The following is a 72,089-nucleotide window of genomic DNA, read 5'->3' as shown; positions in this document are numbered from 1 at the left end:
AGACAAACATCAGACAATGGTTAGTTAAACAAGATTCTAATCACAAAAGGACAATGGATGACTCACACAATAGCAGAAAGACACATAACAGCTGGAGGTCTCAGCATTCGATTATCTAACCACAAAAGGACAATGGATGAGTCATACAGTAACAGAAATGCACATAACAGCAGGTGGTCTCAGCATTCGATTGTCTTTGCTGTGTGTAATCTCCTGCTCTGTGTCTCACACCTAGGCTGAATGTACAGACACATAACAGCAGGAGGTTGCAATAATCTCGAACATTCTGAGTCGGGGGGGGGGGGGGGGGTTGGGACAGGCAATACTGAATTGGGCTGTCACCTTATACTCCAACCAAAAAAGGGGGTGGGAGTTTATCTCTTGCAGCCCGGTATCCGTGACAGTCGGCATGAACCGACCCTCTTGGACCAAAGGAAGAATTGAACGAAGTTTCCATTTTGAAGGATGGTACCCTGAGAAATTTGTTGAGAAAATTTAGGTCTAAAATGGGTCGAAAGGTTCCATCTTTTTTGGGAACCACAAACAGATTTTAATAGAATCCTAGACCCTGTTCACTTACTGGAACTATCACTCCCAGGGAGGAAAGGTCCTGAACGCAGTTCAAGAATGCCTCTCTTTTCACCTGGTCTGCAGATAATCTTGAGAGGAGGAAGCTGCCCCTGGGAAGGAAAGTTTTGAATTCTATTTTGTAACTATAAAATACTATGTCCACAGCCTACACTGTCAGAACAAAAAATGTGCAAAAATTGTACCTTTAGGGGTACAACAGCTTGTCACTGAGGCAGTACCCTCAAAAGTACGCTTGCTGTACCCTTTAAAATGGGTACAAATTGGTACCCAGATTAGACCTCAGTCCTATGGTATCATATTGTACCCTTAAAAAATGGTGCAAATTTGGCCTTTTAAGTGTACTGCCCCAGTGACAAGCCCTCCTCATAATGACAAATTTGTACTCAACACAGCATATTACAAATATTGTTCCATACATTTTTATATAACATTCAAATATGCATTCAATTAATGTGTACTTTTTCAGGCAGTATTACAATAGTCACACTGCAGCTTTAAAAAAAAGTTTGTATACTTAACTGTAGCCATGTAGCAATTCCAAAGACTGCTACAGAACCAGTTCCAAAAAGAGCTACTCAATGTGTTTTATATCACTCTGTACTAGACTCTAAAAATACCCCATTTAATTAAGAGTGACATGCCACATAAAACATAAATATATAGAAAACAAAATAATAATAAAATATAACTAACGAAAAGAAGGGAGATTCGGGGAAGGGATAAACGATAAAACTCACAACCATACATTGAATTGTCACTCTATGCAAAATATATGCAAATTAGTCTATTTCCCCAGTACACATTTTGGTGATGAACCTGCTACCAATAGATGGAGCTGTGTTACACATGTCAAGGAACTTTCAACCAACAGATGGCGCTATGGCGTATTACACAATGTCCATGTATGTGACTGGGGAACGGTTACAATTTTATTTATTTTTTAAACTGGTTCTTAAACAGCTCTTGTTTATTTTATAGAGTTTAAAAAAAAAATTCTTTGTAATTTTAGTTAATACATTTGCTTTATGTTTAAGAGTTAACATCTTGATGCTCTAAATATAAACATTAAAATGGTAAGTGCTTGTTTGCTATTTAGAACCAGCAATACAGTATCATTGAATATATGGGTTATTAAAGGGACAGTCTAGTTAAACTTTCATGATTCAGATAGGGCATGAAAATTTAAACAACTTTCCAATTGACTTATCACTAAATTTGCTTTGTTCCCTTGGTGGTATTTTTCAAAAGCTAAACCTAGGTAGGCTCAAACTGATTTCTAAACCGTTGAAAACCGCCTCTTAGCTCAGAGCATTTTTTAAGTTTTTACAGCTAGACAGTATTAGTTCATGTGTGTCATATAGATAACAATATGCTCACTCCCATGTAGTTATTTAGGAGTCTGCACTGATTGACTAAACTGCATGTCTGTCAAAAGCACTGAGATAAGAGGGCAGTCTGCAGAGGCTTAGATACAAGGTAATCACAGAGGTAAAACATATATTAATATAACTGTGTTGGTTATGCAAAACTGGTGAATGGGTAATAAAGGGATTATCCATCTTTTTAAACAATAACAATTCTGGTGTAGACTGTCCCTTTAAGTATTTTTTTTTTGCTTTGCCCACTTCTTGCATATTACCAACAACAATTGATCATAATTATTTTGCTGTACAACATGTATGTTGCATTTATTTTGGGTGACTGACAGATATGTGAATATGAATAATTGAGCTGTACAAATGATATGGACTTGCAGGGTTTGGCAGCCTTGAACCACCCACCCCCCTCAACCTTTTAGTCACAGAAGTGATTTTACATTTTTGGGGGGATTAAATGGTACAGACATGGACCCTTTGACAGTTGGAAACATATTTGTACCTTATTTACCGCTAAATGGTACATATTAGTTCCTTAAGCTGTAATTATGATCCATTGAGGGTACAACCACAGCAGTTGTACCCCAAGTGTTCACAAACGGACCCCAACCGTACCCTTTTTTCTGACAGTGTAAGGATCTGGGACATCTCGTATCCATGCTTGACAAAACAGGGAAAGGCTGCCCCCCACTTGAACCGATCCCGGATCAGGGGCCATCCCTTCATGCTGACTCTTTGATTGCTTCCCCTTATTCCAAGATTGATTGGGCTTCCAAGAAGACTTGGACTGTTCCTGCTTGGGAGAGGAAGATTTTTGACCTTTGAAGTTACGAAAGGAACGAAAATTACTTTGACGTCCTTTAGGTCTGTTCTTCTTGTCTTGTGGTAGAAAAACATAATTTATGTAAAAAAAACTTACCTGATAAATTAATTTCTTTCATATTGGCAAGAGTCCATGAGCTAGTGACATATGGGATATACAATCCTACCAGGAGGGGCAGTTTCCCAAACCTCAAAATGCCTATAAATACACCCCTCACCACATCCACAATTCAGTTTAACGAATAGCCAAGCAGTGGGGTGATAAAGAAAGGAGTAGAAAGCATCAACAAAGGAAATTTGGAAATAATTGTGCTTTATACAAAAAAATCATAACCACCATAAAAAGGGTGGGCCTCATGGACTCTTGCCAATATGAAAGAAATGAATTTATCAGGTAAGTTCTTACATAAATTATGTTTTCTTTCATGTAATTGGCAAGAGTCCATGAGCTAGTGACATATGGGATATCAATACCCAAGATGTGGAGTCTTCCACTCAAGAGTCACTAGAGAGGGAGGGAATAAAATAAAAACAGCCATATACCGCTGAAAAAATTAATCCACAACCCCAAAAAATAAGTTTATTTTCATTTTTGAAAGAAAAAAATAAATCAAAAGCAGAAGAATCAAACTGAAACAGCTGCCTGAAGAACTTTTCTACCAAAAACTGCTTCCGAAGAAGCAAATACATAAAAACGGTAGAATTTAGTAAATGTATGCAAAGAGGACCAAGTCGCTGCTTTGCAAATCCAATCAACTGAAGCTTCATTCTTAAAAGCCCACGAAGTGGAGACTGAACTAGTAGAATGAGCTATAATTCTCTGAGGCGGGGAATGACCCGACTCCAAATAAGCTTGAAAAATCAAAAGCTTTAACCAAGAGGCCAAGGAAATAGCAGAGGCCTTCTGACCTTTCCTAGGACCAGAAAATATAACAAATAGACTAGAAGTCTTCCTGAAATCTTAAGTAGTTTCAACATAATATTTCAAAGTTCTCACCACATCCAAAAAATGTAAGGATCCTTCCAAAGGATTCTTAGGATTAGGACACAAGGAAGGGACAACAATTTCTCTACTAATGTTGTTAGAATTCACAACCTTAAGGAAAAATTCAAATGAAGTCCGCAAAACCGCCTTATCCTGATGAAAAGTCAGAAAAGGAGATTCACAAGAAAGAGCAGATAGCTCAGAAACTCTTCTAGCAGAAGAGATAGCCAAAAGGAACAACACTTTCCAAGAAAGTAGTTTAATGTCCAAAGAATGCATAGGCTCAAATGGAGGAGCCTGTAAAGCCTTCAGAACCAAAATTAAGACTCCAAGGAGGAGAAATTGATTTAATGACAGGCTTAATACGAACTAAAGCCTGTACAAAACAGTGAATATCAGGAAGTATAGCAATCTTTCTGTGAAATAAAACAAAAAGAGCGGAGATTTGTCCTTTCAAGGAACTTGCAGACAAACCCTTATCCAAACCATCCTGAAAAAACTGTAAAAATTCTAGGAATTCTAAAAGAATGCCAGGAGAATTCATGAGAAGAACACCATGAAATGTAAGTCTTTCAAACTCTATAATAAATCTTCCTAGAGACTGATTTACAAGCTTGTAACATAGTATCAATCACCGAGTCAGAGAAACCTCTATGACTTAGTACTAAGCATTCAATTTCCATACCTTCAAATGTAATGATTTGAGATCCTGATGGAAAAATGGACATTGAGATAGTAGGTCTGGCCGTAACGGAAGTGGCCAAGGCGGGCAACTGGACATCCGAACCAGATCCGCATACCAATCCCTGTGTGGCCATGCTGGCACTACCAGCAACACAAATGATTGTTCCATGATAATTTTGGAAAACACTCATGGAAGGAGAACTAAAGGCGGGAAGATATAAGCAGGATGATAATACCAAGGAAGAGTCAGCGCATCCACTGCTTCCGCCTGAACATCCCTGGACCTGGACAGGTATCTGGGAAGTTTCTTGTTTAGATGAGAGGCCATGAGATCTACCTCTGGAGGACCCCACATCTGAACAATCTGAGAAAAAAACATCTGGATGGAGAAACCACTCCCCTGGATGTAAAGTCTAGCGGTTGAGATAATCCACTTCCCAATTGTCTACACCTGGGATATGCACCGCAGAGATTAGACAGGAGCTGGATTCCGCCCAAACAAGTATTCGAGATACTTTTTTTTTTCCATAGCTTGGGGACTGCGAGTCCCACCCTGATGATTGACATATGCCACTGTTGTGATAATGTCTGTCTGAAAACAAATGAACGGTTCTCTCTTTTACAGAGGCCAAAACAGAAGAGCTCTGAGAATTGCACAGAGTTCTAAAAAATGTATTGGAAATCTCACCTCTTGAGATTTCCAAACCCCTTGTGCTGTCAGAGATCCTCAAACAGCTCCCCAACCTGAAAAACTTGCATCTGTTGTGATCACAGTCCAGGTTGGCCAAACAAAAGAAGCCCCTTGAACTAAATGATGGTGATCTATCCACCATGTCAGAGAGTGTCGTACATTGGGATTTAAGGATATTAAATTGAGATATCTTTGTATAATCCCTGCACCATTGATTCAGCATACAAAAGCTGTAGAGGTCTCATGTGAAAATGAGCAAAGGGAATCGCGTCCGATGCTGCAGTCATGAGACCTAAAACTTCCATGCACATAGCCACTGAAGGGAATGACAGACTGAAGGTGCCGGCAGGCTGCAACCAATTTTAAACGTCTTTTGTCTGTTAGAGACAGAGTCATGGACACTGAATCTATCTGGAAGCCTAAAAAGGTGATTCGTGTGAGATTCTGCAGTACGTAAAAATTGAGCTAGTACCAATATATAAGATAAGGAAACACTGCAATACCCTGTTCTCTGATTACAGAGAGTAGGACACCCAGAACCTTTGAAAAGATTCTTGGAGCGGTTGCTAGGCCAAATGCAGAGCAACAAATTGGTAATGCTTGTCTAGAAAAGAGAATCTCAGAAACTGAATATGTTCTGGATGAATCGGAATATGAAGGTATGCATCCTGCAAGTCAATTGTAGACATATAATGTCCTCGCTGAACAAAAGGCAGAATAGTCCTTATAGTCACCATCTTGAAAATTGGTACTCTTACATAACGATTCAAAATTTTCAGATCCAGAACTAGTCTGAATACATTTTCCTTCTTTGGGACAATGAATAGATTTGAATAAAACCACAAACCTTGTTCCAGAAGAGGAACTGGCATGATTACCCCTGAAGACTCCAGGTCTGAAACACAGTTCAGGAAAACCTGAGCTTGTACTGGATTTTACTGGGATACACGAGAGAAAAAATCTTCTCACAGGAGGTCTTACTCTGAATCCTATTCGATACCCTTGAGAGACAATGCTCTGAATCCATTGATTTTGAACAGATTTTATCCAAATATCCTTGAAAAACCTTAATCTGCCCCCTACCAGCTGAGCTGGAATGAGGGCCGCACCTTAATGCGGACTTAGGGGCTGACTTTGGTTTCCTAAAAGGCTTGGATTTATTCCAATTTGAGGAAGGTTTCAAATTGGAGGCAGATTCCTTGGGGGGAGGATAGAGTTTTCATTCCCTATTCTGACAAAAGGAACGAAAACAGTTAGAAGCCTTAGATTTACCCTTAGGTTTTTTATTCTGAGGCAGAAAAACTCCTTTTCCCCCAGTAACAGTTTAAATAATAGAATCCAACTGAGAACGAAATAAATTACCTTGGAAAGAAAGAGATAGTAATCTAGATTTAGATGTCATATCAGCATTCCAAGATTTAAGCCACAAAGCTCTTTTAGCTAATATAGCTAAAGACATGGATCTAACATCACAAATAAAATGATTAGCATGTAGCAGTAAGCAAATAATGCTAGATACGTCAGAATCCAATTCTTGTTGCACTAAATTCTCCAACCAGAAAGTTGATGCAGCCGCAACATCAGCCAAAGAAATTGCAGGTCTGAGAAGATGACCTGAATATAAATAGGCCTTCCTTAGATAAGATTCAAGCTTCCTATCTAAAGGATCCTTAAAGGAAGTACCATCTACCATAGGAATAGTAGTACGTTTAGCAAGAGTAGAAATAGCCCCATCAATTTTGGGGATCTTTTCCCAAAACTCTATAAATTTTGCTGGCAAAGGACACAATATTTTAAACCTTAAAAAAGGAATAAAAGAAGTACCTGGCTTATTCCATTCCTTAGAATCATATCAGAAATAGGAAAAAACTCCTGGAGAAACCACCGGAGGTTTAAAAACAGCATTTAAACGTTTATTAGACTGAACGTCAAGAGGACTGGTTACCTCAATATCCAAAGTAATTAACACTTCTTAATAAAGAACGCATATACTCAATTTTAAATAAATAAGTAGATTTGTCAGTGTCAATGTCTGAGGAGGATCTTCTGAATCAGATAGATCCTCATCAGAAGAGGATAAATTATCATATTGCTGGTCATTTGAAATTTCATCAACTAAATGAGAAGTTTTAAAAGACCTATTACATTTATTTGAAGGTGGAAATGCAGACAAAGCCTTCAGAAAAGAATCGGAAACAAATTCTTTAAAAATTTACAGGTATATTATGCACATTAGAAGTTGAAGAAACTGCAACTGGCAATGTACTATTACTGATGGACACATTATCTGAATGTAAAATTTTATCAAAACAACTATTACAAATGACATTCGGCGACATAATTTCTACAACTTTACAAAAATGCACTTAGCTTTTGTAGAACCGAAGTCAAGCAGCAATGTTCTAGCAGAAGCTTCTGAGGCAGGGTCAAAGTGAGACATCTTGCAAAATGTAAGAGAAAAAACAACATATAAAGCAAAATTATCTATTTCCTTATATGACAGTTTCAGGAATGGAAAAAAATGCAAATAGCATAGCCCTCTGATAGAGAAAAAATCAAGAGGCAAACATCAATGGGGTATTGAAATAATGAAAAAGTTTGGCGCCAAAAAATGACGCACAACGTAACTAAACTTTTTTGGAGCCAAAAAATAACCGGAAATGACACACTTGCGTCACTAATGACGCAACTGTGTGAAAGGTCTCGGTGTCAAGTATGACGCCGGAAATGACGAACTTGTGTCATAGACGTACCTTTTCGCGCCCAAAAAATTACGCAATAAAGTTTAGCATTTTTTGCACCCGCGGGCCTAATACTGCCCGCAATTTGTAAGAAGTAGTTAATTGAAAAAAAGACTAACCCCAGGTAAGAAATAAATTTCATTTTTAAAAGATGTTTATATTCCCCAAATATGAAACTGACTGGCTGCAGAAGGAAATACATGAACCCGACTCATGGCAAATATAAGTACAATACATATATTTAGAACTTTATATAAATGCATAAAGTGCCAAACCATAGCTGGGGTGCCTTAAGTAATAAAAAACATACTAACCAAAAGACACCCATCCACATATAGCAGATAGCCAAACCAGTACAGAAACAGTTATCAGTAGAGGTAATGGTAATTTGAGAGTATATCGTCGATCTGAAAAGGGAGGTAGGAGATGAATCTCTACGACCGATAACAGAGAACTCATGAAAAAGACCCCCGTTAGGGAAATCATCATATTCAATAAGTGATACTCCCTTCACGTCCCTCTGACATTCGCTGTACTATGAGAGGAATCGGGCTTCAACAATGCTGAGAAGCGCATATCAACGTAGAAATCTTAGCACAAACTTACTTCACCACCTCCATAGGAGGCAAAGTTTGTAAAACTGAATTGTGGGTGTGGTGAGGGGTGTATTTATAGGCATTTTGAGGTTTGGGAAACTTTGCCCCTCCTGGTAGGATTGTATATCCCATATGTCACTAGCTCATGGACTCTTGCCAATTACATGAAAGAAAGACCCTTTTCCACCCGTAATATTAGAAAATATTTCTGCAACACCAGGTCTAAACAAGGCCTTGTAAGGAAGGGCCAGAAGCTTGGACTTGGAGGCAACATCAGCCGATCAAGATTTTAGCCACAAAGCCCTGCGGGTTAAGACAGTGAAGCCAGACATCTTGGCTCCCAGTCTAATAACTTGCATGTTAGCATCAGAAATAAAGGAATTGGCTAGTTTGAGAGCCTTAGCCCTATCTTGGATCTCCTCCAACTGAGTTTCTACTAAAATTGATTCAGACAAGGCGTCACACCAATAAGATGCAGCACTTGCTACTGTGGCAATACAAACTGCAGGTTGCCATTGAAGACCTTGATGAACACACATCTTTTTCAAATAAGCATCAGCTTTTTGTCCATGGGATCCATCAAGGAGCAGCTATGCTCCTACTTTAGGCACCGTGCGCCAATAATCTTTAATGGAGTCAGCAACAGGAAACATCTTTTTATAGACGGGGGAAAGGTATCCCTGGCTTCTCCCATTCCTGTGAAATAATCTTCGTCACACGGTCTGGAACAGGAAAAACTTCCACAGAGGAAGGAACATCATAGTATTTTTTAAGTTTACTAGACTTCTTAGGGTTGACAACGACAGAAGTATCGGAGTCGTCCAAAATAGCCAATACCTCCATTAACAGTACATGAAGGTGTTCAAGCTTAAATCTGAAGTTTACTTCTTCAGTTTCAGATTAAGGAATAATACTGTCCGAATCGGAGATTTCACCCTCAGAGGCTAACAACGTATCCTCCTCATCCGCAGATACCGCAGAAGATACCTATGCAGCAAAATCTGCAGGCAAATAAACTCCTCCAGGAGGCTGAAAGGAACTGCAGGGCACTGTATGTGACACCATAGAGGCTTGGGACATTTGAGAAGACTGTGGCATAGCCTGAACAGCATCATCCTGAGAGACATTAGGCTCAGAAATCTGTCTTTACTTTTCAAGGTTCTATCTAAACTTGAGGAACAAAATTGCATGGGTAGAACAATTTGGGACTCAAGACACAACAAACATTTGTCCATAGGAAGACTCCTGCTTCATGTTCCCAGCTTAAAAAAAAATCCTTAATTTTTTTTCTTCAATACTGTCACTTTAAATTTCAAACTGCAGGGCACTGTATGTGACGCCATAGAGGCTTGGGACGTTTGAGGAGAAAGCTGAGGCATTGCCTGAACAACATCATCCTGAGAGACATTGGGCTCAGAAGGAAACAATTTATCTTTAAATTTAAATGTTCTAGCTAAGCATGCAGCACAGAATTGCATAGGTAAAACAATTTGTGCCTCAAGGAATAACAAGCATTTGTCCATGTCCATAATACTAAATAAAAAGTTCCCCAAATTGTAAATTGTTTTAAATACACTGTCACTTTAAGAATTTTTAATACCACAGCCGCTTAACGTTATGCAAAAATTCTTTACACTAATAAACCAATCAGGCCCCTACACCTCAGACAGGCTGCTCTAGCTAAGCAAGCAAATAAAACCAACTGCCAAATTTTAATTTTATACATAAATCCCTGTATAAAACATAACCCACACACATACTAATAAAGTGTTACAACACAATTAGCCCAAAGAGGTAAACCATCCCAATAAAGGGAAGATTAACCCCTAGTCTCAACATACATAATGTGCCTTGCTACTGCCAAAGAAAATCCTGTATAAAGGACTTTAAAAAATGTCCCCATCTACAGCATATAACATATTCTTCTGAAGAGCAAGTCTCCAAGACCTAAAAGACAAAAGCACTTACCTGCAGTCTAGCTTTCCGGCAGGACGACAGCTCACAAGGCATGAAAGGACACATATTCCTTACAGAGACCTGTAGAAAAATAAAGAACAGTGTAACCAACTCTGGCTTTTTGTACCATGGGCAGCAATTTTAGGAAACAAAGCAAGGAATACCTCACAACTTCCTAACTGCTTAAAAGCCACCACTATTCTACTGAAGAGATTGACGTGGACTCAGCTAAACCCAAATCCTTACTTGCAGGGAAAATTTCCTTGAAAAAGGAATTTCTTTTGACACCAAACTTCACCTCCTCCATTGACAGAGACAAAGAGAATGACTGTGGATTATGGGTAGGGGAGTGACACTTAACAGCTTTGCTGTGCTGCTCTTTGCCTCCTCCAGCTGGCCAGGAGTGATATTCTCACTAGTAATTGAACGACGTTGTGGACTATCCATATTTTAGGAAAGAAATATGGTTTACATTAAATATAGGATATAAAATATATTCAATGCTACCAAAACACAAAGGTTTACATATAAAGAAACAATCACTGAACTTATGTACATACAGTAGACATACAACCTAATAAGAATTGTATATATGACCACGTTTTCCTGTACACACATTGTTTCTCTCTCTCTATATCTATATATATCTATATCTATAAATAAAAGACATGGAAAAATGTGATGTATTTGTAGTCTACAAAAAAAAAAAAAAAAAAAAAAGATTCTCATAAGTAAATACCAAAATTTTTTTGCAAATGCATAAAATGTACTGCAGAATATAAACCTATCTGCATAATTATACAGTAAGTGAAAGCAATATAATGCTATAACTATAGTAAATAAGCATTTCCTTAATCACTTAAACAGTACATTATATATGCTCATATATAATCTTCATGATTGCTTGCCTTATTTTAGTATATTTGTATTTAGTACATTTATTCTTCTATGCAAAGAACCTACACACAGTAAGCTTTGCAGCAACATAGAAAATTTGGGCAGATGAGACATTCTTCACAAATGAACTACAATAGAATAATGAAAAACCTCAGATTTGTGCTTATGCTACATTAAAGGGACAGCCACCAAACAATCTTGAGAAATATGACAATTCTATATGACATAACTCGGATTAACAGTCTAATAACTATGTCATGTGTGTGATTGATGAGCAGAGTTTCGGTGCTGGATTTGAACCTGTCTCCCCTGGTCCTTAGTTCAGTATGCTACCTATTGAGCTATTCAGAACCTTACACACACTGGATTTATATGCAAGGAAAAAAACATATGAAGCCCACAGAGTGTTATACATAGAACAAAATTCCTTATAGGAAGTAAAAGGTTAGGGCTGATTGAATGCAAAATTAGAGATATGCATCTTTGACAAAGTTGAAATGAAGTACAGGTAGCCCTCAGTTTACGCCAGGCTTAGGTTCCAGAAGGAATGGTTGTAAATCGAAACCGTTGTAAATTGAAACACAGTTTCTAATGTAAGTCAATGGGAAGTGAGGGAGTTAGGTTCCAGGCCCCTCTCAAAATTGACATAAGTAACACCTAATACATTATTTTTAAAGCTTTGAAATGAAGACATTAAATGGTAAACAGCCTTATAAACCTAAAAATATACTGTAGATTGTATCAAACTAAGTTTAATAAACAAAAACATTTGCTAAACCACACCTAATAAAATTATCACACAAACATAGACTGTATCATCAATCATCTAAGTGTAATGAACAATAACAAAATAATCACACAACAGACTGTATCATCAAACTAAGTTTAATGTAGAAAAACTTTTTTTACTTGCATTTTTCTGCAGCTAAGGGAAGTGGCTGCTAGATCTTGTTCCTTTCAAAATGGCTCCATTGCTCAGGTCTGGTTATACACTGATTAATTTCAGCCTGCCTGTGTTTAATCACACAGACTATCATCAACAAACTAAGTTTAATGTAGAAAAACATTTTTTTACTTGCATTTTTCTGCAGCTAAGGGAAGTGGCTACTAGATCTTGTTCCTTTAAAAACGCGTCCATTTCTCAGGTCTGGTTATACACGGATTAGCCTGCCTGTGTTTAATCACACAACAGACTGTATCATCATAAAACTAAGTTTAATGAACAAAAACGTTTTTTTACTTGCCTTTTTCTGCAAACAGTTCTCTGCATTGAGTCTGCAGCTAAGGGAAGTGGCTGCTAGATCTTGTTCCTCTGAAAGCTGATCCATTGATCATGTCTGTCTTGCTTTTCTTTGCATGTGTTTGCTGCAACACAAGCGGACAGCTCCACCTACTGGCTATTTTAATGTATGCATGTGCTAATGCTTTCAACAGCAAAAAAAAGGGTGTTATTCTGAAACGGCGCAAATTGAACCGTCGTAAACCGAGGGCCACCTGTACTGGAACAAATTTGTATAGTATAAACAACAGTGGAGACAGTTTTTGTTCCATAATATAGTGTTAAAAACAGATAATAAAAAGAAAAAAAAAAAAAACAAGTAGAGAGCTCTATAACTGCATATAATAGACACTACTATAAACAATAATATGCACAGATACTGATCTAAAAAGGTATAAAACCTTTTAAAAGTTTCCTTAGAAGCTCCCAGTTTACCACTATTGAAAAGCAAAAAGAGCAGAACCCCCCCCTTGCATATGAAAAGTCCCTTTACAATCAGAAGCAAGCTTGAGTAGATAGACAATAGTCTACTTCTAAAACTTTGGGACTTGGTTAGGAGTCTGAAAATCAGCACGTTATTTAAAAATAAAAAGAAAAAAAAACCTGTATAGGCTATATAAATGGATCACCTACAACAAAAAAAAAAAAATCTAGTGTACAATGTTGCTTTAAGCTTAGTGTTTATACACACACAAAAGCAAACTGCAGACTGAAAAGACTAAATAAACCCCCCTGGCAGCACCCTGCATGAGTACTCACCTCTTATTAGCAATTAAATCCATGACTAGATTAATCAAACTGGATGAATTACAGACCCAGTACACTGCACATCTACACTGAGGCGGCCTCAGGAAATACGAAAAATACTGGGAAGTTGGGGGGGTCTAATAGCTGGAGTGAGGGCAAAAAAAACCATAACGTGTACTGAGCAAAATAAGAACTAAAAACCCATTTTTTTTTAAAAAAAAACCACATCCCCCACAAAACTAGAGTGCACACCTAAACTGTTAACTGCACAAAAATGCCAGCAGATATTTTAAAAGGCAAAACACCTATTACAGAAATGTGCTAAAATAAAATGTCCCCACAGAGCTGCCAGGGTGTTAATAAAGCCATAGTCTGTAATGTTTAAAATAAAAAAATATAAAGAATGCAGGAACCTGCAAAATAAAATAGCCTCTAGGCAATGAGTGTGCTAAGGTAAAGCACTTGCCTGAAAAAATACCCCTCCACCAGCATACCAGTCATGCAGCAGTAACCAGCAGAGAGTTAATCAAGTGCAGATACAGGTATCGCAGAGGAAATCTCGTAGGAAATACCAAAATCCCGCAGTTGAAGGCTACAGTCCCTGTGATATCTAAGGGCAGCCATAGCAGAAATCCCATAGGAAATACCTTCTACTGCTTGTTTGATTTTGAAAGTGAAAGCACCCAAACGCTTCAAAAACTGCAGCCTTGAAAACAATTTAAATGGCAAGAAGCGCTATTCAATAGACACTTGTCCATTACCAAGGAAGCAGCAAACCAGTACTTTTCAGCAGAGGTTATGGAAATAGGAGTATAAGTAGATCCATAAAGGGAGGTAAAAGACAAGTCCCTGTGACTATGAGATTATAGAGGGTTTATGAAAAATTTCCTATGAGGTGAAAGAGGATTATAAAGCATATCCCAAATACATCCGTCTGACAAGCACTGTACTCAAGAGGGGAAACCAGGCCTCAATAGAGACTGAAAACCCCTTTCTCTTAAGAATCAAATACGCATCTTCATTCTTTGACCACCTCCAGCAGAGGCAAAGTAAAGACTGAGGTATGTGTGAGGGATTGTATAGCGCTATCTAAGTTACCAACCCCATATCAGATAATCCTCTATCCAACTTCCCATCTCTTGATTTTGCTGTCTGATGTAATGTACCCCCTCTAATTGTTCATAAAAGCTAAATCCTCAACTGTTAAGAGTTAGTTCCCTAGAAAAATGCAACTCATGATATTCTAGAACATTGTAATAGGTTGTTTCTTGAAATCAATTATTTTGATAATTATGTAATGTTTATAGTTATGTGATAGCAATTGTATTATGATGACCAATAAAGATTAAATAAACTTGTCAGAAGCATAAAATGATCTGGGACTGATTGCTTTCAGGGATAGAAAAAAAACCATCAAGGACCAATTATAATTATCTTGAGGCCAGTAAGTGCCTTTTCCTCCAGTAACCACGGGAAAAACAAGGATCTTCCCTCAAAGTAAAAAGACAGCAGTCTACTTGTAGAGACTATTTCCGCTGTTCAAGATTTAATTTTTTAATTATGATTTAAAAAAACAAAACAAATTTATGCTTACCAGAAATTCCTTTCCTTCATGGCAAGGAGAGTCCACGACTTCATTCCTTACTCTTGGGTAATACAATACCTGGCCACCAGAACGAGGCAAAGACACCCCAGCCAAAGGCTCAAATATCCCTCCCACTTCCCCTATCCCCCAGTCATTCGGCTGAGGGAAGAAGGAAAAGTAGGAGAAACATCAGGGCATAAAAAGGTGCCAGAAGAAATAAAAAGGGAGCCGCCCATCAAAAACAAATTACGGGCAGGGTCATGACTCTCCCTGCCAGGAAGGAAAGTAATTTATCCAGCAAGAATAAATGTTTTCCTTCCAGGCAAGGAGAATCCACGACTTCATTCCTTACGGTTGGGAAAACTATACCCAAGCGACAAAGGATACCGAATGACAACCAGGAGGGAATAGAAAAAAAAATGGCAGAACCTGTTCTGAAGGCACTACAGCCTGCAAAACGTTTCTTCCAAAAACATCAAACTTGTAACATTTTGAAAAAGTGTGCAAGGACGACCAGGTAGCCACCTTCAAAGCTGATCTATTGAGGCTTCGTTCTTAAAAGCCCAAGAGGAAGCCACTGCTCTAGTGGAATGAGTCGCTATCCTCATGAGGCTGTCATCCCGCTGTCTCATAAGCTAAGCTGAGACTCCTCAACCAGAAAGATACGGAAGTCGTAGTAGCCTACTGCCCCTTTCACCTCCCCATATAGAAGAGTCTGAATTCCATAGTAGCCTGAAGATAGAATTTCAAGGCACAAACCACATCTAGATTGTGATGCAAACGTTCCTTCACTGAAGTATTAGGACACAAGGAAGGAACAACAATTTCTTGATTAATGTTATGATTAGACACCATCTTAAGAAGGAACCCTAGTTTAGTGCGCAAAACAGCCTAATCTGCAGGAAAAGGCAGATGGCCGGGGGGTCACATTTTGAAGCAGAAATCTCAAACCATGCGCGTTGAGGCAATAGCCAACAAAATAAGAACCTTCCAAGATAACTAATGTCAACAGTATGCATAGGCTCAAACAGAGCCTGCTGCAAAAATCTAACAAGATTGAGACTCCAAGGCAGAGCCCCAGATCTAGACACAGGTCTGATCCTAGCCAGTCTTAAAAAGGACTGCACAGCCGGAAGCTCTGCCAATCTTTTGTGCAGTAACACCGACAGGGCCAATATCTGTCCCTTCAGGGAACTAGCAGATAAACCCATTTTCCAGTCCATCCTGGAGAAAAGCTAATATTCTAGCAACCTTAAGCCAGGAAAAAAAAGTCATGCTCTTCACACCAGTGCAAGTAAGTCTGCCACACTTTATGGTAGATACGAGTAACCGGCTTACAAACTTGAACCAGAGTGTCAATAACTCTCAGAAAATCCTCTCTTGGCTAAGACTAAGTGTTCAATCTCCATGCAGTCAGCCTCAGAGAATCTAGATTTTGATTAACGAAGGGACCCTGTAGCAGAAGATATCTGCAACAAAATAACCTCCACTGAGATCCCCACCAGATCCAAAAACCACATCCTTTGCGGACACAACGGAGCAATCAGAATCACCGATTCTCACTCCTGCTTGATATGAGCCACCACACGAGGGAGAAGCAGTAATGGAGGAAAAACATTAGTAAACATCCATGGTACTGATAGGGCATCTATCAGTTCTGCCTGAGGATCCCTTGACCCGTACCTGGGCAGCTTGGTATTGAGGCGGGATACCATGAGATCTCCAGCGTCCCCCACTTGCTGCATATCTCTGCAAACATCTCAGGGTGAAGAGACCATTCCCCTAGGTGAAAAGATTGCCTGCTGAAGAAGTTTGCTTCCTAGTTGTCCACACCCAGAATGTGGATCGCTGAAAGCAAACATCTGTGAGTCTCCGCCCACTCTAGTATCTGAGATACTTCTCCCATCGCCAAGGACCTTCTCGTTCCTGATGGTTGATGTAGGAAACCAAGGTTATATTGTCCAATTGGAATCTGATAAACTTGGACGAACCCAGAAGGGACCAAGCCTTCAAGGCATTGAAGATTCCCCGGAGTTTCAAAATATTGATCGGAAGGGAGGACTCCTGAGCCCACAGACCTTGTGCCTTTTTGCCACCCCAAACTGCTCCCCAGCCGGAAAGGCTTCCGCTCGTAGTCATAATCTCCCAGGACGGTCTCAAGAAGCACGTGCCTTGGGACAGATGATCTGGACAGAGCCACCAGAAGAGCAAGTCTCGACAGGTTGTCCAGCACGATCTGTTGACAGATCTAAATGGTGGCCGTTCCATCATCTCAGCATGCATAGTTGTAAGGTTTTGAGATGAAATCTGGAAAAGAGGAATGATGTCTATACAAGACACCATGAGTTCGATCACCTACATACACAGCCACTGAGGAGGCCTGGGGGGCAAGACATGCATAAGTTAGCTTGCAACGTCTGATCTCTGAGGAATATTCTCATGCATATGGAGTCTATTATTGTTCCTAGGAAATTCACCCTTGTACTTTGAGTATGAACTCTTTTCCAAGTTTATCTTCCATCCACGTGATCAAAGAAGATTGAGAATATTCTTCTGCTAGACGAAAAGATGGTGTCTGTACCAAGATTTCATCCAGGTAAGGCACTACTGTAGGGCTGCAACTAACGATTATTTTCATAATCGATTAATCGGCCGATTATTTTTTCGATTAATCGGATAAAAAGAGAATCAATAATAGTTTTCTAAACTTCAGACTAAAACTTTACATTAACACAACTGTTTCTTCAATTTTTAAAGCAGCAGAGCACAGTTTTATAATTAAACAAAACCACAAACTGTTTGACAAGAAGTAGAACTAAAAAAAGAGTTAGACTATCACTGTTAATAACATTCTGTTATTCACTCTTTCAGAAACTTTGCATTGAAATGCAAAAATCTCAACATGTCCACATGCTTCTGGCTAAGGCTGGTTCTCTGTTTGCAGCTATATTTCCTGCAGCAGAGAAAAGGCTGTTGAGGTGTATAAGTAGGGTTTTGCCAATTTCACCAAAGTGGGATATTTATCTTTGTTAGCTCTTCACCAATGCTAAGTGTTTCCTACCTTGGCAAGGGGCCTCAATAAAGTAACCCTTGACTTCATTCTAACATAAAAATATCTTGAATATCTATATGCAATGGTAAATAACCAGCTATAAAGGTTAGGGGACATATCTAGTCCGCTCTAAAAATAACGAATATATACTTATAAAGGTTGACTCTGGTACATATCACAATTTCTTAAAAATATAAAAAAAAACTATAAAAAACAAAAAAAACCCTAAGGACTGTATATTAATAACAGGACAAAGCCTTACACATTTATTTTTACAGTACATATAATCAGCAATAGCAAGCAATACACAAATAATTGTGCAAACAGATAATAGTGCACATCAATTTAAATAACTTCCATCAATCTAGGGGCAAGGTGTAAACAACATGCTTGGCACTATATCATGCAAAGCATAGTTCCAAATCACCAGATTTAAAATAAACAATCCAAATGATGACTATTATATCTGGGTTGCACATAAGCCAGGGGTAGTTGTAAACTTATACTGTCCTGAAAAAGTGAAAATTAGACTTCTGTAGACGTCCTTTAGGCCAAGGACATAACCATAAAACACAATACCATGTGCAGGAGTTCATTGGAGTGAAGCAGCTGGTGTTGTGCACAGACCAGCTAATTGCAAACCAACTAATCGATTAATCGATTATGAGATTAGTTGACAACTATTTCCATAATCGATTATGGCGATTAGTTGTTGCAGCTCTATACTACTGCAATACCTTGGGTATTGGCAACTGCTAGAAGAGCTCCCAGAACCTTTGAAAAAAATATCCTTGGAGCAGTAGCTAGGCTAAAACGGAAGAGCTATGAACTGCAAGTGCTTGTCCATAAAAGTAAACCTTAGGAACTGAAAATGTCCCCTGTGTATCAGGATGTGAAGGTATGCATCCTTCAGGTCTATATAGTGGTCATAAACTGTCCTTCCTGAACCAGAGGAAGAATTGACCGAATTGTCTCCATTTTGAAAGAAGGAACACTCAAACTTGTTTAGGCACTTTAGGTACAGAACTTGATGAAAAGTTCCCGCCTACTTTTGAACCACAAAAAGGTTTGAATAAAACCCCAAACCTTTCTGCTGTAGGTACCGGGACAATTACTCCTAGAGAGGAGATATCCCAAATGCAACAGAAAGCAACCCTCTTTTCTGGTCTTGTAGACAGACTGAAGAATCGGAATCTGCCTCGGGGGGGGGGGGGGAATGAAATTTGAATCCTATTCTGTATCCTTGAAACAATCTCCAGGACCCAAGGATCCTGTACATCCTGGAACCAAGCGTCTATAGAAAGACAGTCTGACCCCATCTCGGATCGGGGGCCGCCCCTTAATGCCAATTTGTTCTCGGCAGGCTTCTCGGTCTGTTTTGGACTTATTCCAGGACTGAGCCAGCTACCAAGTACCTTGGGCTGCTTAAATTTGGATGAGGATTGCTGTTGTCGTGATTTGTCAGAATGAAAATAAGACAATTGCCGTCTTAGGCCTATTTTTCTTGACCTGTGGTAGGAAAGCACCCTTAGAAGTCATATCCATATGAATTTAGAAGTCATATTCGCAGACCAAGACTTCAACCAGAGAGCCTGGCGGGCTAGGACTGCAAAGCCAGAAGCCATTGCATTTATGCAAATAATCTGCATATTCACGTCACAGATGAAAGAGTTGACAATTCTCAGTGCTTTAATTCTCTCCTGAATATTCTCAAGGGGAGTCTCCACCTCAATGAGCTCCGGCAGAGTATCATACCAGTAAATAGCTGCTACACAATTTTTTAAAATTAGACGAGGGGGAAAAAAATTCCTACTCTTTCCCATTCGTTACTAATGTTTGCCATCTTAACTGGCACAGCAAGTGTCAGAGGGACCTTCCCATCTTCATAAACCCAGTCTAATTTAGGGATCTTAGGTTCCTCAGGGAATGTAGCCTCTGGAACCTCCATCGTAGACAGAGCCTCCTTTAGATTTAAAATTGAGCGTTTTTTTTTTTTTTTTTTTTTAAAAGTAAGGTTCCTCTGCTGAAGGATGTTTAGAAATCGAAGTCTCCGACTCCAAAAGTTCACCCTCTGAAGCCACAGAGGTTAACTCATCCTCTGATAGCTGGGACATAGTAGCTAAAGCCGACAAATATTTAGATTTAGGTCAGGAGAACTATGTTTAACCTCTCTTACATTTGTTAGAGGGAGGTAAGGCACTCAGGGCCGCAGACACCACCGATTGTAACTGCTGGGCAAAGTCCGCTGGGAAAAGGCTTAGGATTAGATGAGCCATGGTGAACTGCATGTGCAGCGGGTAGTAATTTCTCAGGACCCAGATTCCTGAGAAGTAGACGGCTCAGAGGGGCTAATAGCGCTATGAGTATTAGCAGGTTTTTCTTCCTTCTTAGACTTAGAACAGTTTAGGCAAATGGAACAAAATTGAGCAGGCGGACAAACCACAGCCTCCTCACAATATAAACAGGAATTATTAAATCGGTACAGAAGGAGCGGAAACTTCTAATGTAGTAACAGAGTCCTCCATAGCGTTGTATATACACACACAGAAGGACAAACAAAAAGAAATGTATTTTAAAAAAAAATGTCAGCTTAATAATCCCAATGGCTGGGGCACTCACCACCTCCTAGACCCAGACAGTGAACACGTTTTCCTCAGGAATGATGTCTGCAGCAGGGTCTAAGGGAATGAAAGAGACCGCACCCGGGCACATGGTGCTTAAGACAGGACATCCCCTGTTATGAAAAATGGCACTAAGCCATTATGAGCTGCATAACACTTCAAACACAAGTGAAACCTGTTTATTCCAAGCCAAAAAAAAAAAAAACCACACAGTCCGAGCCAAACAAAAACTCACATTAAAACATAATTTATGCTTACCTGATAAATTCCTTTCTTCTGTTGTGTGATCAGTCCACGGGTCATCATTACTTCTGGGATATAACTCCTCCCCAACAGGAAATGCAAGAGGATTCACCCAGCAGAGCTGCATATAGCTCCTCCCCTCTACGTCACTCCCAGTCATTCGACCAAGGACCAACGAGAAAGGAGAAACCAAGGGTGAAGTGGTGACTGTAGTATAATTTAAAAAATATTTACCTGCCTTAAAAAACAGGGCGGGCCGTGGACTGATCACACAACAGAAGAAAGGAATTTATCAGGTAAGCATAAATTATGTTTTCTTCTGTTATGTGTGATCAGTCCACGGGTCATCATTACTTCTGGGATACCAATACCAAAGCAAAAGTACACGGATGACGGGAGGGCTAGGCAGGCTCATTATACAGAAGGAACCACTGCCTGAAGAACCTTTCTCCCAAAAATAGCCTCCGAAGAAGCAAAAGTGTCAAATTTGTAAAATTTTGAAAAAAGTATGGAGCGAAGACCAAGTTGCAGCCTTGCAAATCTGTTCAACAGAGGCCTCATTCTTAAAGGCCCAAGTGGAAGCCACAGCTCTAGTAGAATGAGCTGTAATTCTTTCAGGAGGCTGCTGTCCAGCAGTCTCATAGGCTAAACGAATTATGCTACGAAGCCAGAAGGAGAGGTAGCCGAAGCCTTTTGACCTCTCCTCTGACCAGAGTACACGACAAACAGGGAAGACGTTTGTCGAAATTCCTTAGTTGCCTGCAAATAGAACTTGAGGGCACGAACTACATCCAGATTGTGCAGAAGACGTTCCTTCTTTGAAGAAGGATTCGGGCACAAAGAAGGAACAACGATCTCCTGATTGATGTTCCTGTTAGTGACTACCTTAGGTAAGAACCCAGGTTTTGTACGCAGAACTACCTTATCTGAATGAAAAATCAAATAAGGAGAATCACAATGTAGGGCTGATAACTCAGAGACTCTCCGAGCCGAAGAAATAGCCGTTAAAAATAGAACTTTCCAAGATAACAACTTTATATCAATGGAATGAAGGGGTTCAAACGGAACTCCTTGTAAAACGTTAAGAACCAGGTTTAAACTCCATGGCGGAGCAACAGTTTTAAACACAGGCTTGATCCTAGCTAAAGCTTGACAAAAAGCCTGGACGTCTGGAATTTCTGACAGACGCTTGTGCAACAAAATGGACAGAGCTGAGATCTGTCCCTTTAATGAACTAGCCGATAAACCCTTTTCTAAACCTTCTTGTAGAAAGGACAATATCCTAGGAATCCTAACCTTACTCCAAGAGTAACCTTTGGATTCGCACCAGGATAGGTATTTACGCCATATCTTATGGTAAATCCTTCTGGTAACAGGCTTCCTAGCCTGTATCAGGGTATCAATAACCGACTCAGAAAAACCACGTTTTGATAAAATCAAACGTTCAATTTCCAAGCAGTCAGCTTCAGAGAAGTTAGATTTTGATGTTTGAATGGACCCTGAATCAGAAGGTCCTGTTTTAGAGGTAGAGACCAAGGTGGACAGGATGACATGTCCACTAGATCTGCATACCAAGTCCTGCGTGGCCATGCAGGCGCTATTAGAATCACTGATGCTCTCTCCTGTTTGATTCTGGCAATCAATCGAGGAAGCATCGGGAAGGGTGGAAACACATAAGCCATCCCGAAGGTCCAAGGTGCTGTCAAAGCATCTATCAGAACCGCTCCCGGATCCCTGGATCTGGACCCGTAGCGAGGAAGTTTGGCGTTCTGACGAGACGCCATGAGATCTATCTCTGGTTTGCCCCAACGTCGAAGTATTTGGGCAAAGACCTCCGGATGAAGTTCCCACTCCCCCGGATGAAAAGTCTGACGACTCAAGAAATCCGCCTCCCAGTTCTCCACTCCCGGGATGTGGATTGCTGACAGGTGGCAAGAGTGAGACTCTGCCCAGCGAATTATCTTTGATACTTCCATCATTGCTAGGGAGCTCCTTGTCCCTCCCTGATGGTTGATGTAAGCTACAGTCGTGATGTTGTCCGACTGAAACCTGATGAACCCCCGAGTTGAGAGCAGTTCTCAATGCCCTTCTGGCTTGGCCCCAGTTAACAATTCCAGAATGTTTATTGGAAGGTGGCTCTCCTCCTGATTCCATAAACCCTGAGCCTTCAGAGAATTCCAGACAGCGCCCCAACCTAGTAGGCTGGCGTCTGTTGTTACAATTGTCCAGTCTGGCCTGCTGAATGGCATCCCCCTGGATAGATGTGGCCGATAAAGCCACCATAGAAGAGAATTTCTGGTCTCTTGATCCAGATTCAGAGTAGGGGACAAATCTGAGCAATCCCCATTCCACTGTCTTAGCATGCACAATTGCAGAGGTCTGAGATGTAGGCGAGCAAAAGGTACTATGTCCATTGCCGCTACCATTAAGCCGATCACCTCCATGCATTGAGCTACTGACGGGTGTTGAATGGAATGAAGGACACAGCATACATTTTGAAGCTTTGTTAACCTGTCTTCTGTCAGGTAAATCTTCATTTCTACAGAATCTATCAGAGTCCCCAAGAAGGGAACTCTTGTGAGTGGAAAGAGAGAACTCTTCTTTTCGTTCACCTTCCATCCATGCGACCTTAGAAATGCCAGTACTAACTCTGTATGAGACTTGGCAGTTTGAAAGCTTGGAGCTTGTATCAGAATGTCGTCCAGGTATGGAGCTACCGAAATTCCTCGCGGTCTTAGGACCGCTAGAAGAGTACCCAGAACCTTTGTGAAGATTCTTGGAGCCGTAGCCAATCCGAATGGAAGAGCTACAAATTGGTAATGCCTGTCTAGAAAGGCAAACCTTAGATACCGGTAATGATCCTTGTGGATCGGTATGTGAAGGTAAGCATCCTTTAAATCCACTGTGGTCATGTACTGACCTTTTTGGATCATGGGTAAAATTGTCCGAATAGTTTCCATTTTGAACGATGGAACTCTTAGGAATTTGTTTAGGATCTTTAAATCCAAGATTGGCCTGAAAGTTCCCTCTTTTTTGGGAACTACAAACAGATATGAGTAAAACACTTGTCCTTGTTCCGACCGCGGAACCGGATGGATCACTCCCATTAATAAAAGATCTTGTACGCAGCGTAGAAACGCCTCTTTCTTTATTTGGTTTGTTGACAACCTTGACAGATGAAATCTCCCTCTTGGGGGAGAGAATTTGAAGTCCAGAAGGTATCCCTGAGATATGATCTCTAGCGCCCAGGGATCCTGAACATCTCTTGCCCAAGCCTGGGTGAAGAGAGAAAGTCTGCCCCCCACCAGATCCGGTCCCGGATCGGGGGCCCTCGATTCATGCTGTCTTAGGGGCAGCAGCAGGTTTCCTGGCCTGCTTGCCCTTGTTCCAGGACTGATTAGGTCTCCAGCCTTGTCTGTAACGAGCAACAGCTCCTTCCTGTTTTGGTGCAGAGGAAGTTGATGCTGCTCCTGCTTTGAAATTACGAAAGGAACGAAAATTAGACTGTCTAGTCTTAGCTTTGGCTTTGTCCTGAGGCAGGGCATGGCCTTTACCTCCTGTAATGTCAGCGATAATCTCCTTCAACCCGGGCCCGAATAAGGTCTGTCCCTTGAAAGGTATATTAAGCAATTTAGATTTAGAAGTAACATCAGCTGACCAGGATTTTAGCCACAGTGCTCTGCGTGCCTGAATGGCGAATCCTGAATTCTTAGCCGTAAGTTTGGTTAAATGTACTACGGCTTCCGAAATGAAAGAATTAGCTAGTTTAAGGACTCTAAACCTGTCCGTAATCTCGTCCAGCGTAGCTGAACTAATGTTCTCTTCCAGAGATTCAATCCAGAATGCTGCAGCAGCCGTGACCGGCGCGATGCATGCAAGGGGTTGCAATATAAAACCTTGTTGAACAAACATTTTCTTAAGGTAACCCTCTAGTTTTTTTATCCATTGGATCTGAAAAAGCACAGCTATCCTCAACCGGGATAGTGGTACGCTTAGCTAAGGTAGAAACTGCTCCCTCCACCTTAGGGACCGTTTGCCATAAGTCCCGTGTGGTGGCGTCTATTGGAAACATTTTTCTAAATATTGGAGGGGGTGAGAACGGCACACCGGGTCTATCCCACTCCTTAGTAACAATTTCAGTAAGTCTCTTAGGTATAGGAAAAACATCAGTACTTGCCGGTACCGCAAAATATTTATCCAACCTACACATTTTCTCTGGTATTGCAACTGTGTTACAATCATTCAGAGCCGCTAAAACCTCCCCTAGTAATACACGGAGGTTCTCCAATTTAAATTTAAAATTTGAAATATCTGAATCCAATCTGTTTGGATCAGAACCGTCACCCACAGAATGAAGCTCTCCGTCCTCATGCTCTGCAAGCTGTGACGCAGTATCAGACATGGCCCTAGTATTATCAGCGCACTCTGTTCTCACCCCAGAGTGATCACGCTTGCCTCTTAGTTCTGGTAATTTAGCCAAAACTTCAGTCATAACAGTAGCCATATCTTGTAATGTTATCTGTAATGGCCGCCCAGATGTACTGGGCGCCACAATATCACGCACCTCCCGAGCGGGAGATGCAGGTACTGACACGTGAGGCGAGTTAGTCGGCATAACTCTCCCCTCGCTGTTAGGTGAAATTTGTTCAATTTGTACAGATTGGCTTTTATTTAAAGTAGCATCAATACAGTTAGTACATAAATTTCTATTGGGCTCCACCTTGGCATTGGAACAAATGACACAGGTATCTTCCTCTGAATCAGACATGTTCAACACACTAGCAAATAAACTTGCAACTTGGCTACAATTTTATTTAATAAAAACGTACTGTGCCTCAAAGAAACACTAAACGATTAATGACAGTTGAAATTTTAAACTGAAAAACAGTTATAGCATCAATCCTTGTAAACAACACAACTTTAGCAAAGGTTTCCCATTAGCAAAGCAAAATTAATTAAATTACAGAGTAACGTTTTTTATCACAGTCAATATATAATTCTCACAGCTCTGCTGAAAGAATCTACCTCCCTCAAAAGAAGTTTTGAAGACCCCTGAGTTCTGTAGAGATGAACCGGATCATGCAGGAAATACAATGAGCAACTGACTGGAAATTTTGATGCGTAGCAAAGAGCGCCAAAAACGGCCCCCTCCCCCTCACACACAGCAGTGAGGGAGAAACGAAACTGTCATAATTAGAATAAGCAACTGCCAAGTGGAAAAATAGCCCAAACATTTATTCACTCAGTACCTCACTAAATGTAAACGATTCTACATTCCAGCAAAAACGTTTAACATAATCAATACATATAAAAAAATTCTTATGTACTTTTTACAGAGTAATTCCAGTGAAGTACCATTCCCAGAATACTGAAGTGCAAAGTATACATACATGACATTATATCGGTATGGCAGGATTTTCTCATCAATTCCATTGTCAGAAAATAAAAACTGCTACATACCTCTATGCAGATTCATCTGCCCGCTGTCCCCTGATCTGAAGTTTTTACCTCTCCTCAGATGGCCGAGAACAGCAATATGATCTTAACTACTCCGGCTAAAATCATAGTAAAACTCTGGTAGATTCTTCTTCAAACTCTGCCAGAGAGGCAATAACACACTCCGGTGTCATTGTAAAATAACAAACTTTTGATTGAAGTCATAAAAACTAAGAATAATCACCATAGTCCTCTTACACATCCTATCTAGTCGTTGGGTGCAAGAGAATGACTGGGAGTGACGTAGAGGGGAGGAGCTATATGCAGCTCTGCTGGGTGAATCTTCTTGCATTTCCTGTTGGGGAGGAGTTATATCCCAGAAGTAATGATGACCCGTGGACTGATCACACATAACAGAAGAAAGTGAAGGTAAACTGATGAATGAAAGCCCGTTTTTAAAAAAAAATACTATTAAAAACAGGGGCACTTTCATGCAAAGTTTAGAAAGCAGCTATTTTGATTAAAAAAAAAACTTTGTTCTTCTCACAGCCAGAGCAGCTCCCCCCCCCACGAAGATCCTCTTCACATGTCAATGACTAATCCAGCTTCCTCCAATCACAGCTTTCCCCCCAGGGTAGTCATAGCCTGAGGCCATGCCGTGATTGAAGGAAGATAGATTAGTCATTGATGATGTTTGAAGAGGGGATCTACGGGTGGGGGAAGCTGCGCTGGCTGTAAAAAGGTGGTAAGTTTTTAATCAAAACTGCTGCTTTCTAAACTTTGATGAATGAAAGCGTCCCTGTTTTTAATAGAATTTAAAAAAAAAAAGGAGAAAGGCTTTCATTCATCAAAGTTTACCTTCATTTTAAGCAGATATAAATCCCCAAGCTCTTCAAATAATCTCAGAGGGAGATATTAACCCTTGATCCGATAAAAGAGCCACACTTACCCTGTATAGAGTTTAAGTGTATATTAAAAAAAAAACCAAAAAAAAAAAAAAAACCACTGTCTTACCCTCCAGGATCCATGCTGTGGAACAGGCACAGCCTCTTGAGTGTGACAGTCTTGTAGCAGCGCTTCTGACATGGACTTGTGTAGCAGCAAGCAGTGAAACTCGTCAACACTGATTGCACAGGAGCTGTTAACAGTCTGGATGTGTTCGGGGAGAGGGAGTGAGTGAGTGTGAGAGAAAAAAAATTTCCCTGCATCTCCAGAGGTTAACATGATTACTTAGAACTCCAGTCCTTTCTTGAAGGGAACATACCCATACAGGACTATCCAAATCTTCTGACACCTCCAATAGTGTCAAAAGGCAAAGAAAGACTGGGGGATAGGGGAAGTGGGAAGGGTATTTAAGCCTTTGGCTGGGGTGTATACCTCCTCCTGGTTGCCAGGTGTTGTATTTCCCAACAGTAATGAATGAAGTTGAGGACTCTCCCTGCCTTATGGAAGAAAATTAAATTTCCAAGCCAACTAAGATACATGGAGCTACAGCATTAAAAAAAAAAAACAAAAAAAAAAAACACACAACCCCCCCCCACACTTAACTGGACTAATTAGTATATTCTCTGGCCACCGAGACAGTAAAAGGCCCTAAATACCCTTTAATCACCCAAACAGTGCTACAGATTGCATCAAAGTAAACTGATCCATGCAAAGAAGTGCATTTCATACATTTTATCTTCTCCTTCCAGTAGGCAAAAACCTTTACCAAAGGCTAATTGTTCCTCCCCACCAGTGCACCCTCCCCTCCCAAACACTGCAAATGTTAAGAGTGTTGTCTCCTCTTGCCATGAAGAGACTCTCCACAAGTGAAGGCTTGTGAACCATCTTAAGGCAAAGACAACACAGCACTTCTGAATTTTGAGCAAACCGTAAAATGGCTGCTTCTTGTATTATGATAGCCAGCAATGTATAAAGTCTTGCGCATTTTATTGCGAGCGGATGTCTGTGTGCACAAAAGAGACCATGCATAATCCAAGAATTAGCAGCTGTCCATTTTGCAAATGGTTGTACTAGCTTTTACCAAGGCTTCTGTCACTCGAGCAACAAAACAAAAACTTCTAAGTGTGATTAAATATTATTTCACCCTAGATAGAGATACTCAGGAGTCTGAACACATTTTCAGCACTACATGGCAGCAGAGATTAACACTGCAAATACTGATGCCACATAGCTCTCAAGATACTCAATCCTGAGCCTACCTAAGTATGCTCTTCATCAAAAGAACATAGTAAGATGTAAAGCTTTTTAAAGTAGTGTGCTGTGAATTATAAAATGTTGACTGTCGCTTAACACAAAATGTCCCCTTTTCACATTTTTAACCATGGTAAAATTGCTTTTGTAAAAATAATTTATCTACAACCATATCCCATCTAGTGTGACAAATGTTAGAAGAATACAGCTTCATAAATACAAAGAAGGAAAACCTCTATGGTTACACAACACCCTAGTTAATGCCTACTGTGTAGAAACTATTAATAAACTTGTTTTAAGAGACAACCAACCTGGATGAAAATTAGCAGTTTTGCAATATTTAATTTTACTTTTTTCTCTGCTATTTTTTTTAGTTTAATGTAAACCTATTCATTTAGAAAGTGAACTCACACAAAAGCACTCTCCCCTCACTAGGGATCATGACAGACAAGGAGTGTAATGAATATTTATTGGAAGAGATTGAGGTTCTCAATGAAACAGCAGGGAAAACAAAAAACAAAACCAATTAAAAAAAAAAAAAAAAAAAATTAAAACAAAATGTGTGAAGACCCAAACAGTTACCAGTCTCAGACATAGGTTCATGCCTTTGCCAGTTTTAAAATCGCCAAGAGACAGCCAAACTAGCAAAAAGGATCTGAACCACACATCAATACACCAAAGAAAGTTAACATTTTGAACAAATAGAAGTAAAATAAAAAAAATAAAAATATATATAAAATGGTAGGAGGGTGGAAAGAAAAGTTTTTTGCAGCAGTTAACTTGATGAATGTTTTACACTGAGGGAAGAAAGTTTTTTTAGGGATCGATGTTTGCAATTTCCTTTTTTTTTTATTTAAATACCATATAGGCTTCAAGTCCTCTACATAAGTGTTTGGAAATGACTTATGTTTATTTTAGCATGAAGTTAAACTTAATACTTATCTACAGCAGAAAATGCACACCGAAAAGGCTGGAAGGGAAAAAATGAAATAAAATTTAAGATGGATTTCACCCATAACTGCAACGTGAACAGACTATTAACAGTTGAATTCCATTACAAATGGATGGATTCATTGCTACAGGAAATCCATTTGAGCAATAAGGAATGGAGAGGTGTAAAAAGGATTCTTGAGGAAGAGAGCTGCACCCACTGCAAATTAGTTGTTTTCGCCTTGCTCTACAGTATCACTTTCATCTGCTGTATTGTCGGATGTCCATAACTGGGAAAAAAAAAAAAAAAAAAAAGTTAATCTTAACTTTGAATATGGTGTCCTTCACATTCAGATATGCCATCTGTAGTACAACTTAACAAGAACGGTTAAAAAAAGTACAAGGATATGGGGCCCAGCTACTTCCACCCTTCCCTATAGTGAACACACAGTACTAGTTCTTTGCAGGTGGTTAATTGTCCCTACTGCTTACTCAATATGTCATCTGAGATAGTGCACAATATTCACTAAAATATAAAATTTGGTAAATTAAGTTTTTATTGTAGTTGTATGCATGTAATTGTCAAATGTTATGCGGTTTACAAATAAAAAATGTTTTAAATTTACAGATGAGTTGTTTTGAGTGGGATAGAAGGAAACAATGTTAAATGGGCTAAGACTGGTGTTATGGTTCATATTAGTAAAATATCACATCTACTAGTGTATGCAAATCAGACTAATAGTTATGTATTCATGCATAGAGATGGAACATAGTTAGCACCCATAAGAATATAAAGGGGGCTCTAGTATCGCCCAAATTATTAATTGACATCTTTCACACTATTTTTTTTTTAACTAATCTTTATTCAACTTTAAAAATTGAACAGATAGGGAAGGAAGGGAAAAGAAATTAAAAAAAGGGAGGATTATGGCTGCCTATTTAACGCAAAATTTGGGTGATAAAAGGCAAAAACTTGTGAAAGGTTTACTATGATTATAAAGGAGAGAAAATGAGATTGTGTACAGAAGTTGCATGGAAGACAAGAATCAAATGCAACCTCAATTGATCCTCATGGACCTACTATTCCATCTTCTACACAAGACAATACTGACTACCTGAATACCACAGGACAAACTAAAATATTTGAGGCTACAAATAAAGCTTCAAAAAGCAAAATATGATGCAAGGGAAGAATAGTTAAAATAAAAAATGTAAGCTTATTTTTGTCTAAATTTGGTGGTTTAAATCATTCAAGCAGAAGACCAATATTAGATAATGCACTTACTGTTAAGTTGTCCCTAAGTAACTGCATGATGAGAGTGCTGTCTTTGTAAGATTCCTCATTCAGTGTATCGAGTTCTGCAATGGCTTCATCAAAAGCCTGTTATAAAAAAAAAAAAACACATCTTAAACTGATCTTTAAAATTATCTGTTGCAGCAAAGACTTGTTCACTTTTTCTATTTAAAGCAAATCTCTGAACACAAAAAAAAAAAAAAAAAAAAAAAAAAAAAAAAAATTAAATTAAATCTTGTCCTGAATCCGAAGACTGGAATCAAGATAGGAGTCAAAATGATTAGAAAGAAACTCACGGTTTTGGCCAGTAAGCAAGCCTTTTCCGGACAATTGAGAATCTCATAGTAGAATACGGAAAAGTTCAGAGCAAGGCCCAAGCGAATGGGATGCGTTGGCTGCATTGTCTTCTTACTGATGTCAAACGCCTCCTGATAAGATGTTTGAGAGTCTCCTATTGTTCCTGTTGAAAAGTAAATAGAGATAGTGCTAAATGACGGATTAAGATGTCAAGCAAGATTACAGCAAAATAAGATTAGTTATTAAAGTATAAAGCTGGTAAATTCACTGTAAATACAAAGATGCTGCAGTAACACATTTATAATAAGCTGTGTCCAAAGAAAATGTTGCAAGATATTGCCATTTCACAGGACACCAGGAATACCAGCAGCAATGCTTTAAAAATTGACAGTAAAATCAAAAGGAGTAAAAAAGAGAGCACAAAGTTTTAAACAACTTTTGAATGTACTACTATCTAATTTGCTTTGTTCTTTTTGTATCCTTTGTTTAAAGTCATACCTAGTAAGGCTGAGGAGCAGAAATGCACTACTGGGAACTAGCTGCTGAATGGTGGCTGCACATATGCAGCAGCTTAAAGGGACAGTCCAGTCCAAAAAACCTCATTTTTCAAATAGGGCATGTAATTTTAAACAACTTTCCAATTTACTTTTATCAACAATTGTGCTTTGTTCTCTTGGTATTCTAGTTGAAAGCAAACCTAGGAAGGCACATATGATAATTTCTAAGCCCTTGAAGGCCGCCTCTATTTTATTTACTTTTCACAGCAGGGGAAAGCAAGCTCATGTAGGCCATATAGATAGCATTGTGATCACGCCCGTGGCAGACACTGCACTAATTGGCTAAAATGCAAGTCAATAGATAATAACTAAAAGTAATGTGATTAGGGGCGATCAGAAAATGCTTAGATACAAGTTAATCACAGAAGTAAAAAGTGTATTAATATAACAGTGTTGGTTTTGCAAAACTGGGGAATGGGTAATAAAGGGATTATCTATCTTTTAAACAACAAAAAGTCTGGTGTGGATTGTCCCTTTAATACATCAGGTGATACAATTATATCTCCCAGCAGTGCATCACTGCTCCTTCAACAAAAAGGATACAAAAGAAAACGCAGCATGTCTGCAGAAACAGGACACATGCAGGAACTGTCAGTGCTTTTGTATACAGGAAAAGGCCACGGTGTGTGGTTGCACTAATCCGGAACAAACGTGGAGTCATCATCCAATAGAAGGCAAGCTGTACCGGAGTGTCGTAGCCAGGGAGATCAACCCCAAATGTGCATACCAAAAATTAAAAAAAAAAAAAAAAAATTGGCAGGCACTACTCTGGGTGTTAAATGAAAGAAAAAAAATCTTTATTCAGCTTCCAATTACAAAAAAAACTGGAACACTTAAACACTAGACATAAGGCAGACTGACAATGAGGGACAGACAGCCTGACGCGTTTTGCGCCCTCTAGTGGCGCTTAATCATAGGCCTATGATTAAGCGTCACTAGAGGGCGCGAAAAGTAATGTGTTCTTTTGAGCAATGCACATTTTTTTACTACATTTGTACTTCCTAATTATGTGATGTTAGACTAAGAGAAACAAATTTATTCAAACCATAAAAAAATAAAGTCCCTGCAGGTAATTTGCGCTGCAATATATTATAATACTTTAAAAAAAAGTTTTATTCTCCAGTTTTTCAATACATTGCAGTTGAGCTGGTGCTTTAGTATTAACGGTCTAATTTAAATTCAAAATTACCTGCAGAAAAAAAAAATCTGATCGCAGAAAGTGAATAAAAGTTCTGCCTCTAGTGACGAGAGATGTGCAGCCACCAATCAGCAGCTACCGTAGTGTTTTGTTGTTCCTGAGCAAACTTGGGAACTCTTTTTCAAAGGATAGCTATACAGCTAAGAAAATTAGAAGTAAATTGCATGCCCTATCTAAAAAAAAAAAAAAAAAAAAAAAAAAAAAAAAAAAGTAATATCCTTCCATGAATTAGGCAGTTACACTAAAGCACCAGCTTAAAAGGGATAGGAATGTCAAAATTAAACTTCCATGATTTAGATAGATTAAGTAATTTTAAGACACTTAAATTCACTTCTATTTTTAAATGTGCTTTGTTCTCTTGGTATCCAGTGTTGAAAAAGAACACATACTCGTGGGAGCTGCTGCTAATTGGTGCCTGCACACATTTGTCTTTTACGATTGGCTGACTAGATGTGTTAATCTTGCTGCCAGTAGGGAATTGCTGTTCCTTCAAAGGATAACAAGAAAATGAAGCAAATTTGATAATGGAAGTAAATTGGAAAGGTGTTTAAAATGGTATGTTCTATCCAAATCATGAAAGAAAATGCTGGGGTTTCCTTTCCCTTTAATTGCAATAGGTTGGATTAAAAAGGGACACTGAACCCAATTTTTTTTCTTTTGTGATTCAGATAGAGCATGCAATTTTAAGAAACGTTCTAATTTACTCCTATTAATTTTTATTCGTTCTCTTGCTTTCTTTATAAAAAAAAAAAAAAAAAAAAAAAAAAAGTCCAGATTCCTTGGACAGCTCTTGTTTATTGGTGGATCAGCAAGAATAACCCAGGTTGTTGACCAAAATTGGCCGGCATCTAAACTTGCTTTTCAAATAAAGATACCAAGAGAATAAAGAACATTTGCTAATAGGAGTAAATTAGAAAGTTGCATGCCATATCTGAATCACAAAATAAAAATTCAGTGTCCCTTTAACTAAAAAAAATTATAAAGCATTTTTTAATGTTTAATATATTGGCAGTAGAACAAAGTTGAATTGTAAATTAGCTGCATATTGGAGTTGGGGAAAACAAAACCCCCCACAAAAACCACTGAAAGCCTGTCATAAAGCCGTGTACTGACACTTTGTAGCGCAGCTCTGTATTTGACTGTTCTGTTAACACAGTGCTGAAAAGTGAAAGCACTAACAGTTCCTGCATGTGGCCCATTCTTTCTACAGATATGCTGCATTTTCTGCAATGACATTTCATATCACAGCCTTGGGGCTAACTTAGACTCTCTCAGGCTGACCAAAGTAAACTCTAAAAATGTATTCAGTCCTTTAGGAATATTAGAAAAGAATACTTTACAGAAAAAGCAGCCAATATAAAAACAGTGAATTGCATCTCAAAACGCAGGGTTAGACAACTTTGCTATATGCGTTTCATGTAAGGGAGCTCTAAAAATTGTTGATTTTTTTTTTTATTTCTCAGGATATAAAGTACCCTGCTACATTTCTCTATTTGGTTTTAACAGAACTTGTAAAACAATGTACTTTACACTAAAAATATGAACATGGCTAGCCTTGATGTATGCAGGATAAAACCGGCCATATATTGGATCCTCAAAAAACAAACGCCATATGAAGGGTACAGCTAAGTTATTGAAAAAAAATTGCGGCAAAAAGGCTTTTGGTAAAAAGGTTTTTTGGCAACACAAAAAGGAATATTATTAATGGCAAGTTATTTACCGTTCCTTTAATACTGAATGTAAAATGGTTACTCTATAAGAGCTAACACCACTCAGAATGCTAAGGAGCAAAGCAATTACTTTATATAGTAATGTATGATAGAGATATATATATATATATATATATATATATATATATATATATATATATATATATATATATATATATATATATCAGCATCAATTTCTCCTTAGTTGATGGGTGCAAGCTGCTTCTGTCCCACCAAGCCAGATAAATACAGGAATATAGAATAAGCTGCAGGAGTTTTGCTCCCCTTAAACATCCATCATAAGAGATAGCACTTCTTAAAGGATTAACAATTATTTGTTAGTTTAAATTAATCATACTGGATAAAATTAAATTCACTTTTTTTTATACATATACTATTTTATGCACTAACAAATTATACACAATTGGTTATAATAAGTTACATTTTTTCAAACAGTATATATTTATTTTAAAATACAAGTATAATGTTACACTTTCATAAATGTTGAAAAAGGAAATATGAAAGCATTGAACGTTGTATATAACACTGTCTCTTTAAAACTTAATTGACATGTTTTGCTACACTTACAGCCTATAAAAAAGTAGGCCTTAACTATGTGTTTAATCACTTGGCTTGAGAAAGGGCAAAAGCCTGAAACGTCGCCTATGTCTTACTGCTTGTAATAAGATCACATAAAAAGATGTGGAGTGCTGCAGAGCTCTCTCTCTGGTATATGCTGGTATTGATTTAGCAGGTTTTATTTGTAGGGCCCAATACACATTGCTACACATGTAAAGAATTACCGATGTTCCTTAATTAAAACAATTTGAAAACCTTTTGATTGTCCACAGTGGTTCCCCATTTTATTTCCGTGATGAACATGCAGACTTTCCTATTAAAAAAGGAATTTTGCAAGATACTTACGAGTCCTGTCCTCCTCAGTTGCCACCTCAGCAAGGTACCTGTAGTAGTCTCCTTTCATTTTCAGGTAAAAGACTTGACTCTCTGGGACGGTTGAGCTTGCTATTAAGAATTTGTCAAGTAAAGTCTGAAAACAAAGGAAATGTGCAGGGGTAAAGCAAATGTAAAGTTTATGGCCTGTTTTGTTTCTTTCCACAATAAAGTTAATGATAAACACCACAAAGATACAAAACAGGAATTTATATTAAACAAGGGCTCTTTGAATCCCCAGCAGGCATTGCCTCATATTTACTTCCTTCTCCTGGTATTCTTTGTATAAAACCTTATCTAGGTAGGTCCAGGAGCAGTAATGCAGTATGGGTAGCTAGCTGGTGGCCTAATGGCATTTACTCAGCAGATGTGTTTATCTAGTACCCCGCAGTGTATTGATGCTCTGGAGCTAACCAAGTCAACTGTTTAAACCCTGCAAAGCAGTTCAGTTGATCTACAAGCAATAGTGCACTAAGATTTTCTAACAGCGTTTCTCAATTCTAGTCCTTGACCAACAGGCAAAATGTAAAGTATTTCCCTACCTGAGCATAGGTGATTCAGCCAACAGCCTTAGAATGGAAACACTTAAAATCTGATCTGTCAGGGCTCCTTGAGGAGTGGAATTGAGAAACGCAGAGAGCATTTTCTTTGCAGCCTTAAAAGGAACATGTGTACAATCATGTTAACAAAATTTTTAGTCATATGAAGTGTTCTAGGAAAAAAAAAAAAAAAAAAAAAAAAAAAAAAAGAACCTTCACATCAATGACCGATGATCCTGCCATGACCCCACTGTTTAAACAGACAGTCTACACCTTAGTCATCTTAAAGTCTTACCTTACATTGAGCTGCAAATAGCCTCTTGAACCCCTTTCTATATCATGAAGCAGGAACTTTAACAGTTATTTTAAAAAGGAAGTTACTTTAAAATGGCTGCCAAACTCCACCCACTGATATCACAATCTGAGCTGCATCTGGGCAGTCTGCTGAATTGTATGCAGCCCAGATCGTCATGCCAATGGACAGAAATAGGACGATCATTTTAAAGTGGCCAGAATAATATAATAACAAAATAAATTTTATATATATGTCACACAAAAAAACAGAAGGGGTGGGAGCTACATGGTGACTGTCATTCACCAGAAGTTTTCAGCCATGCACTGTGTTCTGGTGATGACTGTTTTAACAGTTATATGCAAGCAAGAGCCAACCAATCCCTGCAGCTTAACATTAACCCACTAGGTGTCAATATAGAACTGTACATGTACAAAAGGCTCACTAGCTCAACTCAGTCTGGTGACATAGGGTAGAACCGAGTTGTAACAAAAACGGCTAGTACAGAGTAAGGTACAATCTCATGAGGTTAAAAAACAAAACAAAACAAAAAAAAAAAAAAAAACACAGCTTTTTTGCTACCTACATTTAAACCCTATTGTAAGGTTCAGTAAGTAACCCCCACACAGTTTTTTCCCCAGCCATTAAATGTATAGTTTATGGCATGTGAGATAGTTGTGGTAAAAACGGTAAAATTGTAAATATTGAAAATGGTCCAGTGACCTTACAAAATTGTCATCAAGTGTTGCCACATGTGAAATAGAGGCCTATAATAAAAAGGTTAGAGAGGCATCATTGTGCAGTAGAGAAATAAAAGCACTTTTTTCCCCCCTTGCAAGGTGATCACCTGACTATAGACAATATTAACTGTTTTTTTTAGAATAAGATGGACTTTTATTAGGGGTCTCTAGACATTTTATATGCACAATAACAAAATAAATCTGGAACATACCCAAGCAAATCCCCATGTGTGTTTTTTCTTTTCAACACATCTACTTTCTAGTACTGCGCCAAGACCATTTGAAAGAAGGCAATTCTCTTTCAAATGAGGGGACTGAGGTTTGTAAATGCTAAGAGCTGAGATTGAGGGGTTTGAAGAACCTCCACATCCAGCTACCAGTGCATCCTGGTTCAGCCCCCTTTGTAGCGTCATCACGAGCATGTGGTGATGTCACTGGCACTTCCATGAAGTCTGGTAGCGCTGCCTTCTAGGCCACCACCGATCCCCAGCCTGTAGAGGGGCATTGCCAAAAGCAGCGTTTGATCGGCAATCCCTGTGCATGGAGAGAGAGGGGGGAAAAAAAACACCACTTATAATGCGCAGCAAAGTGGTTAAAGGGAATTTTAAGTTAATGAATGCTTAATGTCCCTTTAAAATGTAATGGAAAATAAACAGTCCGCTTGGCAGGACATATTAAAGAAGGGGGCAGGGGGAGATTAACAGTTCAATAAGTCGCAGAACAAGAAGGGAGACTACTCCCCACTAACTGTACAAAAAAACTATTGCAACACAAGGTTCTCAAGACATGTAAACCTCTTCACCATTGTAAAAAGAGACAGGCCTATTGAGCTTTCCTCTAACATTTTGTTCAGTTCTACTACACAATTACAGATTTTCCTCGAAAAATTTAAAGAGCCATAACTTATCACAATCACCAATCTACACAGTGACTCCAAATGTACCCGGGGTACTCAAATGGGCCTTCACAACCCAACCTGAGCACTTGAAGAGGCTTTTGACAAAAAGGAGTCACATGCCCCGTTTATCATAATAAAAGCATGATTAAGGGGTTAATCCCTGAAACACTGCTGATTTTTATGTCTCTACAATAAAAAAAATAAAAAATTACCTCACAGTGCTGGAGACTCACTATATATATTGATGTTTGGAGGGATTTAGCAGTATATCCCTGTCTCTTGTGCACTCATCTGTTGTGCTGACCCTACCTTTTGGTTTACTGTCATAATAGAAGCAGCAATCACTTGGCATATGGAAGTACCATTGAACGGTTTCATGGCCATACAACTGTCAAGCAAACATAGCAAAAATGAGGATAGTGATATCTGGGCTCAGATCTTTTGTTTATGAGAATATTTTTTTTTTTGATGGTATTTAAATAAAATGAGCGACTTAAAAACAACCCCACCACCCAAGAAAAAAAAAAAAAAAGAAAAAAAAAACATCCATGACATTCTATACAGGATAAAGTCCCCCCATGCCAGCTTTGGATAGAGACAGGAGAATACTTACAAATCAGAAGTTCATAACATATGGTAAAAATCATTTTAGAGAAATGCCGATAGATATCTAGTTTTTAAATTAGGACACAACGTCTAAATTCTCATTTGGAATGGTGAAATGATACATTATAGAACATGCCAGTGTCACTTTTGCATCTTAAAAAGTGCATTTTCTATTTGTGTATTTTTACCAAAAAATAGGTGATTTTATACAATTCTTTGAGTCCAAGAATAAGGACAAAATTAAAGGGGTTCAATAATTGTTAATGCATATATCACGAGGCTTCTACCAGCTCTGTCCAACATGGGACGCATCAAAACAAAACGCAAGAAAGGCCGCTAGGGTCATTATCGAAAATTACTACACCCGGCAGGGCAGAGACTTCCACACAAGAGTATGTGAGGAAATCGCAATCATCCCAAGCAAGAAACTACGTAACAAGATTGCTGGGTATGTCACATCTGAAACAAATCCACAGAGGGTCTGTCAGAGGTATCTCCATCAAACTTCAGGAGGAGAGAGAAAGGAGGGATAACCATGTCCCTGAGATATCTGCCCTGGATCAGGTGATTGATCCTGACACCAAGGAAATGCTGAAGTTGCTGGACTTCGGCGGTCTGTCCAACCTGCAAGTCACTCAGCCCACAGTGGGGATGAACAAAAAAAACAAAACAAAAAAACACACCCCCCAAAAGACAAAGGGGTGGCTTTAGATGTTTGTACTATAATATTTCCAATAATATAAAAAAATAATAAAAAAAATAAAATAAATGCATTTATCACATGAATACATACAGCCACACAACTATTCTCCAAGCTTTGACTTAAAGGGACATAATACTCATATGCTAAATCACTTGAAACTGATGCAGTAAAACTGTAAAAAGCTGACAGGAAAATATCACCTGAGCATCTCTATGTAAAAAAGAGATATTTTACCTCACAATTTCCTCAGCTCAGCAGAGTAAGTTCTGTGTAAAAAGTTACTCAGCTGCTCCCAGCTGCAGGTAAACAAATTAAAAAAAAAAAAGAAATGAACAGCAGCCAATCAGCATCAGCAGTGCTGAGGTCATGAACTCTTACTGTGATCTCATGAGATTTCACTTAACTCTCATGAGATTTCATAGTAAGCTTCCTTTACCTGATTGGTGAAATAATATGAGAGTGCACGATGCTCATCCCTTCAGATGTCCCAGGACAAACACACTAAAATGCTGCTTAGAAATCCTTTACAATGGGATTTGGCTACTGAGGAACTTTTGAGGTAAAATATCTCTCTTTTTTACATAGAGATGTTCAGGTGATATTTTCTAATCAGCTTTTTACAGCTATGCTGCATCACTTTCAAGTGTTTAAACATTTGGGTATTATGGCCCTTTAAACTATTGAGCTTCTATCTGGTGGACTATTACTGCACAAATATGTACTTTATTTTCCTACATGAAAAAAAAACAAAAAAACATTCCTGTGTAAAAAAAAAAAAATTTAAACAGAGAAAGCATTTTCAGAAATGAATGTCAGTTTGCAGAAATACACTGGTGTAATTTTCTATGGCAAACAATATAATTATGAACACAGGAGTAATTTCTTAACATATTTCCAAAATTTTATTTAGAAAGAAAATGCCATTTTAAACTTTCTAATTTACTTGTATTATCTAATTTGCTTCATTCTCTTGATATTCTTTGCTGAAAAACACAGATAGGCTCAGTAGCTGCTGATTGGTGGCTGCACATAGATGCCTCATATTGGCTCACCTAAGAGCATTGTTTTTTCTTTAACAAAGGATATCTAGAAAATGAACCAAATTAGATTATAGAAGTAAATTTGAATGTTTAAAATTGTATTCTCTATCTGAATCATGAAAGACATTTTGGGTTTAGTGTCCCTTTAACTCAATGTGACGATCTTCAAAAAAAAAAAAAAAGTGACATTAAACCACAATTGTACTATTACATTACAAATGATCACCTGAAAATCAGAGGGGTTGTCACATCTCATTTAAAAGAATTCTCCCACTAGAGGTCTACTGCTCTAATTAAATCAGAGGGGTAGATAGATGCTCTATAGTAGCACCCAAACTTCCATTAAAATTTACCCATTTTTAAGTTGGACAGACCACCTTTAACTGGAGATTACCAAAATGCTAGAGGAACAAGCAATCCCTCAACCAAAAAGGCCCTCCTCTGGGTAAATGTCACTTTAAGGCACTGGTTTTCAAACCTTCCTTACAGGACAGATTTTGCGTATATCTGAACTGGAGTACAGAGTGAATAATCAGGCGATTAGTAAACATGGTCATTTTACCTGCTCTCACCCAAGGTAATCCTGAAAATCTGGCCTGTTAGGGAGGCCTCAGGATAGGTTTGAAAATCAGTGCTTTAAAAAAGGAACACTAAAAAGTCAAAATTAAACTTTCATGATTCAGAGCGCAAATTGGACAATTATATACTCTATTTTCAAAATGTGCACACTTTTATACACAGAGGCATCAGGTTCTACTCAGCATGTGCAAGAATTCACAGAATATCCATAAAGGGACAGTAAACACCAAAATAGTTGCATAAAATGTTTACATTACATATTTTTAGCTCTAAATCTTGTGGATATTCAAAATTCTCAAAGCTGAAAATGCACACTACTTGAGGGGGCTAACTGCTACATAGCTGTCCCTTACTGGCTTTAGATGATCAAATTGCAGAACAATGCACTTTAACATAATGACCGTTGCTAACCTTGTTCGCTACAGACAAAGGGATACTAAACCCAATTTTATTCAAATTTCATGATTCAGAGAGCATGAAATTTGAAGCAAATTTCTAATTTACTTCTATCAGAAAAAAAAATTCCCCATTTTCTTGCTATCTTTATTTGAAAAAGCAGGAATCTAAGCTAAAGAGCCAGCCCATTTTTTGTTCAGCACCCTGGATAGCGCTTGCTGGTTGATGGCTACATTTAGGTTCGTGGCTTCTACAGGAGTAATGTATGAAGGAGAGATCACGCACGTGTAGTCAGAGCACAAAGCACCAGGAAACTATACTAATAATTATCTTGCTTCAGTCTCCATAACTGCTCCGCAGCAGTGCTCTTAGTGCATAGCAACCTTCTGCTCTGACTCCTCCATCTTTGCAGCAGATGAAAGTAGTTCCCCAGCACATCTAAAAGAAAAATGCTGCAGGCCACATGTAGCCATTAAACCTAGTTTGTAGGTGGCAGGCTGTACATGGATAGGCACACAAAGTAGATTTCCATCACATACTCCAGAACTGCATGTTACCCACACCAGTACATAATGCATCTCTCCATAAACCACTATGGTATATATCCCAATTTCCATATATTTGGGCTGCATAGGACTTGTGTAGCTCCATATTACTGCCAATTTTATTTCTACTTATTTAAAAAAATTAAAATTCCCGCCCATAAATCTTCACCCAAACTGTACATACACTGTCTGCAATTTGAAAGCGCCCACATTCACCCTAAATTGTTTGACTGTAAAACTGCCTTGATGTATAGTGTCTGGGACACAGTAGCAAAACTATTGTTGGGGTTCAAACCTAGCACACATCCTCTAGGTGTGCACACAGACCACACCTTCCATTGTTCAGAGCAGCCTGCAGCCACTATAATATCTTGCATGAAATTACAGGAAGTGGTGAGCCAAGTGGAACACAAATTCTACAGTTCCACTCGTACAGTAGTAGTATGTCATACAAGGCCAAAGTAGAATGGTAGGCGCTCACATGAAAACCAGCTGCAGACAGGTGACAGGCAGTACAGAAAACTCCAGGGCTAACAAGCACCATGCCTATATTTTAAGGCATCAGGAATGATCAAGCCCTGTACTACACTACAGTCCAACAAATCCAGGGAGTAGAGGTTTCTATAAAATACATCACCACTTACCCAAATGAATATATAATTTCTATATTGTTGCCAAATTCCATAGCACTGGGTGTGTACACATACAGCCGCAGACAAGCTACCAAGAGCATTATACACAAGGTATATTGGGATCTACCAATAAAAATATGCTGCTGTTGACTGATCTCCCATTTTACAGTCAGAGAAAGGGAGTTTTGAAGATACAAATTTAATAATCACCTTTTCTTAAGCCTTATTTAAAAGTATTGCTTCTCCTAAAAAAAGGTTTCTACACTACAAACCACCCACTGCCTTTTTGAAAAACTTTAAAAAGGGACATTATACACTCATTTTCTCTTTGCATAAATGTTTTGTAGATGATTTATATAGCCCATAGTTTTTTTTTTAAATGTATAGTTTTGATTATTTTTAAATAACATTGCTCTGATTTTCAGACACCTAACCAAGCCCCAACGTTTTATGAGAATACTGTCAGCTACCTTCTCCAGCTTGCTCCTGTTTGTGTAAAGGGTCTTCATATCCAAAAGAAGGGGGAGGGTCTTATTTCCCACTTGCAGTGGGCTTTATAGCTACTTTTTCAACAGAGTTAAACAGAGCTTCTAAGTTTTTAAACTGTTTTATACTGGATTTTTATATCAGTATCTGTGCATCTCATTCTTTATAGTAGTGTCTATTGCATGCAGTTATATGAAAATGAGTGTATACTGTCCCTTTAACTAGCTCTGGTTTAGGGTCTACAAATTGATGTAACCATTCATATCAGTGTACTGGTATGTGCTAGCTTAAATGGTACCCTATGTGTGCCTTGCCAGGCAGCAACAGTGCACATGTGACAGACCACTTTAGTCTTTTACAGGCAAGAAACAGACAAGGAAGCATACTTGTAAACTGCAGCAGCAATTGGGGTGGTCAAGAACAGGGTATTAAAAAATAAATAAAAATATTTGTAGGGGTTAAAAAAGGACAGACACCAATTTTCAAATTAGAGAAACAAAATAATATATATATATATATATATATATATAAATATACACAGATACTAATATAAAAATGAAGTATTTAAGAACAAAAAAAATAAATAAAAATATAAAAAAAAACACTTAGAAGCTACCAATTTAGCACTTATTGAGGTTAGGCTGGGACACCCACTGAAAGTTACTAAGAGCATACCCCCCTCCTCCCCTTTATATGAAAAGAACCATTATACCAGAAATCCTCAAACTTGGCCCTCCAGAGGTTTTGGAACTACATTTCCCATGATGCTCAGCCAGTTGATATGTCTGCATTATACAAACAGAAGCAATCTGACGCCTGTATACATCTAAAACTTTAGGGCTTGGTTAGGAGACTGAAAATCAGTACGTTATTTAAAAATAAACAAACAGACCCCCAGATAAGCTATATAAATGGATATTTAAAAAAAACATTTATGCAAAGAAAAATCTAATGTACGATTTCTCTTAAAGTGTTCAAATAAACCAAAAGATGCATAAAGCCAATTCTTAATTTCTATGTCCCTTTACCATAGCCCCGTTAAACAAAAGTGTTGCAGACATAGTACAAAACACGAGATCAAGTATATAAATGGGGGGAAAAAAAATAAATAAAATATTTTGCATGAATAAGTCATTAGTAAATTACAGTGGTTGGTGCTGGTTATCTGCATATTGTAATACCCTTTCATTTTTCCTATGCACAAGCAGATAGGGCTAATAAATCAGAAGAGAACTTACTATATTGTGGCATCCCCTGCTCTAGTAGTGAACTGGTATAGACCATCTGCACTATGCTCATTACTGCAGTGCAGACACCAGGTTTTTTTTTTCCAGCTCAACAATTATTGATCCAGTAGAGGAGAAAGTGGCACTGTTGACATGCGGTAGTGCATACAATGCAGAAAATTACTGCACAAGTAGCTGACAGACTTTCCATTGTAGCTTCCCAGTAGATAAGATTCAAACACAGCTTTTGACGTCCAAAATTAGCTATTTGTAAAGTGTTTGAGTAACAGCACTGATAAAAGGCTTTATTACCATGCTTCAAATTACACATTTTAAAAAACAATGCAACAATGAAGGAGATGTCCAGGAACTTAAAGAGATAGAAAGGTAATAACTTAAAGGGCTATTATAATAATAAAAAAAAAATGACATGATCTAAGTCGTTAGAGTATGTCATTTTAAGACCATTGACCCTTAAAGGGACAGTTTACTCAAACATTTTCTCCCCTTTAATTTGTTCCCAATTATCCACTTTACCTGCTGGAGTGTATTAAATTGTTTAAAAGTAGCTCCTTTACCCTTATATTGGCATTTGAAATTGTTAATTTAGCATGTGGTATCCCCACCTATTCTGAAAGTTTGTGGCCGCGCGTACGAACTATAGATAAGCTTTGTAATCACAGCCAGCAGAAGAAATTGCACTCTGTGTGATAAAGCAGAGATAAGGTAATAAAATGTTGATTTTCCATTGTTCTCTCAAAGTATTGGTGATTGTTTTAAGGACAGATATAAGATAAAGCAGGTATTTGTGCACAATGTGATACAGTAATGAGATCTGATTATACCTACAAGCTCAACCTATTTTATTAGGCTGTGGCTTCAAAACACAAAACCAGAGCTTTAATATACAGAAATAAACCTTAAAAAGCTAATTTTCATTCATTTTTTACTCTGCAGTTGGTAAAAAAAGCAATTGTAAACACATTAAGGGAAAAACTCTTTTACAGTATACTGTCCCTTTAACTACTGAGTGTTTAACCCCTGCAAAGGGGTTAAACACTGTAGAAATACCACTCTGGACATGCAATGGAAGAGCAGCATTTTCTGCTTAGGACCAGCAGTGCTCCACATGTCCTGAGGGGTATTTCTACTGTGTGTTTAACCCATTTGTGTGTGTGTGTGGGGGGGGGGGGGGTTAAACACAGTCTAGAGTCAATGATCTTAAAATTACATGCTCTAATACAGGGGTCAGCAAGCTTGGCACCCCAGATGTTTGAGAACTACAATTCCCATGATACTCAGCCAACCTAGTGTCTGTGCAACATGGGAAATGTAGTTCTAAAACATCTGGGGCACCAAGGTTGCTGACCACTGCTCTAACGGATTAGAACATGTAATTACTATAATGACCCTTTAAATGTATTTCAATTTTAAAGCAAAGCATTTTTGCAATATACTTCCAATAGCAAAAATAGTTCTATTAAAACAGTCATTACCATTTCAGCAGGTGTGTATTGCATCAGCGAACACTTAGTTTATGCCATGCACAAGATGATGCAGTGTTTTAATGTTAGAGTACGGGCACTCAGCATATGTGGCATCCTTTTGCTTGGTGCATGAAACCATTCTTAAAATTTTGTTTTTAGCCTTTTTGTTGGAAAAGCAAAACACAATCCTTTTACCTCCTGTAGTTTGTTTTGATTCAATAATCTAGCATACAAGCTTATTTATAAATATTAGGCAATTTAAAAAAAATAAGTTGTATATTGTATGTTATAAGTTATGTTATAAATCCAACTTAAAAATGTCTGTAAGCCTTAAAAAGGCTAATTCCAATGCTAAATAGTACATTTCTGGACCTCTGATAAGAAAAGTAACCAAATGTATAAATCTTCAACTCACCAAGACAGTTCCACAGATTGTTTTGAGCTCTGATTCCACTTTCTCCCTATATTCTTTCACCATCTGCAGCTTCTTGTCAGAGCACTCTGTCTTCTGCTCTATACTAGAGATGACCCTCCAAGCAGACCTCCGTGCTCCCACAACATTCTTATAGGCTACAGAAAGGAGATTTCTCTCTTCATTTGACAGTTCCTCACCAAATTCTGTAACAGCCTTCATGCTGGCTGCCATGTCATCATAGCGCTCAGCCTGCTCTGCCAATTTGGCCTTCTGGATCAGCTCGGTCTTTTCCATATCTTGAGTGTGACTTTGTAGGGAGGATAGAAACAAAACAGTGGGAAAGGAAGGGAAAGATGGGGATGGTCAACAGGTGACGAGTCACGCTAGGTCTCAAGTGCAATCAAGCAACTGTAACCTGCAAAAGAATGAAGTGTAAATATCAGAGTCTTAACAATACTGTAGCAAAAGTCTAAAAAAATATAAATATATATATATACATACACCATGTAACAGAACTAATATGTACGTATCAGATAATTTTGGAACAAAAACATTAACTACAACAGCAAAGTAATGCAGTGATATTAAAGAATTTGCTGGGTAAATAAACCAGGTCCTTGGATGATTACAAATGGAGCTAAATTCCAGAGAGGCATCCACAATTCCTTTACGATTTCCAAATTTATAATAAAAGTCACCTTAGATATGCAGCTCAAAAAGAGGGAATATGCTGCTAAAACCCCCCATCAAATCACAGGATAATTCAAATTCTTGCCTGAAGTTCTATCCTCCCAATAAAGGGTTAAAGCATGAGTCAGTGCAATGGGAGGAGCCTTGTAATGGGAATCAAATGGGAAGAGAAGGAATGGATCAGGCTGCCCTGCCTTTTGTCTCCAGGCTTTCTAGTTCATCCCTGCCCTGAATGCCTCTCCTTCCTTTACTCCCTCCCCTCAGGGCAGAGAGGCTTCACAGAGATACAACTTACAACCATATACTGCACAAAATGCAAGTCAAATTCACAATCATGATTCAGTATGTGCCCTCATTAAATAAAAAACGTACAAGAAAATGTCATTAATGTTATAGCTGTGTGATTATAATTTTCATGGGAGAAATAATTCACTTACCTAAAATCACTAGGCAAAAATGGCATTTCCAGCCTTTGTAATACTTAAATTAATCTATGAAGACCATTCACAAGAGATCATGTCTATCTGTAAAAGGCTCCATATGCCAATATAGTAAATAGAAAGGCCATTCTAACCTTAGTGACGGTAGGAATAAAAATATATATATATTTTGAGGGGGCATGACATCTACACAAGAGCATTATATAAAAGAAATGCAGTATATTCTAAACGGAACAGATTTTAGGGTAAATATAAGTGCAGAACAGCTTGATCTGGCACTGATCTAAAATGTCCAATGTCATCTAGACACTGCATATTGCTACAATCCTAGAGCAGCAACAGTACACTAATAAAATGTAGCTAAATTCTGCATATAATGCACATCTCACACTACAGGGCAAATCATCTTCACAAGACAAACAGCTCAGCACTGATAAAATAAGGTGTGAAATGGGGGAGTATGCAGTCTAGGGATTGATGGCGTCCTGTCAGTGTGCAGTCATCCAGAAGCTGATCAGCACAAGATCATCATTATCGTATACTACCAGTAAGCAAATGCAATATAGTGAGGAGAAGCAATAAACGCATAGCAAAGCAGCCACACGTTACCGATATGCATGGCACTGAGTAATCTAGGTTTTAAAATGGTGTTTCTAGAGTAACAGAGAACGCAGATTTACAACACTCTAACATGCTTATAGCCAAGGTCAGAATACAGTGTACATAACCACAACGATACATAGAGCTACTCCCAGACATAACGTTTTACCCAGCTATATACTGGGAACCTGCGCATCCATGAATATGATTTTATAGGTGGGCAAAACTGTAAACTTACTAGTTGTCTAAAAACATAATATTTTACAGAATTATACAAGCAAATGTCCTCATACATGTAAATAAAATTACTTCACACACATATACCAATCGCTAATGACAGCGAGCAGCAAATATCCTATGTATAATTAAATAAACACATTATATTCTCTTAACGTCAGGCCGTAACCCGTGTTTCCTCTCTCACACGCATTGACTGACAGTACCCAGTACTCACCTTGCGAGCCGCTGGCCAGCGGAGGAAGGAAAGGGAGAATGAGAAAGCGCAGCTCGAAGCAAAAGACACCCTCCCTACTCAGCCTAACCTCAGAGGAAGACGTCCGCCAATGAGGCGGGGCCTTCCATAGCGCAACCAATTACAGCTCAGCAGGGGAACCGCCAATTCCACAAAAGCCCCACCCACCTGTAAATTTTGGGGCGGTTACCGGGGGCGTGGACAATAGGGAGGAGACTAAGAAAGGCTTGGTTAGGTTGAATGGCAGGTTGCGGCTTCGCACACGGGGTTTCCTCCAATAAGCTCCAGGGTGGTAATGACGTCACTGTTACCGTGGTAACGAATTGCAGCTTCCCCCGATTCTCGCTCTCTACACACCCTAATCTGAGCTGCCCCAGCCTGGGCGTGGTGCGGGTTTCCTGCAGTAAGGTGCTGCTGCATTGCAAGGAGATAGTAACCATTAGTCATGACCAGAGCACGTACTGATATTGTCTGATGCTAAAATTCGTAGAAACCGTAGAAACGCAGGTGATCTGGACTGGTTCCCACCTCATTATCACTAGGAATAGTAAAAAAAATATTAACATATTGATAGGCAGTAAAGAATCTACACAAGATGGAGGAATCAGTGCATGCATTTTTAATAATTTAAAAGCAAGAGATGTGATATGGTGATCATCATCAATAATTACAAAGTAACCCCAAATTATTGTAGGTTAACTCTAATAAATAGAAATTATTGAAATTCTCCCAATAAGCTGAATGCAAGAGCAAATAAAAAATGACTGCACCACCTAATCCATAAGCTCATAAACAGAAAATACTGTTTTCTTCTTCTTGCCTTTCACTTATTGAATGTAAAGGTTTCTTGCATGGAAGATAATACTCTCACTTGTAGTGACTGTTTCATAGAAAATTCAATGTACTCTCACCCTCTGGGTAACAAGGGCAAGCCATGAAAGTTAAACATTACAAGTGGAGTGCTATTTAGCGATTTCGCTTGCACGCAAACATTGGCAGAAGTAAATGTTTAAGGCGCAGATTAGGTGCATATTGCAAGTTGAAAGTAACATTTTTTAAATGCAAGCGAAAGGCAACGCACATTAACGTTAGGCAGGGCCGTCTTTAATATTGACTGGACCCTGGGCAAAAATTTTCTTCACCCCCCACCCCATGCAATTTTGCTCTCCACCCCAACATCCCAAAAAACAACAAAATCATTTTTTTATCTTTTATTATTAGCCCAGCGGTGGATCATCCACTGCTGGGCTAACCATTTAAAAAAAATGAAATAAATTGCAATATGTGAAACTGGACCTAAGCAGTACTGATAAGTAAATAAATATATAAATTCCTCCACTGTGGATTCATTTAATATTCTTTTGAATGTGATTCTGGTGTGAGGTTAGCTGGTTAAAGAGATTTAGGGCAGCCACCAGGAGCAAAGCAAGGTAAAGACTGAGGAGGAAGCATGGAGGTGAAGACAAATATAAGTTTACTGACTGGAACAGCAGAACTACTATGGGAAGCTGTAAAATCTGAGACGAAAGAAAATAAAAACTATAAAAATTAACCTTACATTAATGTGTGAAGTATCAGCATGACACTATACAGCAGCCACAGCAGCGCATGTTGCTTCTTTGCTAGGAACAAGTTCCCTCTCACCCTGCACTAGACAATGCTGCATGGGGAGGGGCGTGTGTGCACTCACTTATTCTTCCCACTGACACCTTTCTACAAAGCACTGTTCCCCTAACAAACTTCAGTTAGTTGATCTTAGGGCCACAGCAGAAAGAGCAGGGTTAAGGGGACCAGTAGACTGGCTGCTGTCTGTCCAAGGCTGCATGGATACAGTGTGAGATGAGTCACACAGCCTCAAGACTGAAGAGAGCAGTGTATGCAGCTGCACAGATGCTCAAATCCTCACGTGCCTGTCGCTCCAGCTTTCTGCTGCATGTGCCTACAGTCAGCCCTACCCAGAAACAATCCCCACAACCAGAGCAGTTACCTGGTAACAGTTGTAACCTAACCCCAGTAGGACCTTTTCTGATGCAGTGGAAATGGCTGGATGCCGAGTTAGGGCTTTGCATTCAGTGCTGCACAGTGCACATCTAAAACAGAACATGGCAATAGCTTGGCATGTCACATGACACCGGTACGCTCTGTCACAGTTTTTTTTTTTTTTTAAATATAAGCAGATTACTTTTGACTGTGACAGTATTAGGACTGAATGTGTGTGTTCCCCATGTCACATCAGCAGTTTTTTTTTTAAGGACTCTTGGGCCCCTCAACAGAGACTGGGCCCTGGGCAGCTGCCCCTTTTGCCCTGTGTTAAAGACGGCCCTGATGTTAGGTCTTCGGATATAGCAACCACGTTACCCAAAATTTTTCTTTCATGATTTAGGTAGAACATACAATTTTTAACAACTTTCCAATTTACTTCTATTATCAAATTTGTTTCATTCTCTTGGTATAATTTGTTGAAGGAGCAGCAAATGCACCACTGGTTCCTAACTGAAAACATGGGTGAGTCAATGACAATTGGTATATATATATGCAGCCACCAATCAGCAGCTAGAACTTAGGTTCTTTGATGTTCCTGAGCTATCCTAGAAAAACATTTCAGCAAAGGATAACAAGAGAAGGAAGGAAATGAAAAAATAAATTGGAATGTCTTTGAAATCTAAACCATGAATGTCTAATTATGACTTTACTGTCCCTTTAATGGAAAGCACAAACTAGGAAAAAACCTAACACTTATCACTTGTGCGCTAACCTGACAGAAGTTAAACCTGCAACGCTAACTTTTTTTGGATGCAACACAGACTAAAACATTACATTTAATATTCATTTTAATATTTCTCTTGTAATTATGAAAGAGCAACACTTAAAGGAAAAGTCTACTTGACTTTTTTTTTATTGTTTAAAAAGACAGATATCGCCTTTAATACTCATTCCCCAGCTTAGCATAACCAACAGTGGTATATTAATATACTTTATAACCTCTAAATCTCTGCCTGTTTCTAAGCCCCTGTAGGCCGCCTCTTATCCCAATGCATTTTATTAGCTTTTTAACAGCCAGACAGTGCTATTTCATGATTGTCATGTAGATAACATTGTACTCAGTCCCGTGGAGTAATTCAGGAATCAGCACTCATTGACTGAAATGCAAGTTTTTAAAAATCACTAAGATAAGGGGCAGTCTGCATAGACTTAAAGTGAAGGTAAACTTAGCTGTATTACTGTGCACTTATCTGCAATACAGCACAAATCAATGTTACTTTCATTCATGAAAATCTTAACATTTATCTCTATTATTAGTTTTATCAATTTTTAGCAGCAATCTTACAATCGTTCGATACAACCCGTTATTTATTTATTTTTTCGCTTGTTGGTCACGTTGTTGGTCACGTTGACGTCACCGCTATCTTCAAAGCTCTGCGCATGCGTTAGGTTCCTTCCTCTCCCTGGAAAACCAAGCATGGCCCCGTCTATGTTGCCGAGATCAATGATGCTTGCACTGTGTAAAGCAAAGACGGGCATTAATGCATGCGCATTATGTGACGTTGTCGATGTTTTGCGCATGCGCAGTATTTTTCTAAGCCAGGCACAAGCATTGTAGGCACGTATAGAGCGGATGGGAATGCTCTATATGTCATAAGCTAAAGAGAGAGCAAATGGATGGTGGGCGGAGCTTGGAACAGAACGATAGGGTAGAACAAAATATATTTATTAATAAAATATGTTAGGTAAAAAAAAAACAAAGTTAGCGACTGTGGATTTTGCAAGGTGATAGATTAAAGATTTCAAGAAAGAGAAAACTTTACCTTCACTTTAAATACATTGTAATCACAGAGGTAATAAAGTATATTAACAGTGTTGGTTATGCAAAACTGGGGAATGGGTAATAAAGGTATTTATCTTTTTAAACAATACAATTTTTATGTAGACTGTCCCTACAAAACACTATATTTATGTAAGAATTATTTAAAATGTAAATTAAAACTAGAAAGAAATAAATGTTTGTGCATAGCAAATATTTGTGTAATGATTATAGCTGATAATGGCAAGCTCTAACATTTTTATTGTTGGAGAGAGACAAGCCCCCACAAACTTGATAAGAAAATAAAATTCAATACAAAACCACCCTTAAAGGGACAGTCAACACCAGAAATGTTGCTGTTTAAAAAGATAGATAATCACTTTATTACCCATTCCCCAGTTTTGCATAACCAACACAGTTATATTAATATACTTTTTACATCTGTGAATAACTTGTATCTAAACTTCTTCTGACAGCCCCCTGATCACATGACATTTTATTTATTATCTTTTGACTTGCATTTTAGCCAATTAGTGCAATGTCTGCCACAAGCGTGATCACAATGTTATCTATATGGCTCAAAAGAACTAGCTCTCCTCTGTTGTGAAAAGCAAATTAAAAGCATGTGATAAGAGGCGGCCTTCAAGGATTTAGAGATCATATGAGCCTTCTTAGGTTTAGCTTTCAACTAAGAATACCAAGAGAACAAAGCAAAATTGGTGATAAAAATAAATTGGAAAGTTGTTTAAAATTACATGTCCTAGTTGAATCATTCAGATAAAGAAAAATGGCAAGAATCTGTACTTTAGCGCAAAACTATTTTACCATTGTAAAAGTCCTTTTTTTTTTTTTTTTTTTTTGTTTAGATGGAACAAGGACGCATTTAAGTACAGTGTCTCTAAGAGGCAAACACCTCATAAAGGTGGATACATTAATACTCCAATATAATTTAGGTTTTTTTGGTCACTTTTGGGTTTGAGAGAGGCAAACTTTAATAAATAGACAGCCTACTCCAGAATTTTTATTGTTTAAAAAGATAGATAATCCCTTTAAAAATATTGGCGCTTGCCATTATCAGCCATAATCATTACACAAATATTCTCTATACACAAACATTTATTTCCTTCTAGTTTTCATTTAAATTTTAAATACTTCTTACATAAATATAGTTTTTTAAATGGACAGTCTACTTGAAAATGTGTATTGTTTAAACAGATAGATAATACCTTTATTACCCATTCCCCAGTTTTGCATAACCAACAAGGTTATATTAATATCATTTTTATGTCTGTGATTACCTTGTATGTAAGTCTCTACAGATTGCCCCCTTATTTCAGTTCTTTTGACAGACTTGCAGTTTAGCCAATCAGTGTTGACTCATAAATAACTCCACTGGTGTGAGCACAATATTATCTATATGGCACACATCAAATAGTGCTGTAAAAAAACTGTCAAAATGCACTGAGATAAGAGACAGCCTTCAAGGGCTTAGAAAAGAGCATATGAGACTATCTAGGTTTAGCTTTCAACAAAGAATACCAAGAGAACAAAGCAAATTTGCTGATAAAAGTAAATAGGAAAGTCGTTTAAAACTGCATGCCCAATCTGAATCATGAACATTTAATTTTGAATAGACTGTCCCTTTAAGTGTAGGGAAGGTTAGTTGTCTGTGTCTTTTGTTTTTAGAGGCTTATGGTCAGAAAAGTGTCCATATTAACTTGAAGGGTTTTCAGTTCAACCCTTACAGTGAAATTAAATTTGGTTAACAAATTACAAAGATTTACAAATGACAGTTTCACATTCATAATAATAAACAAAAAAATATTAAAAAGCAATGCTCATACAATGCTACTGTATCATAGCATGAGTCACACATTTAATGTTACATTTTGTAAAAGGTAGATTATCCAGACCAATGTTTGACATTTAAATATCTTTTAATCTTGCCCCATCAATGAAAGCTTTTGAGGCAGAAGCACCGCTAACAGAACGCGCTTGAAAAGATAAATCTATTCCTACTACCAACGTCATAATCCAACTAATCCAGCTATCTGAAGTTGCATAAGGATCATGTTTTAAAGGTTTTATATTGTATAAATTATAAATTATTTTGAATTACTGATTTTCAAATTATTAGTCCTGGAATCATAAACTCTGTAGCATGTGGGTCAGAGTGTAAAAGTATTTGCAGAAAGTCTTTGACCTTATTATATTAAAACCAACTGTTACAGGAAAAAATACACCTAGAACTAAGTCTTAAAGTGCATTTTTAAAAATATAACTGAATGCTAAACATGTGCAACGCTAAAAATTTAGTTTAGTTTTCATTAGTTAAATAATTTCGTTTCAGCAAATTAGTTTAGTTAAGTTTAAAAATAAAATTGTTTCGGCAAATTAGTTATGTTAAATTGTTTTTTCAGATCCTTTTGTTTTTTTCGGGTTCTTTCTTTATTCATATGCATTATTCTATTCTGAAGTTTAGAATAGAATAATGCATATGAATAAAGAATGGATCCGAAAAAACGAAAGGATCCGAAAAAACTATTTAACTGAACATAACTAATACGCTGCCGATTGCCGAAACAAAATTATTTAAAACTGCCACATCGCCGATACTAACTAAACCTATTAACCCCTAAACCACAGTTACCCAACATCGCCAACACTAACTAAACCTATTAACCCCTAAACCGCAGTTCCCCAACATCGCCGACACTAACTAAACCTATTAACCCCTAAACCGCAGTTCCCCGACATTGCCGACATTAACTAAAACACTAAATAAGCCTATTAACCTCTAAAACCGCCGTTCCCAAACATCGCCAACACTAACTAAACCTATTAACCCCTAAACCGCAGTTCCCCAACATCACCAGCACTAACTAAACCTATTAACCCCAAAACTGCAGTTCCCCGACAATGCCAACACTAATTAAACCTATTAACCCCTAAACTGCCAAACACCCACATCGCCAACACTAACTAAAACACTAAATAAACCTATTAACCCCTAAACCGCTGCCCCCACATCGCAAACACTAACTAAACCTATTAACCCCTAAACCGCTGCCCCCACATTGCAACAACCTAAATTAAACTATATTAACCCCTAAACCTAACACCCCTAACTTTAACATAATTAAATAGACCTAAATTAAAGTTAAAAGAAAAATGAAGTAGTCCCCAAACAAAGGATCTTGTAAAATTCAACTCTTTATTCAAAAAATATTAAAAGCAGCAAATGCGGTAAAACAAATGAAAGTATGTTCAGACCATCACGTTTATTATCTAACTACCTATTTAAAAATAAATACAAACTTACCTGTGAAATAAAAATAAAATAACAAACAAAATTATCCAAAACAATAAAAAGTATTCCTATTCTAATACCCCGTTTTAAAATAAAAAAAAAACACCCCAAAATTAAAAAAACCCTAATCTATAATAAACTACCAAGGGCCTTAAATGGGCATTCAGCTCTTTTTCGGCCCATTAAAAATAAAAAATGCCTAATCTAAAAAAAAAAAAAAAAAATACCCCAAAAATAAAAAAAATCTTATTACAAAAAAATAACAAACAAAATTATCCAAAATTATAAAAATTATTCCTATTCTAATACCCCATTTAAAAAAAACCCCACCCCATAATAAACCCCCCCCTAATCTACAATAAACTACCAATAGCCCTTTAAGCAGCTCTCATTCCTATTGGCTGATTCAAATCAGCCAATAGGAATGAGAGCTGCTTAAATCCTATTGGCTGATTTGAACAGCCAATAGGATTTAAGCAGCTCTCATTCCTATTGGCTGATTTGAATTTTTCATCCAATAGGAATGCAACGGTACCCCAATATAAAAGGGGTACCTTGCATTCAATCTTCAGTGTGCGGTGGTCGATCGCATGAAGAGGACCTCCACGTCGGACCCATGGAACTCCGCCTGGACCTCTGCCTCCTTGCATCCACTGACCGCCTCCACTGGAATGAAGATAAAAGATGCCTGTCCCGCGATGGATACAGATTGAGCCACCTGGATAAAGATGCTTTGCCGCTGGGATGAAGATCTTTCACCGGACTTCAGCAACTGTGAGTACTGATTTTGGGGTTAATGTTAGGTATTTTTTTTGTTTTTTTGGGGTGGGTTTTCTTTTTAGGTTAGGGCCTTTTTTATTTTAATGGGCCAAAAAAGAGCTGAATGCCCTTTTTAGTTAGTTTTTTTTTTATATTGTGGGTTTGGGGGGGGGGGCTTTGTAATGTTAGGGAGTGTTGTAATTTTTTTTAGCAAAAGAGCTGTTAACTTTAGGTTTTTTTTTAAACGGGGTATTAGAATAGGAATATTTTTTTTTAATAATCTTAGGTTTTTTTATTTTTAGTAATGTTTTTTTTAGTTTAAGCTTAAATTGTATTTTTATTTCACAGGTAAGTTTGTATTTATTTTAACTAGGTAGTTAGTAAATAGTTATTCTAGCTAGCTTTGGTTTTATTTTTATTTCACAGGTAAGTTTGCATTTATTTTTAAATAGGTAGTTAGCTAATAATTGTAACTTTAATTTAAGTCTATTTTATTTATGATAAAGTTAGGGGGTGTTAGGTTTAGGGGTTAATATAGTTTAATTTAGGTTGTTGCGATGTGGGGGCCGGCGGTTTAGGGGTTAATAGGTTTAGTTAGTGTTGGCTATGTGTGGGCGGCAGTTTAGGGGTTAATAGGTTTATTTAGTGTTTTAGTTAGTGTTGGCAATGTGGGTGTACAGCGGTTTAGGGGTTAATAGGTTTAGTTAGTGTTGGCGATGTCGGGGAACTGCGGTTCAGGGGTTAATAGGTTTAGTTAGTGTCGGGGAACTGCGGCTTAGGGGTTAATAGGTTTAGTTCGTGTTGGCGATGTTTGGGAACAGTGGTTTAGGGGTTAATAGGTTTGTTTAGTGTTTTAGGCCTAGATTTGGAGTTCGGCGTTAGCCGTGAAAACCAGCGTTAGAGGCTCCTAACGCTGGTTTCTTACGCACTCCGGTATTTAGAGTTTATTTACCGCGACTCAAAATACACCTAACGCTCACCTTTCTACCGCCACCTCAGACCCAGTAGTAAACATATACCGACAAAAAAAACATCCACGAATCACAAAAAAAATATTACACAAAGTACACTTACACTCATACAAACACTACACTATCTTTATTTTTCATATTTATTTTGTTTTCGGTAAAATACAAAGGATTAAAGTTGCGAGATCTCGGGTGTTTGAAATAAATCCACAAAAATCCATTTTCCCATTGACTTACATGGACATACGGGAAAAGACCCTCATATACCTACATCTAACTAATAACATTATCACAAACATACACTCATCGATGCATACAAACAATATACACCACATGACATACACAAAATAATTATTTATTACAAAAAGAACACGATTTAGTGACTTTTTCACACAAGCTCATGACGTCACTCACTTTACGAGGAAAACCAGTCTTAGAAAAAAAAATTAGAAATCTTTAGAGCCTCCATTGACTTCTATTGGGAAGACGTGCTCGTGCACGCGAAACCCTCATTTCCCTAACGCACGCAAATAGCGTAGACTGAAAAACTCCAAATACCAGCGCTAGAAAATACATGATTTCATGCGTTAGACACAGCTATGATAAATAGATCAAGAAATGACTATTTCCCTATGGTGGACTTATGGTTTTTAATTATTAAATATTCACAACACCATAAATTTGTTTCACACTTTTAGATTACATCAACTACAAATCAACATCACTAGTAACACATTATTATTTAAATAAAATTACATTTAAAATTAAAATAAAATTCAATACACATTTATGGATTCACAAACACTACACAATGGGAAACACCTCTCATTTACCTTTATTATTGCATTTCAGTTATTCAACTCATATGCTTGCAGCAACAGCATATCTACATAGGCTTAACACATGATCAGTCATGGATGCACATATATTACTTTTAACATTCACTCATACATGTGCATTCAAATGATGGGGGAAAAACACATTACATTCTCTACAGGAATCACAAAACACAACATATGGATTTTACTGTACTTTTAACATCATGATTCCATCACAATAAACCATTAGGAATTACCTACAAGAAATACATCATTACACCAGATTACAGATGTCACTTTATGGGAAGGAACAACAATGCCAGACCGCTATATAGAAGTCAGCATATGTGGGACACAATCACAATATATACGTACATGTACATAACACGTATCACCCATCACGCAACCACAAAGCACACATTTAGATTTTATTCAGCACACAATAACAATGTAGCACAATACAACAACACAATGAGGATTTCACAACTACATAGGCAGGTTAATAATATCATGACGTCATTACAAGATTCAACCATACACATCACAGATTCACCACTGTACCGCCCCTTTAGGAAATTTAACACTCAATACTACAATACAACATATACGTAAACCACACTTTTGAACAGCATTATTATGGAGATTTCAATGGGACAATTAAGAAATATTGTCAGATCGCAAATCACTTATATATACAATACTACAGATGGCAGACGGAAGTTATTCAGTATTAGTGCGATTTTTATGGCACGCATACAATATTGTCAGATCTAAAATCACTTATATATACAATACTACAGATGGCAGACGGGAAGTTCGGAATTATTATTGCGATTTGAATGGGACGCATACAATATTGACATCTCGGCAATCACTTATATATACAATACTACAGATGGCAGACGGGACGTTCGGAATTATTATTGCGATTTGAATGGGACGCATACAATATTGACAGCTCGGCAATCACTTATATATACAATACTACAGATGACAGCCGGAAGTTATTCAGTATTAGTGCCATTTTAATGGGACGCATACAATATTGACAGCTCGGCAATCACTTATATAAACAATACTACAGATGACAGCCGGAAGTTATTCAGTATTAGTGCCATTTTAATGGGACGCATACAATATTGTCAGATCGCAAATCACTTATATATACAATACTACAGATGACAGCCGGAAGTTATTCAGCATTAGTGCGATTTGAAAGGGACGCATACAATATTGACAGCTCGGCAATCACTTATATAAACAATACTACAGATGGCAGACGGGAAGTTCGGAATTATTATTGCGATTTTAAAGGGACGCATACAATATTGACAGCTCGGCAATCACTTATATATACAATACTACAGATGACAGACGGGAATTTCGGAATTATTATTGCGATTTTAAAGGGACGCATACAATATTGACAGCTCGGCAATCACTTATATATACAATACTACAGATGGCAGATGTTAATTTATCGTTTACAAACAATATTGCAGCAACATTGATCGATCACATTCGATGCACATTATACACAACTATGCACTTTCATTCATGTTAGCCTGGACGTGTGCTTGTTACTATAAGATCGCGTTTCATAAATATTGATTACGCATATGAACAAACATTACAAACATGCACTGTATGTGTGATATTTGACACTTTCACATTGAGATTTATTTGCGGAAAACAACATTTCAGCCAAAAAAATACAACGCCCACTTTGAAAGCATTCGCGCCGCTCACATACAAACAAGTGAATACAATTAGCAATCATTACAAACTCACTACCATTGGACTAATTGTACTATAAATCCCCCAAACAACATGGCCAAAGCATTACTTGTGATCCACATCAGATCAAGTGCTTACCTTGTTACGCTGTTTTGAAAGATGGATGACGATGACATGGTAGACGCTGCTGGTGCTGCTATTGGCGAACTAGCTGTTGGTCGAATCAGGCAGCCTCGGCGGCTCAGACCGAGACGAAGGGGTCGTCTGGTTCGAGGTCCTCGTGTCTACAGGGTGAGACCCACCTTGGAAAACATGAGCGACTTTGAGGTTTTTGATAAGTATCGGCTCGATCGCGAACAGCTCATTGGCCTTTACGAGCTTCTTAAACCTCATTTGGAGCCACGTATACAAATAAGGACTGCTGTTCCCCCCATGAGTAAGATGCTAAGCTGTCTATACGTCCTGGCCTCCGGGAGTTTTCAATCCGGAGAACTGTACATGCATGGCCTGGCTCAAGGTACATTCTCTGTGGTGTTTGATAACTTTCTGGACGCCATGGTACGTATCAGTAAGCAATACATAGGATTCCCACAGAATGATGGTGATTGGAGGCGCCTGAAGCGGGAATTCTTTGATATTGCTCAATTGCCCAATGTCTTGGGAGCCATAGATTGTACCCACATTGCGCTGCGTGCTCCAATTGATGACTTGCCCTTCAGAAATCGCAAACATTTTCATAGCCTCAACGTGCAGTATGTTTGTGACGCACGGATGAGGATTATGCATGTGTATGCGAATTTTGGAGGGGCTTGTCATGATGCCCGCATCCTCTCTCTGTCGTCCCTGTGGAGCCAGTTTGAGGAAAGACAAATGCCCCCTGGTTATCTCGTTGGTGAGTATTTGTGCTCAACATGGTTAATAATGTTGACAATTGGCCCTGTATTTTTTAACTGTTAGCGTCATGTTCAGCTATAGGATTAAATTTAACCATTTGTTATTTAACTACGCTAATGTCTATTTTTATTTAAATGCAGATATGTAGCATGTCTTACCTTAAGTGTTCAGATAGAGAATGCAATGTAACCATGTAGTTAGCATTTTACACAAGGTTTGTTTTCAGAACAATACGCATATGTAGCATGTCTTAGCTGAAATGGGAAGCTATTATCTCATGCAATTTAACCCTGTCATTGTCTCTTTCTGCTAATGTCTAGTTTTATTTAAATGCAGATATGTAGCATGTCTTACCTTAAGTGTTCAGATAGAGAATGCAATGTAACCATGTAGTTAGCATTTTACACAAGGTTTGTTTTCAGAACAATACGCATATGTAGCATGTCTTATCTGAAATGGGAAGCTATTATCTCATGCAATTTAACCCTGTCATTGTCTCTTTCTGCTAATGTCTAGTTTTATTTAAATGCAGATATGTAGCATGTCTTACCTTAAGTGTTCAGATAGAGAATGCAATGTAACCATGTAGTTAGCATTTTACACAAGGTTTGTTTTCAGAACAATACGCATATGTAGCATGTCTTAGCTGAAATGGGAAGATACAGAATAATATAGAAATTTTATTTTTTGTATGTTTCTGACAAGTTTTAATATGGATTATGGTTTTTAACTTAAAAAAATTTATACAACAATATACTAGTTTAAGTATTCTGTTTGAATTATGTTCTGTTCAAAATTTATAGGTGATTCTGGGTACATGAGCCGGCCTTGGCTCATTACCCCCTTGCGTAGTCCGACTGATGTGTCTGAGGAGCGCTACAATAGGGCTCATAAGAGAACCAGGGCGGTGGTTGAAAGGATGTTCGGGCTCCTGAAGATGAGATTCAGGTGCCTGGACCGTTCTGGAGGAGCACTCCAGTACAACCCAAAGAAGGTGGCGAAGATCGTTGTAGCCTGTAGCGTCCTGCATAATATTGCACAGCGGGCTGGGATGCTGCAGGCCGTCCCGGTGGACAGAGACCTCCTCAGAGATGAGGAGGATGATCCTGTTCTAGAGGGGGAATTCCAGGACGAGGGACTTGATGTCAGAGCAGACGTCATCAACCGCCACTTTAGACGGTAAAGAATATAAGTTAGACTGTAGTATTTTCAATAGATGTGAACTCTAGGGAAATGACAAGTAGAGAATTGTGCAAACATGTTAGTATTGATCAAATGTTAGAATAATTTTTAATTTTCATAATATAGGTGATGCTCTGGGCATTGGGTCCTATAGCGAGTCTTTGCCACCTGGTTTTTAAAGAGGACATCAGATGGTAAGTAGAAATGTATGGACTGTTGCTGGCATGATTTGTACACAAATACATCATATGGCATACATTTTAAAAAATAGATTTTTGTTTACACATTACTTAAAATGTACATAATCAGAAAGGGATACTCTAGAATGACTATGGTTCAATGTCACACAGAGGTTTTTTATGCTCAATATGACTCATCTTCACACTTGATAGAAAATAACACAGGTTCATACACAGGCTTAGTAAGCTAGTGACAGATATTTATTATGAAATGGGGGGTGGGAGAGGGGTACAGAACTGATTCACACAATTGTATGAATTTTTTATTTAAAATTTATTACATTAGGGAGATGACTTAATCTAAAGACTGAAAGGGAACAATTTGAAGCCTGACAGTCAAGATTGCCCAGACTGACAGTGGGGAAAAAGCCAAGATTTAAATTGAAGTATACCAATGGGATCATGTCTGGCATTATCTTTCAATTCTGCTGACCTTGAAAACCATACAAAGACATGTTCACATGGTAAGTGCAAACTATTTGATAGAATAAGGCTGTGGAGACATCCTATTGGAGACACTTAGATGATTTTCTATTTTGTAGATGGTATTTCCCAGTCCTCTATTTAATGAACTGATGAATAAGACACCTATTGAAGATCAACTGTTTACCCCTGAATTGACTTTCAAAGACCATGCATTATCCAGGTTGGTGCATGCTAGTTAAGAATCACATGAAGAATGTTGATTATTGTTAGCTTACATACATTAGTCATACTTATTTCATCATTAGATATTTAGGGATCACAATCAGAAAAAGGAATACATATTATAGTTGATATAGAGGTATTTGAATGGACATGAAATATTAGATTTATGTTCAGCATACATATATTGTTGAAATGTGATATACATTATTATGTATAATTTGATTTTTGGATATTTAAATTGAATTTTTAATCAACAATATAATGGTGTATGTATTTCATTAATTTTAAATCAATTTAATGATTATCTTTAAAAAATGTTGATCAAAGTTAGAGCATAGACACCATATGATTTTAAATGTATTTTATGAATATTTGACAACGTGTGTATTAACTTTGTTCCATTTTTATTATTTTTCATTTCAGATTGGCATCTGATGACTTCCAGGAATATTTAATTTTTTTCTATTAAATATATTTTGACATGTTAATACTAAACATTTTATTATTAAATACATTATTTTCAACAGATTCTACTAAATATCAATATAATCTGTAAATAAATCAAACTTGGACTCCCATGACTGGTAGTTGGCTATTTGACAAGCACATGCATAAGATAAAATAATGCTTTAATATTAGAAAATAAAATGCTTCCGAGAATATAAAAATATATTTTATAACATTAATTGGGGAGTCAGATTCTTCAATGCTTTTATATTGAAAATGTATATATTAAAATTATTTAGGATATGTAGTAAAATTTTTAATTTTTTAACATTTAATAAGGTGAAGTGGTTCAATTACATGAAAGTGACAGTGTTGTTGAATGTAAAAATAATTGTATAAGATCATGTATCTTCCTTAGGTATCTCAAAAAATTAATTGAATTTTTTTTTAAATTATTACATTTATAAATGGTAGGTCATTTAACTTGATATTGTTTAAAAATTAGTTATTGGATGCCAGGTTAATCTATGTAATTTTCTAGTGGAGTCATTTAACTATACTTAGTAATATTATGTATTTATTACAATCTTACCTCTTGGGTTAGACATCAAATATCTATATAGAATGTAAATTCCCCTTTTGTTTATTTTGTCAATGTTAAATAAAAATACAAAATGTTTGGGTCCTTAAAGGGACATTCACAAAGTATATTTTGTATAGATTTTTAAAAATATCATACAAGAATTTAAACATATTTAGAAAGTACTATAGAATTACATTCAGTCTTTAAATATACTTGTTAAAATAAAAAAAAAATGCACATATCTTAGTCAATGATATAAGGCATCTATATGCAAACAACAATCAGCATCAAAATAGCCTATGTAGAGATGTATTTAATCCAAGAATATATATAATTACAATATAATGATTGAATAACAAAACATATTAAGTTGTTCAAATATAAGAATATTATACAAAATTCATACATAACATATAGCTTAATGTCCCTCTACGCTGAAGGCTAAAAAAGACCTCATTTAATAAATATATTTCAGTCAGTGTGTAAAACAATCTAGAATTTAATCTAAATTTGCTTTACTCATATGTTAGACTCATTTAGCAAAAGGAAGGTGCCTAGGTTTATGATATTTTAAGCATTATTGTGAAATGTTTATTTAAAGGGACATGAACTCAAAATATACTTAAAGGTAGACAGTTAAAAAATTAATGATTTATACATTCTGAATGAGTATTCTATTGGAATCAACTTTAAAACTTGTCTCATATTATGAATGCTCATTGTGATGTTGCTATCATTACTTTAAAAATAAGGCAGTAAATAGCTAATTTATTTGCTTCAGTACTCTGGACAGAACTTGATTGTTTGGAATAATTGATGCAACAATCGTCAAGGACAACCCATGTTTTTATAAAACAATTGTCCGTAATATAAAATATCATTATTGATTTGCAAAGAAACATAACAAGATAACTGTTAACATTTGATAATCTGATTAAAGAATAAAGTTGATTAACATTTCATGCTCAATCACCAATGCTAAATTTGTTTGGACAGTGTCCCTTTAAGAGATTTAAAGAGTGTATTTACTTATCTTGCTATCTTGACATACTTTGCTTGAAAAGCATATCGAGATCGGCTCAGTAGATGAAGATTGGTGGATGCACAGAGATGCCTTATGTGATTGTCTCAACCATGTGCATTTAAATTTCTTCTGTTGAGGATATATAAATACTAATGGAAAATGATTCACATTTTAAAGTCTAAACAATCTTCTATCTCTACAGATCATTTGATACAATTGTTTGTAATGTCTCTTTAAAACTAAAGACGCCATTGCACAATAACATATATGAGCACTTCAGACAAATACAAGCTCGAGGTTTATTTGCGAATAACAAAGCTGTAGTTTAATATTTATAAACAGATTATCCAAGTTACTGACATTCTAACCTGAATTTTAACATTAATAAATATTGCGTGGGAAACGCATCTTGAAACACCAGATTAGCATCTTTAAACATTAGAGTCTAATGTCACGCAATAGCACACAATCAATGTGCATTATAAAGACATTTAATAGAGCAATGTCAATACTTCACAATAAATGTATTTAAAGAACAATAAAGACATACAATATGAAATGTGTATTTGTATTAAAGAAACAGACCGTTATTAAACCGAGAAATGTCGACAACATTAATAATGTGACAGGATTAGATTTTAAAGAGTATTTAATCATTAATATTTAACGGATCACGGATATTAAATCTGCGTCACACATATCCGCATGACAGGCCCATGAGTTACAAATAAGTCTACATGAAAAATGAAGTTACAGCACCACCATGAGGTATGTGTAAGGAAGTTACTAAGATATGAAACATTAAGGAACGGCCAATCAGAGTTCATCACACAAACACAACTTGAGTCAGGATGGTCTCACAGACATTATAACAATATTTCAAACTTTTATCCAATCAGATGTACAGATAAATTGTCCCATGGTGCATCTCATGTTTACTTCACCATATAAAAGTCCATTACACGTTGCCATCTTTGTCAGTTCTCTAATGCCTGCAGGCAATATATATTATTATAATTATACAACCCAGCAGGCATGTCAGTTCCCAGGTTCACCAAGGAGGAGAGCGCTGCACTGGTCCACGCCGTCAAGGACTTTTATCCCCAGCTGTTTGGGAACAAGAGGAGGTTGACAGATGCGCCTGTTAAGAAGGCCCTCTGGGAGTCTATCACCAATGCGGTTAGATTGGTGTGTGACGTCCAGAGGACCCAGGATCAGATCATGAGGAGATTCGGAGATATGAGGTTGCGTTTATCTAAAAAAGTAAACCTCATAAGGGACTGGGTACAAGCCCGTAAAAGAGGGGGCCAAAGAAAGGCCCCGCGGAAACTGTACCTACTCCCTTATGAGGTGACTTTATGCGAGCTCCTCAATCTCCGGGTCCCCAAAAGATTTAGATCCTCGCCATCCTCGGCCTCCTCTTCTTCCCTCCCAGCTGCGGGATCTGAAAGTCCTGACGCGGGGGACAGGGCAGATGCTTCTCCGTCCGGTGGCCTGGGAGGAGATGATAGAGAATCTGAACCAGGTAATTATCCAACTTCATATAATATATATATATTTTTTTTTTATAATCAAAATATGTGTATATAGTCAGATACTAAACCTATACAGATCTCACAACATACACTACATATGATGTTTAGATATCTGATTTTAGATTATTGACACATGAAATAGGAATGATGTTTCTTGCGCTCTACAGAATATGCGTCACAGAGCGGAAATGTAATTTCTCATCCACGTTAACATGGGTTTGCGGAAAGTGGCATTGCTTTATACATATTGGTGAAATGACGGATGCGTAATTCCGCTTGGAATCATTGCGCAATGATCGCGAAAATGGCATTTCTCATCCACGTTAACATGGGTTTGCGGAAAGTGGCATTGCTTTATACATGTTGTTAAAAATTAAATGGGAATTCTTAGATTAGTGAAGAATACAGTATTCTTATTTTAAATATTATAGCTAATAAAAAACGAATAATACAAAACAATTATAACATATGGCCATCAATTGATGATTATGTAATAACAAGCAGATATTCTTAAAGATACAGTAAACAACACAACTGATTGAAGATAAGAGTCCAGGATATATTTTTAATTAATTTAATTGAGGAAACTATTAACTCATGGGACTACCAAAGGATTAATATTTTTCAATTGATTTGTTATTAATGTAAATTTTTTAAACATGCCATGATTAGTATTAATGATATGCAATCCTCATTTAATATATTACAGATATGGATGTGGCTGCTGGATCCTCAAGCCAGGGCTTGTCACAGTATGGTATGTCTCTTTTTAATTGACATTTGTCTTAGAAACATGGACTGAACATTACATACTAAATACACATTGTTCAATATTTATATGTAATGTCTATTTAATAGATGAAAATTAAATAATTATTCGGATATCCTTAAATAACATATTACATTTTAATTGCATGCTCAATACCATTCATGACATCAACATATGGAGTAGATAATTCATTAACAACAACATTGTGGAATCAATTTAATTTTACATTAAAGGGATACTGAGCTACAATTATTAATATTGTCATTCAGATACAGTATGCAATATTAATAAACATAAAAATATAATACTATCATCATATGTGACATATTCTATTGCTAAATGTATTGTAAAATAAAGAAAGTACGTTTATGTGCATCTAAATTTTGGTTGACCAACCTGGGTTTTTATTGATGATTGGTGGATACCTTCAACAAACAATATTTATTGAATCCAATATTCCTTATCTGCCTTTAAGATTAATATCGAGCAACATTCTAATTATAATAGGAGTCAATGTTAAATCATTTTTTACAGTTTGAACATAGAAATCAATTATTTAAATTAATCATGTCAGTGTCCCTTTAAGACAAAATAGATTCATTCGATTGCTGATCACTCGTGAAGGGGGCGGAGCCGGCCGAGAGTGAACATGGCTGCAGGTACTAGGAGCTCCGGCTGAGCATTACCCCCTATGAGCAGCAAAAAATAACAGCCTACACCCCGGGAGAGAAAGGAAGGGAGCCAAAGCAGAAAAGATGGTAACCCGGATACCCCTACAGTAACCCACAAGCCTCCCCCTTTCCATAAGCATAGGATTGAAACAGCCTGAGACATACCTCTAACACAGAATACAACATAGAGAGAAGGAGGAGCACCGGCCCGCTATGTTAAGGCGTGCTGCCAGAGAGAAAGCGTGATAGAGGCATCCGGCTGGAGTTCGGCAGCTGGAGCTAACGAACCCCGCAGAGCAGGAAGAGGAGTGATCGGCACCGCGAGATTGGAGCACGGGGAGACGCTTCACCAACGCGGCTAAACCTACAGGTGCGACAGGCTTACAGGGGTAGCTATACTCACAGGTCTCACTCGAAGCACACGCCGCCTGCTCAGCCCGCAGCGTCCGGCAGGGTGGATAAATAGCGGACGATACACGCTGCAGGGGGAGACCCGACTTGTTTCGGTGGAATCTTAGAAAGTGGAACGGGTTGTAAGTCAAATTCCCCAGAGACCTACAAACAGTGAGTACTATTATGCTATCTGTACTGGCTTAAACAATACGCGAAAAAGTAGTATCTCCCCAGACCAAAGGTAACAAAATAACGGAATGTACTATATAGATATACCTTTGCAACATTGTACACTACTACCTTAAGATTAATGGGGTATTCACTACTAAATGCTTAACTCCCCTGCCTATGAACGTGTAAATGAAATGCTAAGGTAACTGAATCTTCTAGCTCTTATATACTTTGGATACATTGCGTATACAATAAGACTACTGACTGCTTTGAATGATTTACTTAATCAAAATTATATACCTAAAAACAAGGCAAGATAAAGGGAAAATTAAAAAACAGAGGATTAAGATCTACTGCAAGTTTTGAGCGATATACTTAGCTAAGTCTTATAATTAAAGACAAACCAATCTAAGGGGGCAAACTGTCGGTATAATTATTAAATCTGATATAAACAAACAGCCAAAAGGCGAGAAATAAGGGACAAGGGATAAAGGTGGCGGTGGTAGGGGGGGGTGGAAACCAGCAAAAAAGGGACATACAATCCTCTTTCTTTTGACATATCCCATATCAAAGGAATAAAGTAATAAAAAGAAAAATCTTAAACAGTTATCCTACTCCCCTTTAAAACAAAAAATCAATCCTATACAATTTGGATAAGGGAGAACTGATAAAATAGAAAATCAATAGAGATTCTCAGGTCCCTTGGAGGAAAGATAGTAAGTCCTAAACCCACAATATAAAAAATTGCTACAAGCAGTAAAAACAGTTAAACTAAAAACACCAATTAAAAGACTAGGGAGGAGAAGGAGAGGAGAGAGAGAGGGTAAGAGGGGAGAGTATACAGCTAAAGCTGAGTAAAAATCAAAACTACTAACATGACCTCTAAAAAAGGAAACAAACAAGATAAAGTAAATAAGATCACCACACCACAAGGATCAAAAGTGGATAAGTACTTTAAAACAACAGATACATCCCTAACAAGTACCTCAGAAGATCAATCCCCCTCTAAGTCTTTACAAAGCTTATCTGAACCAAACATGTCTCCTGTAACAAAGGCAGATTTACAGAATCTACCTAGTAAAAAAGACATTCAGACTCTCCTTGACGAAATTTCCCAGGTTAAACAATGTATTAAAACGGAACTTCTAGCTGTCAAAAAAGATGTTTCTGAGATCGGTAACAGGGTGGCACAGCTGGAGGAAGAAAACATAATATTTACTAACACTATTGACAACCTAACAACTCAAATACGCCAACAAGGGGAAGCACTTCTAACACAACAGAACCAAATAGAAGATATGGAGAATAGACACAGAAGGCTTAATCTCCGAATTAGGGGGATCACAGAGACTGTGACAAAGGAAGAACTAGAAGAGTATCTCCTCCAATTCTTTAACAACTTTACTGATACTAATAACTATGCATTAAGGACCCTGGAAAGAAGCCACAGAGCCCTCAGGCCCAAACCCAAACCGGGGGAGCCACCGAGGGACATAATAATCAAATTTGCACATTTTAAGGATAAAGATCTTATACTGCAAATGACAAGGAGACAGCAAAACATAACTTATGATGGACAAACCATACAGATTTTCACAGATCTCAGCCCAAGGATGTTACAGAGGAGAAGAGAACTGAGACATTTGACTACACATCTTCGCCAATTGAATATCGCCTATAGATGGGGGTTCCCATTTGACTTAAGAGCAACAATAAATGGGAAAACCGCGATTTTAAGAACACCGGATGACATAAATACATTTTGTACTACGCTGGGAATAGACCCCCCACCCCACCCCACCCAAACGGAATACCAAGAATCCCATAATACCGCCACAATCCAGCAAGTAAAACAATCAAAAGCTCCCTTACATTTGCAGAGCTCGCAATGGTCTAAAGTGACATATAAGTAATAAGAAGGGGAGAAGAGAGAGGATTAGGAAGGGAAGGGGGGGGGGAAAGTAGGAAGGAAGGAGGGGAAAGGGGAAAAGATGGAAAGATTAGGAAGAAGATAGATAAGACACCATCTTTACTGAGAAGAACAGGGAAAGGGAAGAGCAGGGTTTTTTTTTTTTTTTTTTTTTTTCTTATCACATATAAGTATGAGATACATTAAATGGAATAGTTTCATCTCAAGTCAACTACAAATAGGAGAACTAAGAGCCATAGTGTAGGCGGGAAAACACACTGCTATGTACATAAATGGGAGGACTAATAGTCACATAGCAGGTGTAGTCAAACCTATAAAGCTGTTGGTATAAAATAATACCTAACACCACATAAGGATAGTAACAGACATGAGAGGAAAACACACAGGGTGGAAGTTTATCTTAAATATCAGCAGATAATCAATAGTAAATAGATCACAGTATAAGGATATCATTAACCACTAATTCACATTAAAAGAAAAGAGGTCACCACAGACATTTAGTATAATAACTATTTAGCACTAAAGAATAAGAGTAAACTTACAGGGTGAGTTTTCCTCCCCTTTTTTTTTTTTTTTTTTTTCTTCTACACATATTAGGTGAGAGATATAAGTTTGAGAAAAGTTAAAGGGAATAGTTTCCTTTTAAGTTAATCACAAATAGGAGAACTAAGAGTTACAGTAGAGGTTGAAAAACATACCGCCACGTACACAAAGGGAACATGAGTGGAAGGTACACAAGGAGAAAATTTATTTTAAATATTAGAAGATAATTAATAGCAAAAAGATCACGGTACAAGAATATTATCAATCATTTATTCACGTTAAAAGAAAAGGCATTGTCACATATATACAGCACAATTATATTTAGGATTAAAGAGCAAAAGCAAATTTTTTGGGTGGGGTTTTTTTTTTTTTTTTTTTTTTTTTTTTTTTCTCTCTCCCTTTCCTCCTCTCTTATCTCTCCCAAGGAGGTGAAGGGCGACAGGATATTTTTTTTTTTTCTATTTAGCTCTTAAAGTGCAGAGCTGCTCAGGAGGTACATGGACGTTTTTCGTTTTTTCTTGTTGGTCTGTGTACGACTCTCATGTGTTGCGTGTTTTTTTTTTTTTTCTCTCTCTCTCTCCCCCATTCCCCCCCGTTCCCCCCCGTCACCGGCGCACTCTCACTCTGCTGGGGAAAATGACAACCCAAAACAGTCTTACCACCCATAAGCACTACCTATTAATTATAATAAAATGGACATAAAACAAATAAAAATTCTATCTCAAAATGCCAAAGGACTGAACGCACCCCATAAAAGACATATAGCTCTGCATAGTTTTCATAAAGCGAAAGGAGATATTGTTTTTGTTCAAGAATCCCATTTTTTACATAATAATGAACCCAGATTTACAAATAAATTTTATCCAACCATTTATCATAGCTCGAATACACAGAAACGAAACGGGGTATGTATAATAATCCAGAAAGATATCCCTTTTCAACTCTTATATATGGAAAAGGATCTGGAGGGCAGGTTTCTGTGCCTGGTTGGCTTATTATACAACAGACCCGTTACAATAGTTAACATATATGCGCCCAATACAGGACAAAAAGCATTTTTTAAGAAAATCACTAATTTGATAATGGAAAACATGAAAGGTACACTAATACTGGGCGGAGATTTTAATCTGACATTTGAGCCAATGTTGGATTGCTCAAAAAAAAAGAGTAATATAGCCAAACATGTAATTAAATCGGTTAAATCTAATTTGCTCTCTTTATCTCTCATAGATAGTTGGAGAACACTACACCCCACAACAAAGGATTACACATTTTATTCGGCCCCTCAACAATCATATTCACGCATAGATTATTTTTTCATTGACCAAAACAGTTATTCTCTGGTTCAGGAAACAAAAATACATAATATATCTTGGTCAGATCACTCATTAATTTCAGTTAGTATTAAATGGCCAGAGACACCAGTGGCTCCATATCAATGGAGAC

At 37.6% G+C, this 72,089-nt stretch overlaps 1 protein-coding gene and 1 pseudogene across 1 annotated transcript; one reads left to right on the top strand and one right to left on the bottom strand.

Annotated features, from left to right (window-relative positions):
* Positions 1-28,950: 28,950 nt before the first annotated feature.
* On the bottom strand, positions 28,951-48,339 carry YWHAQ (tyrosine 3-monooxygenase/tryptophan 5-monooxygenase activation protein theta). Its single transcript, XM_053709700.1, has 6 exons — positions 48,203-48,339; positions 46,019-46,433; positions 35,408-35,531; positions 31,019-31,182; positions 30,714-30,809; positions 28,951-29,718 (listed from the first exon to the last, which is right to left on the bottom strand). The coding sequence occupies exons 2-6, from the start codon at positions 46,310-46,312 to the stop codon at positions 29,656-29,658; spliced, it is 741 nt and encodes a 246-aa protein (XP_053565675.1). The 5' UTR covers positions 46,313-46,433; positions 48,203-48,339; the 3' UTR covers positions 28,951-29,655.
* LOC128658298 (40S ribosomal protein S17-like) lies at positions 38,811-39,220 on the top strand (annotated as a pseudogene).
* Positions 48,340-72,089: the final 23,750 nt, after the last annotated feature.

Source organism: Bombina bombina, chromosome 4 (assembly GCF_027579735.1).
Source record: "Bombina bombina isolate aBomBom1 chromosome 4, aBomBom1.pri, whole genome shotgun sequence".
Taxonomy (NCBI): domain Eukaryota; kingdom Metazoa; phylum Chordata; class Amphibia; order Anura; family Bombinatoridae; genus Bombina; species Bombina bombina.
This window is presented reverse-complemented; position numbering and strand designations above follow the sequence as displayed.

Bases quoted from the DNA above. Each gene is read 5' to 3' on its own strand.
- YWHAQ (XM_053709700.1), bottom strand. From the start codon at position 46,312: ATGGAAAAGACCGAGCTGATCCAGAAGGCCAAATTGGCAGAGCAGGCT. The intron at 35,532-46,018 runs GTGAGTTGAAGA...CTTTGTTTTCAG, and splicing joins CAATCTGTGGAACTGTCTTG to ACTTTACTTGACAAATTCTT. The intron at 31,183-35,407 runs GTAAGTATCTTG...ACTTTTCAACAG, and splicing joins AACTGAGGAGGACAGGACTC to GAACAATAGGAGACTCTCAA.